We start from the raw sequence: 69,320 nt of genomic DNA, 5'->3' as shown, positions 1-69,320 counted from the left end.
AAACTTTGTTTTATCATTGCAAGGACAGTCTTTATTTATTGAACATATATAATTCATGTGATTATTAGTTCAACTTAAAGGATTTTGGTGTCTGCAAAAGTAAGTGACAGCACTTCCACCATTTTTGTAGAATCACCCAAGATCGTTTTCTCAGCTACAGTGGTAAGCAAAACATTATGATGTCACAGTGAAGTTGACCTTTGAACTTTTGGATATAAAATGTCATCACTTCATCATTTTATCCTATTAGACATTTGTCATAATTAGCATATGAATTCTTGAGTTATGGCCAAAAACGTCTTTTGTGAGGTCAGAGTGAACTTGACCTTTGACCTTTGACCACCAAATTCTAATCAGTTCATCCTTGAGTCCAAGTGGACGTTTGTGCCAAATTTGAAGAAATTCCCTCAAAGCGTTCCTGAGATATCGCGTTCATGAGAACGGGACGGACGGACGGACGGACAACCCGAAAACATAATGCCTCCGGCCACGGCTGTCGCCGGCGCGGAGGCATAAAAAGTAATTTATACCATCATCCAAAGTAATAATGCCATAGATTTCAAGTGATATAAATTATAATTTGCTTTTTCATCATTCTTTGAGATGATTGCACAATGGACCCAAAGACAAAGTCAAAGAACTACTTTTCTAAATGAGGCCCAGCATCATTGAGAAAGGTGCTAATAAACCTCCACAGTTAAATTTGTGTGAGAGAGTGTATATTTGTGCTAAATATTTGTGAACATAAGAGAGGACACTCAGACCAGGCCTTAGGCTGCAACCAGACCTTCTGTAAGCAATCTCGCAACATGAAATATATGACAAGGCTCTCCTCTGCCTCTCCTCCTCTCCTCAGAAGTTGAATTTGCTTCATGAATGTGACCTTCTCATCATGTGCCAAACACAAATATATTCACATCCTCTGCCAAGTATTACAGAGGCCGCTCCCCAGTGAGGCAGAGCTCAGGTCGACCAGTAAGTGTGTGCTACCAACGGCTGTGCTGTGGGCATTTTACGACTTGGAGTCAGAGGTGTCTAGGTTTACAGAAGCTGCACTAGCCCCTATATGAAAAGGAGACGAGAGAGAAAATCTGATTGTAGAAGCTAGGGCCAAAATCAGTGGCTTCCTATCCCCAGACAGCTGAGGAGTTTGATGTAGACATGACAGATCCAATCTGGTCTGAGTTGGTGCGGTTACCAAAGCCTCATACCTGTCAGTCAGATTATCACTGGATAGGACTCCCCTGCTGACAGATGACTAACACAAGAATTCACAGGGAAACGCTGCGCTCTGACACACTTCTGTGGACGCCCACTCACTCAGAGAAAACAGCAAAAAGTCTGTTATTATAACCCTGCCAACTTGATTATGACATTTTCTGTTGATGCTTTTGCTTATTTGCAAATAGATTTGATCATTAATTGTTGCCTTGTTTCAGTTATGTAAGGGAAATGCTGCTTGAACTTGTACTGTAAAGATTGTTGAGTCATATTCACTGGGGGGGGGGGGGAGAGATAATATTTATTACTTTCTCTCAAAAATGTTCTTTTGCTGACAAGAACATTGTGACTAATGGGGAAAAGAGACTGGCAGCTGCAGATAGCCACATAACCTGAGTATGTTTTAGATTACAAGAGGTTATACTAAACTTAACCACGATAACTATCATGAATTTTTTATGTCTGAATAGCACACCATTCCTTTTCTGTAAAAGTGAATCACATTGTGTTCCCAGACAATACACACCTGTTGCGTGGGTGTTTCAACAAAACAGGTGTTTGGGGGAAGGACTCTGTAAAAAAACAAAAAACAAATATATTTCTTGCTGACGTGCCAACAGATAGAATCAAATGGGGACATATCAAAACATGCTTGGCATTTCAGGTCATGGTGACATCTAGACTTACAACCTGCAGCACCTGCTTTTAGTGAGTCACGAGAATTAAGAGTATCACAGTCCCCTTACAAGACAAACTTGAGGAATGACCTCATGCAGGACCACTGCAGTCTGGCTTGACATGAACAATAGCTGGTCTGTGTCGGTCCATCCTACGGTGCCCGCGAGAATGTGTGCGACCGTTGACCACAGTTTGAGTCACATCCTTCCCAGCTCTGCTGCATGTTTACGGAGCGCTGGCGCTCAACAGCCTATGATATCACAGGCCCTGGATATTAAGAGTCGCACTGTTGAAAAGACCTCCAGGATCGGGTGGAAAGAACCATCCAGGGATAGCTAGAACCACAGGCCTGATACAGGAAACCCCCTCCGCTCTCTCTCTCCAAAGAGCTTTTCCCCCCATTCAGCACTCCTCGCCGGCCTGTGGGACAGGTGCCTGCAGATGACGCCATGACAGCTTCGTGTGATTACTCTACGTGACTGACACACTCACATGACATCAGATATGAAATGACGCAAGGAGTCGATGGAACAATTTTCTCTAAATAGATATTTAATGATTTAAAACAGTGTGGTTACAGACGGGGAAAGGGAAACAGGTGCCGGGGTGGAAAGAGGGATTTTCAACTGGCATTCTGTTTACCGCACAAGTTCAACTGAGCGTGCTAAACACTTTTGGCGAGCTGAATGTCAGGCAGTCAAAACGACTGAAATAAAAATCAGAACGGCCAAGCAGGAAGGCATTGCCCTGGCATTCATTAAGGGCTATACATTATGCATGGGCTGATATCAAAGAGGTGATAATACAAAAGACAAAACATTGGTTTAATTTACAGTGATCTAATTAACACTGAATTTAAATTCATTAACATATATACCAAATATATACAGATAATCAACAAATAAGAAATACGACAAAACAAAACACTGTTTCATATAAAAAATAAATCCTACTTAAAGATTGACCACTGAATGTGTTACTGACCTGTGTGGACGTGATTTGAGTAACTTGTGAAATGACCATTGTAACATCTACTTTCGAACAATGTGACCCATTGCGACAGTCGTACAGACAGCACATTCTGTACAACTCTGAACTGTATAGTTTGGATGTAAACATTACTACACTATTCTTACTTCCATTGGTCTCTCTCATATCAGGAGCTACACAGTAGTACATCGTCATAATCGCTTCAAAACCTTGCTTGCATTGATTAGAAATGAACATTACTTCAACAAATACAAAAAAAAACAAAACCCAAAGAAAGATACTGACGGTCCTCTGGTCACGTGACTGACACCTGCCATCGACAGCACATTAGTGAGTCGACTCCGCCCCCTCCGGTTTCCACCTGCCTCCTGCCGGCTGAGGCCCCGCCTACTGGGTCCGGAGCTGGTAATCTGAGGAGGAAATGGACAAGACTTAATCAAATGGACAAAGAAAAGAGGGAATCAGAGAGAAATCAACTGGAAGCAGCTGATGCTTTCCACCCAGAATGAATGGAATACAAAGGAAATGAGATGAGGATGTTTAGCAATTAGTGGCAACATTAGCAAAAGACCAACATGTGCAACCTTGGTAATCTCAGTATGAAGATCAGGGAAGCTTGAAAAAAAGTTTACTTTCTCACATTTCACAGGACATTGCCACATTGCCTCTTCTTCTACAGTGTATCCCCTTTTCATAGAACTGCATCAGTTCTAGTTTTGTTCCCACCACATTGCACAGCATTGCCCAACTGTTGCCCAATACCTGCACATATGGGCACAAGTATCAGTGAACTCTTAACCTACCGCCATTCTGGGTGATGTAGCGCACCCATGGCAAGGCCTGGTATCCACTCTTCTCAATGATCTTCAGGTAGCGCACCTGTCAAGGGAAAGCAAAGCCAAATGATTGGTATGAAAACGCCAAAGAAAGACAAAAAGAAACTTTACTTTTTCATAAATACCATCTTGAAGTCATTTGTGAATAACTGGTAACCAATAATTTCTAACTTTACTACTGAATTCTTTGCTATGAGGAAGTTATTTTCAAATTTACACCAATGCAGAGAATGAGGGAAGCGAATATCAACTTTCGAGGTTCTACCAACACAGTCATCATTTATCAACATTTAGTGAACCATTTTGCACATCTATATTACAGAAGTAATACAGAATATATACAACTTAAGAAGCACAGTTGGGCTCAATTTGTTTGGCACATCAAGAACTCCTACTATGTGAATGCATAAACCCGACCAGCTATCCTATACAGGTGAACACAGTAGTAAGTGTGTAAGTTGTAGTGAGAGTAGTGGTGTTGATGAGGAAGTAGTATGAGTCACATCGAGAAGAGGGAAGCAACTCCCAGAGAACACCAAGTCGCTGCCTTCAAGGGACACACAGTGTTAATTTAAATAACTGTACTCTTTTAGGGCAAGAGAGAAAAAAAAAATTGTACATGTCAGCATAATCGAGATACAACTTTCACAAGCCATTAACTGCTATTTCACCAGACTAGTGTTGCCACACAGCAGAAATTCAAGAAAACACTCCAAAAATACACTGCCATCCTGACACTTCTGGGCAGGATTACACATCCAGTTTCTCATTTAAGTGTGAGAGTTTAGTAGCTTAGATTTAATGCGCTGTTAGAAACTTTTTGGTATTGTAACAGTCTGTTCAAGAGAGTGTCAGATTCACAATCATTTGTTTATAAATAGCCTACTAATTACCGTTTTGTGAATAATCATTTCTATCACAGCATCATTCAGCCAGACTGAAATCAAGAATTTACGTCTGTGTGGTGTATGTCGTTTCATCTGGTGGTAGCAATAAGTATCTGGAATCAGTCATTGTGCTACTGTGCACTTCAGAAATAACAGACATATCTTTCATGCGTCTGTGCGCTCCAACAGTAATAACAGACAGTTCTTTCATGCGAACAAAGTTGAAAGAGCTTGAGAGAAACGGCGAGGCAACTCAAAGCACATTTAAAACCAAAGTAGTAGTAATGCAAACACGTATCCACGCAATCCTTTTCATTTCATAAAAAAAAAGCAGAACCGTGTTCACAGTGAGCGGGGACGGGAGCGCGGCCATTTTAAGGTCGACACTGACCATCTCCTCTCCGGGAGATGACGGCCCGCTATGTCTCCATAATTCCTGTTCCCAGCCGGAGCGGGACAGACAGGGAAGGAATTTGTGGGTCGAGTGGCGGCGGGCTTCTGGTGAGGCCTCGCTACCGGCCGCCTTGTTATTACCTTCCACTACACAGTGAGGTCACAGCGAGAGAGCGCCGTGGCCACCAGACACATGACGACAAACACATAGACGCGGGATCACCGACTCTGCCGGCACAGCACTTCTCCTTGAACCCCGCGGCCAAACATGCAGTCGGCCTGACCGTGGGTCCATAGTCAGCAAAACGGCATCAAAAGCCATCCTCCGCAAAATATCATTATGGCTTGTAAGTTGAGAAGGGAAAATGAGGATGATAGTTGTATCTAGCCTACTAAGTACAGACTACATGTGTGGTCTGGGTTTATCAGGCTTCTGGTAGCAGCTAAGGTCGAAAACACATTTGCAGACTTGTTTGGATTCCCCCTACATCACCTAAGGAACAAGAATTGAACATTAAACTTATGAACTAAAAGCTCTCTTCTTATCGCCACACGGGCAAAGGTTCTAGTTTACTGGCTAACATCCACTTCTAGTTAACTTTCTAAGGGGTAGTTACTTGCATCACGCATGCTTCATATGTGTGCACCCCTACACTTAGTGGTGGAGTTAAGAGGAACTTTCTCATGCTTTGATATTTGCATGTGTCTAATTAAACTACACAGCCTCTTCTCACACGTAGAGAGTGGTGTTGCTGGCTGCATTAGCGGCTGAGACCCTGTCTGCTGTCGCCCTGTAATAAGGGAAAGGCCACTGGCGCTCCAACAGGAGTTCGATGGGAATATGCCTCTCTGCGGGTCGCCTATGAGACCGCAAGTGCATTCAAGGGCTATTGCGAACATCTAGAGAAGTGTTTTGGAGCTTTTGGGCGCCAAATAGTTGACACTTACTTAAAGGAGGACACTTTTTTTTTTTTTAAATTGACAGACATTTGGGCTGCAAATGTGCACAAACAGCATGGATCATCTAACATTATTTTGGGTAAATAGTTATAGATTCTTAAATGTACTGCAAGTGGAAAACAACACTTCCATTATCTTTCTTACATCCCATCTCAAAATAACCTCTACAGTAACCTTTACAATGAAAAAGGTAAACCTCTAAAATCCAGTTCAGAGCTTCAAAACACATTTGACATTCAATTTTGCTATAAGATAATGTCAAGCCCATTTGGATAAAGGATTGTAGCCTTTAGGACATTTGTTGGCAGGCTGTATCTCATGGATATGCAACGCAAGTCCACACCTGCCTGTGTCAATGGACTATGATGTATTGCACTTGCTCTTATATGAGCATCTGTTCATTTAAGGATTGGCAAACATTTGAAGGAAGGAAGGAAAAGCAGATCATTTCTTTCAGCTGGCCAATTACCTTGGAAAATGACAAGCATTCTTATACGGCCAAAACCACCCCAATTAGAAGTATCATATATTTCAATTTGTGCTTCTTGTTTCCGAGTGGGCTGCATAATGTCCATACAACTTAATAATGTTTTATTGACTATTATAGCAAATGTAGAGTTGCTGGAAAAAATTTCCTCCTAGATCTTCTAATGGAAGTCAAACAGAAACCGGTATTAAAAGTTATGAAGTTAATGGCGGTGTGTTAGCAGCAGGCACTTCCCAGCTGTGAGAAATGAGTCAACTATAAAGTTGATCAAAGAGCTTAGAAATTGCTGGATGTCTTTAAAGTGATGATTCAGTTTGCAGAATTATTTATAATTTTAGTACTTTTACCTTTATATGAATTTGTGAATGGTCAAACACTGAATTTGGCTGTTCTAGGGACCCATAGTCAGCACCACTCTCTTACTCTCATCTAGCTAAAAATCACTTGTCTAACTCATTTACAAACAAGGAAAACTGGACGTGGGTAATATTTAATTCTGCATCCATTTTCAGATAGTAATTTTGCCTGCTTGCAATTATTGATAGTGAAAGTTGAAGGGAAAAAACCCTGAATGTTGGTGGTGAGAGTGAATCCCCAGGGAGGTCGATTGCTTCTATGGAGGTGAGCATGCTGCGATGTGAAAATGTTCTACCAAAGTGAAATATTGCTTTAGGGTTAGGGTTAAACACATGGTCTCTAGTGAGGCTGCGTTTAGGGTAAATGACCTGTGTTGAGTTTTTTCCCTATTGTTATTATACTGCTCCGCTGAGTTCATAAAGTCAGGAAAGTCCTTTTCATTTAAAGAAACAACATCCTTGTTCTTTTCAGGCAAAACTGTGATAACTGTGATAACTGGAGAAGTAGCATTTCCCAGACAAGTCGCATTTAGTAGCATGGTGCCATCGGTGGGACTATCATTACAAATAGTGCAGCCAAGCTTTCTTCAAACCCACAGAACTTTACTTTAAACTCTTGTCAAAATCCCAAGGTTTCCAAAGACGGCAAATATGTCACGCTAAATAAACAGGGAAATGTGTATAAAATGATGCATGAGACATCTAGATTCTTTTCCGTTGATGTAATGGTGCAGCCATAAAAACATGGCATCTTGGGTTTGAATATTTCACTCAATATAAGCAGCTATAGCTTCAATGAAGCGCTGGAACGATCAGATACAGAATATGTATGTGACACTGTATGGTTAAAAACAATTTTTCTAACTTTTAAGCTACTGAAGGGGAAATGTATGGGGAAATCAGGGTGCAAGGGACTAAATCAATGCGCTCAGCAGGAACACTGTGTTGGAATTGATCATCTTTAATCTCACCTATGTTGTGTATCAACCTACTACCAGTCAGTTAACCAGTACTTCCTGCAACTTTACAACTTCTAGCATAAGCATCACCTTACCTAACCTATGTGAATGTAAAAGACTTGCTTTAGATCATAATAACATGTCATGGAATGACAAATGGGCTATGGATAGTGTAAAACAGATGTGTAATTATGGAAATGTACCTGTGGAAAACACCAGTATTTTCCTTTAGGGTAATAATTTGATTTTTTTAAACACGTTTTTTTGTTTCCTTACATCAAAAAAGACATGGGAAAACTTCATTTCTGTGTTACTGTGGCACTCATGGTGCTGCACATATAATCACAGGACAAGTGTGAGGGAATACAACTTATGCCATCTGTGTAAATGTGTGGTCAGCAACCATTTTCATTCAAACATGAAGAAAAACATTAGGAGTCTACATTTTCTCTTTCAGTTTCCTGGGAATCAGAATCAAAACCCAAGGAATCTGCCAACAGCGTAGGATACTAATGTGTAATTTAGATGACATTTTCTATTACTGTGATAAAAGTGGGGACAGGGAGCAAAGTCCAAGATGTTGACCAGTTTCTTCAACAGTAGGAATTCTCTCTACTCTAAAATGAGTCTCAAAAGTCCTGTTTTCTTTTTGTTTTTTTTTTTTTTGCAAAGAAGGGTCTCCAAACTTGCACTGTTAACACTGCTGCCCTACTGCCCCCTGTGGCCAACAGCAGGACAAATTTGAAGCATTGAAATTCCAGTTTCTGCTGTGCTTAAGTGGAGACAGGTGATCAACAGATGATCAACATTGCTACCATGAGTTCTAAATCCAGGATGACAGGCAAACAACTGGGAACCACACATTATTTGGACTATATAATTTTGCAAACATCTTTGAAGATTTGCATGCATGTGCGTCCGACTTAAGTCAAATAGTATGCGCAAATAAATTGCAGCATTTGTTTGAACCTGCTCAGACTGCTACCAGATGGGGAAGGGTTTGCTATATAGGACAGACAATTTTGACTACTGAAAGTCAGTGTGGTAAACTTTTCAACTGATCAACAACTTATTATTATCAGAACTTAACTCTGTAAGATTTATCCTGACAGTATATCTAATTTCCCCATGGGGAACATTAAAGTTTCATCTTATTTTATCCCCAGCCATGTGGTGCTGCAAGTAGGTTAGAGCAACTTATTTGCAAATACTGTTTGACACAGGCCTGTTGTGTGTGTGTGTGTGTGTGTGACAGACCTGGATGCCTGAGGTGGTAAAGTACGGGATCTCAAACTTGACACTGATTGGCGGCTTCCCCTCCTTGTCCTCAGCCTCTACACTGGGCAGGCCGAAGTGGGCTCGCATCAAATACTCCTTTCCACCCTGTTAAGAGTTGCAGCACAAATACATATTATACAAAGCAAAAAATCTACAAAAACTTGTGTGTTACGCCCTTAAAGGGACACCCTGACATTCTGAGTTTTAGGTGCCCCTAGATAGTGTTTAGTAGTACGTTTAAGAAAGAGAGAGAAAGACAAAGACTAATGACGCTAAAAAGTAATTTTAGGGAAACTGAAGGACAAATGCAGAAACAGTTTTTACCCCACAACGTGACAGTGGCTGGTGAAGAAAATTAACCAACTACATCTCAAACTCTTAAGGTATTCCTTTCAAAGGCAAACTTATTGTTTGTAACCATCTGTATGATAACCATGAATCATCACTTCTGCTCACAGGGAAGGACTTGATTGACCAGACGATCTCGCTGTTCTCCGGCACCCACTTCACACTGCCCACTGTGGTCTTGAATTTGGGTGAGTCAGCGTCCGTTGGCACAGGAATGTGGATCTCTACATTGTTGGCTGTGGAACGCCTTTTGAACTGACTCTTCGCCTGAGACGAGAAAACAAGCAGGCCAAGTTTAACATGAGCTCCCGCCGAAACAGTAAACTGTACCAGACCGGTGTCAAAATACGATTTCCAAGTAATTCTTAGCGTTGGTTTCAATCTCTGTGGAGTATCAGATTGTCTGGGTTTGCCAGATTGGACAATACGATTCACACCATAAAGTTTACACAATCAAAGGAAAGTCTTTGAAAATCTATTCAGTATACTTGACCAACCTTGATCATGTACTCGATTCGACTGTGGGAGTGCTTCTCAATAACAGACTCAATCCAGATCAAGGGCTTCACCTGAGACATAAGAAACAGACAGATTTTACCCACAAGCAAATCAGTGTTCTCCCAGCATTTATTACATTTAACAGACGTCAATTTACAGTAACATGACACAGTCACCCCCTAGTGGATAACAGATATTATTACAATTAACAAAAGACTAGAGAGATTCATTTGTGTAGGCAGCTGTGTTTCTGCTACAGTTGAACAGGAGGGTTGAGACAGTGGAGACCGCTACAGGTGCCGCCGCCCTGCCCGAAACAGTTTTTATTTACATTGCGGTTAATAGACAGTTTCAGTGTCGAGAGGCCAAAAAGTTTCAGAAGACATCTAGGAGAAACTTTTGCATAAAGGATTGCTCAAACTGTTTCGAGTCACTTTACATACTGTAATTAGGGGTTTGTTTCGTTAAATATCCACCTGAGACAAACATATATGTATTTTACCAGAGGGGCAAGAGGTCAGGGATAGCAAGGAGCAACATCTCTCAGAGCAGGTAAGAGGTTTAACAAAACTGAACAGTGGATATCAAGAACACTGGATATCAGGGAGACATATTGGCTGTTACAGAGATCAACCCTGTGACCTTCTGGCACTGTCCCAAATTAACTTTCTGACTCATCTGCCAAGGGCTGGTACAGTAAAAAAAAAAAAATACCTACCAAGAATAATTTTTTACCAGCCAAAATAATTAATTAATTTTTCATAGAAATATACCACTCTACCTGTTTTCAATTCCATTTCATGTATAGAATAAGGTACTATGTGTTCATTTAAAACACACTCACTCACTTATACAATGGATCCAGCATTTTGAAGCAGACCTCCAACACACACTCTGTTTAAGTTAGAATGTTTCACATATTGATATTAATCTTCAACTAACATTAGGCTAGTTATCCATCCAGGCAGAGGAGACACTTTGAGTCAATTGGCTCACGGTTAGAGAAAGTGTACAGTGGCCAGAAGGGACAAAGTTTGAGAACAGGAAAAGAGCAAAGACTGTATATAACCAAAACATTCAACTGTTATCATCTCAGAAAGCTACCAGCCAGCGACCCTTATGGATTTATCCACCAAAGACAAATTTTACCAGCATTTGGCAGGTGTTAATTTCAGGTCTCTCTAACCACCAGGCCATTCTGCTGCAACCCACAGAGGCAGCCTTTGCGGATTGCTGATCCACAGTACTCACGTGAGTGTTGAGGCGGTAAGACATGAGCTCAAACTCTCCATCAGGAGGGATGAAGGAGATGGTGCGGTCGTTCTCAAAGCGAGACAGACGGACGCACTGGTGGAACTTGACATCCTCCAGCTCTACTGATTTGCTCTTCCCTCCTGCAGAAAGCAACAGAACAGACAATTCAGAATGACAGAAAACCAAGAGGAGTGTGGCTGCATTGTGTTGGCTGGTGCAGATCAATCCTAGGTCACATAGTACTTGCAAATAATTCTTAGGATTTTTTCAGTCTGTATGAGGCACCAGATGGATGCAATTTGTGACACAAGAAGATACAATGAGTGAAAGGAAAGATTATTTGAGAGTCACTTTTGTAAACTTTTTTGTGAATGGCAACTTATTACTATCTCACTATTGTCAAGTATTGATTCTTGCTGTACACCTAAGTTCCTTTATTTTACATGAAAATCTTGAATCATATTTATTTACTCATCTTATAGCCTATCACTGGTGACCAACATTATATGTACCTTGTTTAGGTATCCAATGCACATTATTATCGGTCACGTGATTATGTTAAGCTTATTTATAGCACCTGTGAGATGTTCCCTGTTTGAAGAGCGAACCTGAAGAAGCAGGACATGAAATGCATCATTTGGTCCTTAAGTTTCATGTAAAATAAAGGAACATTTTCTAGAGATTTGGTGTGTGGCAAGAATCAATACTCTGCAACAGTGGTTCTTCCTGCACTTGCCAGCACCCTAAAAAACATTTTTCAGTAGAGCAGGGGTTTATCAATTTATTACTCTCAATTGTCCTAATGTTATTTATGTTACATAAACACTGAGAAATCATTTGAAAAACACAACTTGACCCAGGTCTGTTATTAATGAAAGAGAACTCACGTCCAGTGTTTTCAAACAGAACCTTGTCATTTAGACCGAGTCGCAACTCAGGCATTCCAGACAGGAAGACACGCATCTTAATGGAGCCTACGATCTCACTGCGTAGAACATTACCATTGGCACTAACCTGAAACAGAGACAGAGAGTAAAAAGTGTCAGTGATTCAGATACAGAGAGACAGGAACAGACACATGAACAGAATGTGAAAGTAAGTGTCAGCTAGCTACTCAATGAAAGCATTTGCCCATACAGCACACACAGCAAGACCACTGAGCTTGTGGTGTGACGCACACAGGGAGGAAGTTTACAAAAACACAGTCTGGCATCCCTCGAGCAACAGAGGGCTTCTAAAAGGAGCAGTTCCTACCAGGAGATTGACTGACTCGATGACGTCCAGGAAAACCTCGTTCTTCCTGTACTTGATGCCCTCCGACCTCCAGGAGACGGCGTTGGTGACTGTGGCAGGGGGACGTGGGGCTCCAGTGTCCAGCTTGTGTCCCTCCTGGGTGATGTATCTGGAAGACCAAACGTAAACAAACATGAGGGGCAGAAGCAGGCAAAAAGGGAAAGGAACTGTCTGGGTCGGCGGGTTTCCAAGAAGCATCAAAGAAGGGACAGAGACTCTCACGATTACTACTGTCTGACTTATAGCTATACTTAGAGAATACATGTCTGCTTTGAACTACAGTCCTTTTAGATCCAAAAGGTTATTTATATTAGATGATGAGGAAAGTGAGCTCCCTTTGACTTTCTGATATACAGGAATGATAGGACAAAATAATACCACAACAATGAAAGATTGTAGAATCTGGTTTAGCTGCTACAAAACCATCTTGGCAGGCAAACAGTGTTGGTCAGATAACACATATTAAAAGTTTGAGGTCAGCCAAAGAGCTACTTTAATGCAGTGTGCTATACTGGTAGGTAGAAACTAGATGAAATGTTGTCATGATTATAGATCAGTCTAATCCAAGACCGTGGTTAAGAGGATACCCACTCCTGCAGAATCTTGCTGTCGGTGGTTTGAGGGTAGCCAAAGTCCATCAGCTCATCCATCAGCTCGTATATGATGACAAAGTTATCTCTAATGCTCTCTTCCTCCAATTCTTTGAAATACTCTGAAAAAACCTGAGGAGAGCAAAAATAGTTTTAGAAACCTGTACGTCCATCTTTTGTCTAAATATATAGCATATAGTATTTATAGTAGTAGTAGTATTTATAGCTATGGACAAAAGCTGGAAAAGCATGTAGTCATACCTGGACAATTTTGTACAAGAAGGAGAAAACCAGGGAGACGCTAGCATTTTTCTTGGATGTTGCAACCACTGAGGTGATGTGTGTTAAGAAGCTTAGTCGAGGGCCTAAGTAGCACAGAAGAAAATCATAACAGCAAGTTATCACGGCATTTGCAGAGATCATTAAGGATACAGTAGAGGTTATTGTGTTTGATCCACATGAAGCGGACTCCTCCGTGGGCCAGGATTGGAGACAGCGTCCCCTCCTCCTCTTTGTCCATCAGAAGGGTCATGAAGTGCTCGATCTCTGACATGTCCACATCTCCTCGGTAGTTGCGGCACACCAGGACCTGAGAGGACCATCAGGCATTGGCAAATAATTAACAATACCTATGCTACTGGATGTTAGCAACAGCTGTTGTGTTGGAAATTAAGCATTATATATATATAACCAAAAGTCAAACATATTTTTTCATTCATTTATGTTTTTTTTCACCTTTAAAAGTCCCAACTTCATATAACTTCCATCAGTTTGATCCTGTTTACTTAGTCCCAATATGTTTCGTGCACGAGAATGGAATTCCATTGAAAAAATCTAGCATTTAAATGCTGCTTTGCTTATCACAAACTTGACACACCTTGCAGCACATGACTTAATACGTTTTCTGAGTTATATTAATCCACTCTTCAATTCGGCATACAGCCAATACACCAAGAAGAATCTGTTTCAATGAAATGTCACTTTTTTATAACCGATTCACCCATTACTTCTACAATCTTCGTCCACCAAAATAAACGGTAGTGGGCGGTAGCGAGCAGTGTGAACCAATACTAAAAGTTTAAAATGTCTTGAAACATCTGGAGCTTGATGGATCCTTCTTATGCCGAATATATCACAGGACCCCAATGATTATGAAACAGTTGCAGTTTATGTTTTACAAGGTATGTAATGTTTGCTGATAAGCAAGGCAACATTAAACTGCAGGATTTTTGAGTGGAGTTCAAGTCACTTTCTCTCCATATACATCTGGGCTACTACTAAGATGCACACTATAAATTTACGTCAGTAAGATTTAATCCATCCTAAACAAGGTGTGTAAACTCTATTCTGGAAATAAAAATGTGCGTTTACAGAGTGCAGGTGGGTTTACCCTGTAACGTTACATCCTTGGGGCTATGAGAGAAAGCGGTTGGCCACCTGTTAGTGAACGTGTCTCTCGTAGAATTTGTTTCCTTACGTGGGCTAGTTTACCCAGTTTACATGACATGCCATGAAACTGACTACCTTGTTTACTTGTAGTGGCTGAAATTATAGGCCAAAAACCCAATATTACAGACCAATCCATTAGCCAGCCTGCTGCAGGCCGAGCCACATCATAAGCTGTCAAAGAATGTGATAGCCAGACTGCTAGCTAACGTTAGCTTAGCAACCTAGCGCTAGTCCCGTTATCTTACCTTTCCTTTTAAATCCAAGACATACACTGCACTCGCAGACATCTTGACCTATCTATGCGAGCTTAGTTAAAGCTCGTTTTTCAGACTTAATTGATGGTGTTGGACTACAGTTCTTGGCTAAAATCAAGCAACACACTTTCAATCATAATACCGAAATGAGAAGAGACCCTTCCCTTTTTTTGTCACACTACGTAACCATCTAACTAGCGCCCCCTAGTGTATGGGAGGAACTACAAATCCAGAGAGAGAAGTACAGTCAGGTGATTATCCCTGGCTTGTGTGTGTGTGTGTGTGTGTGTGTGTGTGTGTGTGAGTGTGTGTGTGTGTGTGTGTGTATGTGTGTGTGCGTGCGTGCGTGTGTGTGTGCGCGGGAACTGTCCTCTGAAATATGTCGGTCTTGCACTGACACTAGAGGGAGTAAGTGAATAGGGGAAGAGCTTGGGAGTTGATTTCTACTATATTTAAGACTTCTCGGCCATATTATTGCTGGTCCTCTGCATCCAGCCACACAAGAGCTTATGTGGGAAACAAAATCAAAATAAATCACCCTTGAACTTAACTGGAATATCAGTAAAATGTCTTTTGAATTAGTGTACATATTATCAGACAAAAGAAAGAAAGACGCTCATTATCTCCAACAATAAGGTGGTTTGTTTGACATGTATAGACAAAGCATCAGACACAAAGATAATTGTTTTTTGTCTGAACCTGGAGTATCACCTTTAATTGAGAGGTTCATATCAGGTTCATATCAGTGTTGAAAAGATAAACACCTGTTCTGTATTGTAAGCCAAATCTTCTTCTCGTACAGCCAACATGTGCTCAGAAGCGTCATACACACTTCTTTAGGAGTTCCGGATGCCATTCTTGATCTGAAATAACAAATGGCATTGACGTCAATTGTTTATTTGTGGATGGTCAAAGCATCATTCCAACTATTGGCTCACACTTCCTCACTCTCATACCTCCTCCAAAAGGGAGGGAGCTGTAGATAAAACTAGACCTGGGTCACCTGGTATATACTCTACTGCACAAATAAAATACATGTGTATATTAATTATGGAATACATATTTTGCCTTTATGTGCAGATGTGCAACTAAACACTGAATCTTACACAGACCTGGTTCAAAGAGCAGTTGGAAATAATTCTTAGTGTTTGTTTGACAAAGCAGGCTAAAATAAACTGTAAAAAGTATTTGCAAATACTAGAAAGTCTTGATAAAACACAGGGAGGAGATAGTGAGTGAAATGTGGGTCACTCTGGCCACAGTATGTAGCAGAGTATGTATACTGTATGCATGACACAGATGACACAACCCCAAAGGAATGAGGCAGAGGATTCACAAGAGAGGAATCAGTGTGAGAGTGTGTGACTACTTTTCAGAAGAGATTGTACATTAATGTACCGGCTTAGCAATGAGCAAGTGCTGACAGTTGCTGGGTAAAATATTAAAAAGTGATGAAGTAATGTCAATACTGTATGGTGCAGAACTGAGAAGACTTGAATGCGTGTGTTAGTTGTGGTCATGTTTGTGTGTGTCTGTGCATGTGTACAACATATGTGTCTGCGTATCAGCGTGTGTGTGTCTGCGTGCGCGTGAGTTTGTGTGTGTATGTATCTGTGTTTGTGTGTCTGTGTCTGTGTGTGTGTGTGTGTGTGTGTGTGTGTGTGTGTGTGTGTGTGTGTAAAACAGACAGTATTTGCTAACTGGACATCCAGTTTCAAGGGTTGGTTCTCACCACACAGGTTCACACAGCTGTGGACTTTGGACTGAATCCAGCAGAAAACTGTCTCACACTGATTTTACACTTCGAGAACTCCTGCTGCTGTCATTAAGAGATAAATTAATATATATTAAATTGCTGTTTTGCACATCTTTTGCTCTGTAGCTGACCCTGACCTCTGACCTCTGACCTCCAAGTCGAGGAGGGGCAAGAGACTTTCTCTAGAATAAAGTATTAGTAGTAGTAGTGGTAGTAGTAGTAGTAGTAGTAGTAGTAGTAGTAGTAGTAGTAGTAGTAGTGGTGGTGGTGGTTGTAGCAGTAATAGTGGTAGAAATGGTAGTAGTACTAGTGGTGATGGTAGTAGTAGTAGTATCATTATTGTTATTGTTTACCATTATTATTATTAGTAGTAGTAGTAGTAATAGTATTATAAAATGGCACAATAGATTGCACCGTAACTAGATGATGGTCAGTTTATTATCATTATATGACAAATGTACCACAAAGACAGAAAAAAATAGATATTAGTATGCACTGAGAAGTAAAATACATTGTTGCGAATAACTCCAATGAAGTAGAATCTAATCAGCGATGACCAGTAAGGTTTTGAAGTCCATCCACACACCTAATTTAACCTTATAACACCTGTTACAGAGCTGAAGGGGCTTCACTGCACTATTTCTGTTGCCTCATAAACTGACAATGGATATGTTGACACACTTTCATTAACAGCATTCCTCTCCCACCGAAGCTCTGAATATGCCGACTCAGTATTGATGTGTTGCCAACCTTCCTATTTAGCTGAAAAGAGCCTCTCAAATTTCATGGTAAGGTTATAGTGAGATAAGAGGTGGGTGGGTTGTTTGCAACGATTAACCTACCTAGATAAGAAATACTGCTAAACATCAACATATCAAAAAAATATCTGTCTTTGAATACAGCTTGTTCTTATCTATGCAAATCTATTGAAACTGATTTCAAAACAGTGGTCACCCCATCGGTTTGTCAATATTTTTTTGGGCAATTTGCCCAAACAGTAGTACACAGTAGAGAGAGACAGGGGGAGAGAGGGGGATGACATGCGTGAAAGCTCCTGGATCAGATTCAAACCCTGGACATCACAGTTACATGGTATACAGCTTAGAACACTGAGCCACCAGGACGTCCCGTTTGTCAATATATTTATGGTGGTGGTGAAGATGATGATGACGATTCCACAGTCTAAGTCCCTGTCTGCTCATCTGGTTGCTGGATGAATCTGTTTCATACAAAGAGTGCAATCGCACCACTGTGGCAACACGTGAACATTTCTCCACAATCTGTACAAGACACACCAGAGAATATCTCTTGTCCCACTCTGCTTAGCCAGTGATGGCGTGACTGGCGACAGACTTTCGTTTCCCAATGTGACGATCTGCCGTCAACTCGGGTCACTCCTAGCCAACACTGTTTCTTAGTTCAGTGATTCTCAACCCTTTTCATATCAAGCAGCCTTAATTTATCACACACAGATCCCAATTTGATGCGATTTTGTCTCTCTGACTCAAATCTGGGAATATTTTTATTGTTAGATATGATTTTGTCCAGAATTCCATGACTATCTGTATTGTAGGTAGAGAGATAACAGTGAAACTAGGATCAAAACAGTCATTCTTCTACATTGTATAATAGTGTTAACTTCTTGTAAATAAAATAATACTGAAGTTTAACAATTCATCAGTTTGCTGGGGACCCCCTGGAACCCCCTCGAGGACCCCTGGTGGTCCCCGGACCCCACGTTGAGAACCACTGTCTTAGTTGATAGCCAAGTCTATCATTGGGTTAACCATGTGATAATGTTCTGTGCTGTATCAAAGGGGAATATTAGCCAAGTGTGTCCAACTGGTGAGATCCAAGTGCCAAAATGTAACTTGGGCAGGCCAGTGAACAAAATACAGCTGCCTAGGTTATATATATGTTGTAATGGCCTATTCTTATCAAAATAACTCATTTTTGGACTTATTACATGTAAATAAAGTGGATCAAAATAGATCAAATACTATATATTTTACACTTTGCTTTCAAGCCTCATGTCACATTCTGAGAAAAAAGAAGGACAACATTTTATCTTTCACCGTGTTACTGAGGGTGCCCACTGCACAGTGTGGCACCTTTAGTTGTGAGGGTGCAGTTATCGTCCTGGGACAAAGTGATTGGCCGATTAGAGGGGAGTAGGTCATGTTCTCATTTTAGATGCCTGCTCATTCTTTGGCCATGTGCACCCACTGATCCCACCTCTGTGACTATTTCAGATAAGGACAACAGAGTTGCACAATCACTATTTGTGTTGTGCATGGTAGAGCTTCCAAACCATCTGATTTGGAGGCTCTCACTCACTCTCAAGAGTAAAATTATCTACTGTAAAATATACTAATTCCTTATTCTGAACATGCTTGACTTTATTTAATGTCGCCAGACAAAATGGAATAAACCTAACCAGGATAATTTGCCGCTACCACAGCCTAGTGTTGATTTGACCCTCTGCTGCCATTGTTTGCAAGTGAGATTTGACATGTCTTTGAGGTCAGGCTTCAAGTGGACAGTACGGCCGCCACTTTAACAGCAGCTGAATCACAAAGTGTCACACTCCCAGCTGGTGACAGCCTGTGACTGAAGTGAAACTGAACCTGATCCCCAATAAAGCCAGACACTCAAAACAAACATTCATCTTAGCAAAGTCATTACAAATTGTTAGTTTTCAGTCTTGAACTTTTCTTTTCTCAACTGACAATTGAACAAAGTCTGTCAAAGTAATGAGATAATTAGATTTTTCTCTGATACAGTTGAAGTTTCTTGAAACAAGTGACAATAATTTGAAAAATGAAATGGCAACCACCTCCATTAGTCGATTATTTTTCAGTTGATATAAGAAAAATAAGGTTTTAAGAAACAATTCAAGATCAAATTATGCCTAGTTATTGAGGTTTTTTTTTTTGCATTGAGGGTCTCACTGTTTCACAGAGCAGCAACAACTGGCCTTGACATTCAAGGCTTTCACACTTGTGAATGGCTCACGTTTTGGCAGCTTGATACTAGTTTCATTTTGAGCAAGACCTGGAGTGGAGGGAGGGGGGCAATACTTTTGAATTTAACTGAATTTAACTAAGCATCACTCAGACTTGACGGGATATGAAATGGTTTCTGCCAAGTTTCCACCCAAAAAATCCCGGCATTAACTTACATGCCATGTCATGTGATGGATTCCTTTATCCAAAGTACTGTAAATACACATATGGCTCCAGCAGGAATTGAACTCCCAACCCCTGTCATTTTCAGTGCCATGCTCTTGCCATTGAGCTGCTCTGGCCTTGGTGTGTATTCAGTGTATTATGCAAGTACACACACACATCTCTCCTCAGTTAACATGCATAACTAATAGTTCCAGGGTGTCTCATGAACTTTCACCCACTGCCCCAACAGACTACCCCTAACCACTGTCTTTGTGGGAGAATTCACATACAGAAATAGAAATTAGCTTTGATCTCAATACCCAATAAATTGTTTATTGGTTGAATAACGTTATTTGTAGTCTTACAACCCACAGAACTTTATGTTCAGTTCTAGTCAAGGTCCCAAGGTTTACAGAAATACCAAATATGTCATGCTGAATTACATGGAAAGTGTACAAAATGATGCACAAGACATCTAGATTCTTTCCATTTGATGTAATGTGCAGCCATAAATCAATGACATCTTGGGTTTGAATATTTCACTCAAAATAAGCATGCTATGGCTTCAATGAAGTGTTGGAAAGAGCAGATACAGAATATGTATGTGACATTGTTGTACAGTATGGAAAAAAGAAGCTACTTAAGAGGAAATTTAAGGGGAAAATCAGAGTTCAAGGGGTTAAGCCCTTAGATGGTATTAAGGACAACAGCAGTGCTCCTAAACAGGCAGGTAGGCAACATTGTATGTATAAATATTATGGGTGCCATTGGTAGACATATGGGACCCTTATGTGAGTGTGATACTTGTATGATACGCAGACTAATCTAATTCACATTTAATAGAAAATTCAGCTGTAGGTGTGGCCTTTACATGAATGTTTTCTATATTCTGTATGTTCTGATTCAAAATAAATAACCGTGACAGTTAAGAAACTTACTGTCTAATTTGTTTGTGCGTCACAAAAATAGATTTAATTCTAAAATGAGTAAATAGAAAACACCTATGCTTATACAGTGACTGCTGGCATGAAAGTAAAACAGTATGGAATGTGATTTAAATTAGCTACCTGCAATATAGTAAAGCAGCTTTTGGCAAATAGTAGCAAACATCTATTCCTGTAAAACATTTTTTCCAGGCAGATTACTGACACGAAAAGAAAACCTAGTTGACTCAAATTAAAAATATAAGGTATTTATTTGTAGCAAACCCTGACAAAAAGAAAAGAAATACGTAATATAAAAGTTAAACACCACAGGAAACCAAAACATTACAGTACATAGTTATAATTACAGGTGTAACATTTTTGTTGCATCCTGAATTGCATAATGGGAACAAATCAAGTGTAAAAGCAGTTACAATGAATAAATATAATGCAAAGTACATCATTTTCTTAAGCTGCCCGTGCATGTGAAGCCGATTAGTTCAAGCAACATTATAATTATACTTTACAATGAAGTGAATAACTTTTTTTTTTTTTAAATGATGCCATGTAATAAATAATAAAATAATAAAAGGCTATCAATATATACATAACCTACTCTAGTGAGATGAAAACCACTATTCCAAAATGACAAAAAACAATATATTGTACCATAAAAATTATATTTTGTTACTGAAACATGCTTTAGGCTCGCTACTTGAAATACTGCGCTGGTTGATATGTTTTCTTTATTAACATATATATGGTAAAGCATTAGCACTATTGAAAGAGCACTGTAAATACAGTTAATTTTTCTACAATCAAAGAAGAAGAATCATGAAACAAAATCAAGAAATGTAATCTGAAAATATTCATCACAGCCTGAGATAGGGACAAAAATATGCACTAATGAAATTGGTTCCTTGATGGGAATGTTGAATTATATACTGCACTAATGACAACAAAGGAGAACATAGTCCTTGCTCTTTGGCTGAACACCTGACCTGAGATTTACAAACACAGCTCAAACTTTCAAGCAGGTCATGCACAGATATGAAAAAAGTTACACAGTCAGTGTCTGAACTCAGTAACAAGAGACAAGTCACAGGCCATGATGATATTTAAAGACAAATCCACCCTTAGATACTCGTACACTGTTATATAGCATCAATCTGTGATGTTCAGTGCATTCCAGATCTGCCTCCTCTACCTCTACTTCAGTTATTCGTTATTAGTTAGTGATTTCCCAGAATGCCTTTCAACAACCCCTAGAGAAGGGAGTATGAAGTTGTTGCTGTTGGCTATGGGGCTATGGGTTAAATTAATAGCAAAGTGAATAGCAAAGTGGATTTTTCCAGTTGATAAAAAGTGAGAGTCTTGTGGCTGCATTGCATTCTGGTCTGTTGAGGCTACTGTGGGTGGAGAAATTGGTCTCTCTGCCTCTTCTATGATGGATTTCTCCCTGTATGATTGTTGAATGTTGTGCAAAATTGTGAGTCTAGAAAGACGCTCTTGCTCTTTGACCGTGAGGGACTGACACCAAAACCTGATGTTACCTGCTGATGTTTTAGATCGCTGAACATTTTTCTGCTATTAAACTCCATTGTAGCTGTGCTGGAAATATCTCAATGTGATGTCACATCGTCTAACATTTGGCCAGTTATCCACAGGAATAAGAAAAATACATCACCGAACAACAAAATGGATGCAGAAATGCAAGGAACATCGCTAATAGCTGTTTTTTTAACAGTGTTAAAGTTTTTTAAAGTGGATTTTTCTTTAAGTGCTTTTAGAGGAAAAAACAGTCGTGCAAGTGATGCCGTATTACACACATTTTTCAAGAGGAGAGTTACAGGCTCTCAGTGTTTCTCAGCTGATGATGGTGAAGGTAGTGGTGATGATGAAGACTCAGCAATAGCAGCCTCATTCACGCCTTGTTTGAAGAAGCTTCCATGAACCTTGAGCCTGTGCAACCTGTAGAGGAAACAACAAATGATTAGTAGAGGCAGAATGCTGACTGGTCTAAATCCTACACTCATTCAGTTCCACTTGATTCGCTGTAAAAGGCCCAAACCCTTTCTCACCTCCCAAGCCGCCGACTGTTTTGATCCTCTTTGGACTTCACAAACGTCACAGCATCACCTCCCTGAACCAGGTGGGCAAATTCTGAGCCTTTAGCTGTGAAAATGACCCTACAGAAAAAAAAAGATCACTTATTGACTTGCACACAGATTAATTCAGTTTTCAAACCCTGTATTGGATCCTCCAAAGTGAAACTCACTTGGTTTGTGTCTCCCCGGCTTTGATACGCAACCTGCGGATCGTGAAATCGTTCTCATTGAAAAAAGAGAAGAAGGAGTCGCTTTCCCACAGCATTTTCACCATCAGCAGCTCCCCAATGTCTACATCAGTGGTGAGCAGGAAGGACACTGTGGTGTTGGTGTTTAGGTCGGACCTGAGGGTGCAGACGCAATGGGACACAAGAACATGTCAATTGTCATGGAGATTAGTAGATAAACTATTCCAACAGTATAAGTATATTCAATAAATCCATATCCTATCCATCTTATTCCACTTTTCTATAATTATAAGTAAAATAAAGTGTAAACAGAATATACAGTGACACAGATTGATAAATACATAGTATGTTTTCATGAAGAGTTTGTGGAGCTTCTTACAGAGTTAGAGGGATTTCTTCTTTCTCCCCATGAGTTCCATAGAGGGACACGAGGATAGGCTGGTGAGTGAGGATGAGGGTCTTCTGGCTGAAGAAATGGGCCTTAATCTGGTAGTGAAAAACTGAAGAAACACAGTGATCTCTTAATAAGACACATCTCTCAAATCATGGTCCAATGTGCTGCTGGACACTCGCTTTACCTCCTCAAATACTAACAAATAGTCTAACTGTCTATTGTCCAAATGCCCTGTATGTTCTCTTGTCACTGTCTCTCTTCTCTCTTTATTGTACTTAGTGGATAAAATTATCTTTGTTATAAAATGAACAAAGTCAAAAACACACCTTTGAAAGGCATCTTCTCTCCAGTCTTGAGATACATCTTGGCATTTCTTGCGGTGCGGACCTTGTTAACGCCGTAGCCCATGTTGTTGCAGCGGTTCTTGCGGCAGTTCAGACACTGGCCTCTGTTGAAGGCGTCTTTAGAGCTGCAGCGGTACGCCATGCTTTGCTGCTGACGGTTCACCAGCGAATCGATGAACAGATGCACAGAGCGCTCGTGGGCGCACTTCACAATCTGATCCACATCTGTAAAGGAGGACACACACAGTCAACTGGGGGCTGAACAGTGGTTGGTCAGTCCTAGATGTTTAGTTTGTAAAAGTTTAAATAAGGCAAACGGGCAGAGAAACATAATCAATGTTTGATGATTGGAAGCAATGATTGTATGACAAAGAGGTTGAAACAACCGTAGAAAGAGATACTGCTTTGTTACAGGCACTTATTTTGTTGTACTGGGAACTGAGAGCCAATATGTTTCATTTGTCACTATGCACATTTTGGTCATGATGTCTTATTCCAGAGTCTCCGAAGTAAAATATGAAATGGTTGTACACTGTTACACTGTGTAAGATTTTGCTGCCAACTATTAGAGCTTGTATTAAAATGAATCCTCATTTTAAAAGGTGCTACATGTACTATCAACAAATCAGCCAAAGAGAAAACCTGTGGCAAAAGACTTTGTGACAGAAAGCAACAGGGTTTTGGGGAATGTGATCTTAATTTTGAGGAACACTAGCACTAACAATACCACTGGTGTGAGATAGAGGCTACCAATCATCTCCACCATAGTCTCATTTGTTTACAGTATTTATACCAATGGATCACAATTAATTTGACAATGAAATATTGATGTTTAAAAAGGCAACATGTAGCACCTTTAAGTGATGTATTTATGTGATTGATAATTTGTTACAATTATCAAAAAGGCAAACACTTATGAGCGTGTATCCTTTTGGAACACAATAAATCATTAGTAGACTTTATCTCTGCATTGTTTGTAGTTACTTATGTTAAGCGAACACAAATGACATACTGTTGATGCCGAACGCAGCAATCATCTTCATGGCATACTGAAAAGTACAGCCGGGCTGTTCATTGCCTCCGTTGGGGTAGATATCCACATGGCCCACAGGTCTTTGAATGCCGATGCTGAAGTCTGGGCTTCCTTTGGTGTTAGTGTGAAGAACATCCACAAAGTTTGCATCATCAGGCGACAGGCGGCGAAGCTCGTTGGCGTACTCAAAGTGAGGTCCAGCTGGATCCAAGCCTGGAGACGTAAGAGAGGGATAAGAACCTCAGGGCTTAAAGAGATTTTACGACTACGATTAAGACTAGTGCTGTGAAAAATGCAATAACAACCCGTGGTGCTGCTAATCTCTTTGTCATGCTACGTTCCCATGTTTCCTTATGTAATAGAGAGAGGTCACACCTGTTATCCTGTTGACTTTGTTGTTGGTGAGTTTGCCTGCAACCCCTGCCACATGGGCGCCCAGACTGTACCCCAGCAGGTGAAGCTTGGACAGATCATATTTCAGTTCGACCTACAGGCAATAATCACAGTCAGAATCACTTTCAGTAAAACACATGTACTGATTTTGTCTTGGCAACCCTTGGGAAAACACATTTTGTACATTGACACACAGTATAGGACAAGAGGATCTCACATACAATGCAACAGGACAGTACAAGACTTAGATAGACACTTAACTTTGTAAATTACTCAACATATATACGTTCAATATCTTTCACATTCCATATCACTGCATGCTGTATGGTTGCTGCAGTCGAGGGAAGTGTAAAGCATGTCCAGGTATGTATTGGTCCATGCATTGTGTATGCATATCCAATCTGTAGCATTGTCTTTATGTCATTACATCTTCATTCACAGACTCTCACCTCCAACCAGTTTATGAGCTTTGCCACATCTTGGCCGGCCAGTTTGGTGTTCTCAGCTGAGTTGGGATAGTGATGTTGGGCCCGGTCCAGCCAGTCCACCACTATAACGTTGGCGTTAGGCTCCCTCTCAAACAGAGCGGCAACAAGCTTATGAACCCAGCTCTCAAAAAACCCTGCCACCTGGAACCAGACAGGATCACATGATGGGGTGTGATAGGAACTATAGTGACTGTAACTATGGAAAGGACTCCACCTTGGTAATAATAATAATAATTATTATTATTATCATTATTATTATCATTCTTATCATTATTTTCAAAATTCAATTACAAAACACTTTAAAAAGGATACAAAAACATAGAATCAACAGCAAAAAACAGATTAAAACTAAAAATAATATTACATAAAACATAAACATAACATAAAAGCAAGTACATAAAGTTAGTTTTAAGAAATGATTTAAAAGATGATATAGTCTTTCCAAAGTCTAAGAGTCCTGATAGCAACCATCCAACTGGTACACATGTATTTAATCTATCAAATATAATCATCAGCATCATTATCATCATCATCATCATTATAATAACTGCTCACTGAAAGTTTTTCTATTCATTTTTTCAACGAAGATAAAATGTAGATATATTTTCAAAGTGTAATTCCTGAGACTGAATGGAAGCAGCTTGCAGGCTTACCGCCCAGCCATGGATGAGAGCAAAAGTCTTCTGTGTGGTGTTGAATCCGCACTGCGAGACCGTCTCGTGCCTCCCAGGCACCAGGAGACACAGATCCTCCTCCGGCTCCTCCGCACTGCGCACCGAGAACTTTGTTTCAATGTCACTGTAGTCCGCAATCCAGTCTGTAGTGTTGCCTATAGGTGAGGAGAAACCAGTGAGGTAGTGACTGCTCTATATAGCCCTAAAAGATATGATATGGAAAAAAAATGTCTTGTATCTGAATTGGCAAAAACAACACAGGATTTGAATGGAAAATTGCCTGTATCAAACTTTGCAATTTTACACAGGAGGCTTATTGCCGATTTGAAAGCATATTAACATAGTCCAGTGCAATTTATGCAAAGTGAGTTAACTTTATTTCTGAAACTAGCTGAAACCGGCACGGTGCAATTTCCCCGCCATCAGTTACAACGTTACAATCAATAGGCGACAAAATGATAATAATATAGATAAAGATACATTTTGAATAGGATGCTGTGCAATTTATTTTAATGAATCAATATGTGACCGACACATGAAACTTACTGGGAGAAGAGGCTTCGGTGGTGTTAGAGAGCGGCTCACATGATTTTATAATTGCAATCCCAATTAATAAGCAGGTAATCGCCTTTCCCGGCATAGCCTAGCACAATAGCTTGAAGTGATTTAGAGAATTTCCAGGTGAGGAAGAAAACTGTTGATCGCACCAATCCAACGGAAATAAATTACCACAAGAATGAGATACCGTATATTTTTGGTAATACTATCCAGACGCTGATGATGAATGAATGACTTGAATGTCTCTAATCTGTCAATTCTTAACTTTATAGTAATCGTGACACCGCGTGCGACTGTAAACCCTTTGCGATTGGTCTAAAATTTTGAACGGGGCGTGGCCAACCTTCCCTCGCTGGGACAATGTCAAAATATCACATGTTGTTAAACTGTAGTCTACTCCAGTCCTGCACCTGTTGACCTGAGCTGTGTTATTGAAAATGTAAAATGTGTATTGTTTGATGTTAAACAATATCACCAATACAAGTAGCCTAACTAACAAGTAACTTTTTATGTTTGCAGATGCAGATAATTTGATGTCCTGCCAATGCGTGTTCCTGACATAGAATTTGATGTGTACATAATTGGCAACCAACTTCAGTTTGTTCCAAGTGAGGTTTGCTGTCATGAGGCTCCAGACTGCTCAATCAATCTTGCAGCTTTCCTTTTTGGAAAGGACATTTTGAATGCAAGACAGCTTGTTGCACAATCTCAGCACGTTTCCTCACACTTATTGCACTCTGTCTAGGAATGCCAGTCAGAAGTTGAGCATACAGTGGTTGTGTTGATGCAATGGGGAAGGTCCCCAGAATGGTTAGGCATATTGAGTTTATGCCAAGTTTCTTGGAACTTACATCATCACCAAATTTCCATTTAAGGGTTGACCTTGATGCCATTTTCTATGCTTTAAATGAACCAATGAAGCAATAGATCCTGCAGCCTCCCACAGTACATCAGTGACGCAAGGCCCATAAATCAGAAGTGGCCTCCATGCCGTCATGTTTCTGATCTTTGATGTAGCACACTGCTAACAGTGCGATGCATAAACAGGCAGGTGCAGAGGAGCGGGTACGAAAACATAAGTCATGTCTCTTCAAGGGGTTAAACCCTTAGCAACAGGTTTATCTTGTTTTCACTACATTAGGACAGAATACCTTTACGAAGGACACTGCCTCCATTGAGTCACATAAATTACAAAGGAAAGGATGTGTTGTTTTGCATTGAGGGTCTAATGGCTGGTGGTGCTGGGTAGGTTAGGCTACGGAGAATAGGCTGATATGTCTTGCTATAATCTGTTTTTGTGTGTCTTGCTCTTCCTGAAGTTTGTCCCATATCATTCTGTTCTATGGTTGATTGTTGATCAGTTAGATTTAGCTAGGCTCATTCTCTGTACAGTCCTTTGAGACATGCTTGTGATAAAGGCCTATATAAATAAACAAACCTGAACTTGAACTTTTGAACATGAATAACAACACATGTTGACATAACATAATGTTGTAATTAGCATATCTTGTGTTGAAAAGTAACACAAACGTGCGATACATCAAAACAATTCTTTTTTCACAGTGACAAAAACATGGAGGCAAAACACGAGTCTGATGCTGAGGAGAGTCCTGGCATTCTACAGCTGACTGACACAAGGTGACCATCATTCAGGTTATTAGCAGAAGACACTGCAACATGTCTCTTTACTCTCTGTACCAGGATTTCTTAAGAAACAGTGTGCGTGTGCGTGTGAGTGTGTGGTAAATTGGTGGTTCCTTGTTCCATCCTCAAATAATGTGAAGCAGCCAGTGTAGGTCCCTCCATAGCTAATGGATTTCAATGCTGGCTTTGCATTTCATGGTCATGCACACTCATGCACTTCCAAAATACAAACAGAACCGCAAATGCCTCCAAGGTTTCTAAATCCTGTTAACTGGCTTCCTTCTGTTCCCTCTTTGGCGTGACAGCAGACATCAGCACTGTCTTTTATCCTGCAGCTCCCCCTGCTGCTTTGAGGAGGGATGGTTGATCTGTAATACAAGTTTTACACCAATATCTCATTTTATGTCATAGTATTTTTCCTTTTAGGGATCTGAATAAGAAATGTATCATCACTTCAGTAAAACATCCTACAAGTAACCATGCTTTTCCATTAAGGTCCTCCTGTAGAGTTAATATTGGTCGTCAAATGTGCTATGCATTTTGCTTTATTGGTAAGAGAGACATATGATTGAATTACAATAATATTATAGTTATCATATAGTCTATACTAGATATTTTATTTGCATGAAAGAAAAAAGCTGCTGTGCCACTAAGATTTTTACCACAAGAGAGCAGCATTTCCCTCTATTTAGACGTGAGATAGATCATCCAAAGAGTGAAGCAGTCTCCTGACTCTAATCTTTAACTCGACCAACCCACTGACTGTAACTGCTGAGATGTGTCAAACAGGTTCGTATGTAAACTAGGAACACTGACAGAGGAGGACATTATGATTTCATCAGAGGTGGACGGAGTACTGAAATGTTAGTAGAAGAACTGCTGCTTCTTATATCTAAAAATATACCACTTATGACAAAGTTGGAGTATTATAGCCTACATACAGAATTACTGGTGGAGTTACTGAAGTAGCACAGACTTTAAAAATAGCATTAGCCTAAAAGTCTGCTCAAGTACAGTAACAAAAGTACTTGTTACTTTTCTCTGGTTTCACTACAGTGTATTCCTCCTCCCAGAGTGTGGCAAACAGAATCTCTAAATAGGGCTGGTTACAGTGATGACAGACAACTTGATAACGGATATATGGCTCAGCTGAATGGAAGACAACATGTCACATGTGAATGAACAGGAGGGTAGGTTTGTGAAAATGCCAACATGAAAAATCAGCTTAGGGTATTGACATTTGGCAAATTATGGATGTAACTGAGAGTGGGTTTTGAGAGTGAACACTGAGTAGTACCATCACACTGCAGGACCCTACTCCTGCAGTGTGAAGAAGCCTTTCAACACCAGGCTTGTGGGGGACAACTGTGTTTCATCAAAGTGACAGCGCTCTGATCCCTTGGCTGATAAGATGAAGTGTAGACATTGCCACAAGACATGGTAGATCCAACTGGACTGAGTTGCAAAGCCAAATATAACACATGGACATCGCCCTCAAATGCTTCCGAACTATACACCGTGTCAGTCTCCACCTGAGAATCAGCGGATGGTGTTGTGTAACGAACTGACATGTTCGCACAGAAGCCTCCAAGCTGAAATGGGCTGACTTGTTTACTTTGGTTGAGTCAGAGTGCGCTTATGATGGATTAGTGTCGGTGAATACGCTATGAATCAGTCTTCAGTCATACAGGTGTTCCAACATCAGGTACTGCCAGAGCAAAGTTAGGCAACATTAGGTGATGTCTGTCGTCACTCGTTACGTCACCGAGTAATATAATAAAAACAACTTCTTCTGTGGGTGTGCAGCGGTATAAAATCTTCGCTCTTGCTCTATCGTACAATGTGGATTGGAAAAATTCAACACATTATTATCATGCACCTGACCAATGCCCATATTTCATGTGTGCATGATATCAAATACTTCACACTAGAAATGGGAAATGTACTAGTTTGTATTCTTCCTGGTAGCGCTCATACACACACAGTCTAATCCGCTGCACCATTCCCATAGCTTTGTGATTTATACTTAGCAGTACTTTGACTCTACTCCCAAGGCGACCCTGTGGCTTTTGGGGGAGTTTTTACCATACAAGGAGAAGAGGAGTTTAGCTTGGTTTCCTGTGGGAGGGTTCTGATTTCTCTCACTCCACGTCTGATTCACTCCGTCTCTATTTCTCTCCCTTACCACCTCTCTCTCTTTCTGTCTGTCTGTGTGTCTCTCTCTATCTCCCTCTCACTCCCTCTCTTCTCCTCCTCTCCTGGTACTGGTCCAAGCCTCTTTCTGCTCAATAAACAACCTGAAGAGGGCAATTTTCTTCTGATTTTTGAAAGAAATGATCTTTAAAAAAGAATATCTGCTTCCAAAATCAATATTCGCTACATTAAAGTGTCAGAATTGTATCTGAGCAATGCGTTGTAACAACAATGTGTCAACCCAGCATGCCGACACACCAAATAAGGCACAGTGTCGACACAGTCACCACTCATATCATTGCAGGTCATGTTGTAAGTTTGAGCTAACTCCAGGATTGTAAAGCTAACAAATTACTGCCACCACTTTCATAAACTTGCGCCAAAAAAGGCTGCATTTCCTCTCCTTGTTAAAGAGAATGGTTATAGAGCTGCTTACCTTTGACCTCTTACTCTTTAAAAGACGAGTAAAGATTTATGGTTCTATGTATCTATTGACAAAGATTTGGCATATTTCCTCAGAGTGATATGACTTCTGAAAAGGCGAGATGCCTAAAGACAATATTTACATTCCACACTGTGTGCAGAACATAGTTTTGATCCACCTACGAATGTGATATGAGGCGGATCTGGTTCTGACCTCTCACCTAACATGTGTATGAGCATAGATACTTTGACATACACTCCTCCAACTTAAAATACTTGTGGGAAACCACAGATTGTGAGGTTTGGTTTCATTTCAGTGTTCCTGGGCAGTGAACTCTGCGTTGCTAAACAAGTCCCGTTAAGTCCTGTTCAAACTGACCAAGGGAGCACCTACAGGAGCAGTGACCGATTCAGTTGGATACTTGCTGGCATATTTACTCATCTAAAGGCAACATTAACAATAAGAGGCACATTCTTTGAGGTTTATCCTTGGGCTTTACTTAAATGACCACTGTACGCCTCACTGTTCTTTGAATTTCCTTGTAGTCTTTATTTTTAGCCGGGGCAGCTGGCACAGCGAGCACAGCAAGCTGGAGAGCTGCAAACAAGCAAACAGGCCCATTGGTGGTGATGTCACCCTCATACACACACACACACACACACACACACACACACACATACTTCGTCCCACTCACTACCACAATTTCACTTTTATCACTGATTGCACCAGGACTACTCATAAATAAATGTAATAAAACAAAATTATAAATGCAATCAAATTCTTTCATTTCCCTTCTATCTTCTTTACACATTTTGTTGTTTTTCTGCAATTATCCTCCTTGTTGAGCTTTTGTTGTCATTTGGTTTCTGATTTTATCTTTTGCATGGATGTGCAAATAAACTAAACCTAAGCCTAAACCTCAGTATCAAGAGCCTGGTCTCAGTGTCATGGCATGTCCCTGTCTTCCTAACATCTCACAAACTCTATTATAAAAATCTATTTCCTGTAAACCATCTCAACAGTGCAAGTATTGTACCCCTCAATCAACAATGATTATTATATTGCACGCCTTAGAAATTACAGAAAACACATCTAAATAAAGGTTTGTCAAACCAATAGTAATTAAGAGGATCTTAATTGCTGAGGAGCTGTAGTTTGTGTCTTTGTAGCTCAACTGTAAAAAGCTGCTTCCTAGCCTAGAGAATATGCAGTCGGTTCTTTCCCCTAATTTTCTTTGGCTGGATCATTTTCCATACAGCCCTTTTTCATTCGGTGGTAGAATGAGAACTATGTCCTTCCTAACCAACTCTGGTATTAACATCAATTTGAACATTCCTCAGCCCGAACACAGGCGTATAGATATGCAGCCCAAAGGGGAAAAAAAATTTAACATTCAGGAACTCATATTACTACCCCGTTAATATGAACAATGTCCTTTTGATGTCTGAGCTTTGGGCCTTTCTCCTTCTGCCTATCTGTTATTCCTCTCCTGTAAAAAAAAAAAAAGAGCAAAAGAAACCACAATCCAAATAAGGAGACGGGCTGAATATTGCCAAAACGTCGACACCAGGCCATTCCTCCAAGAGCCTTAGAGAGCTGAAGTTTAGATTAGGGAGGGGGGCACAGCGCGATCTAGGGGTAGCCAAGGCGGGGAGTGGCGGAAGGGGTAAACGGTGGGAAAGGGCTGTCACTAGGGACTGGGGCCGTCCAAACCTCCAGTCAAGTTTAAATCACATAGAGCTCCACCGAGTCTCAGTTTGCATCCTCCTCTCCCTCGCTCACTCGCTCTTAGCTCTCCCTCTCTCCTCCTCTCTACATCTGCTGCCTGCTCTCTCTGTCAACCTTGGGACCTCGTGAGGGAAGCTGAGGGTCTTCCACTGAACATCTGAAATAGCTTTTCTCCTTTCTGAAGCCTTTGAGTCGCTGAAACCCAACCGCCACCATGGAAGCCATCAAGAAGAAGATGCAGATGCTGAAGTTGGACAAGGAGAATGCCATCGACAGGGCAGAACAGGCTGAATCTGACAAGAAGGCAGCGGAGGATAAATGCAAGCAGGTGAGACGTGGCTGGTGGGTTTTAACGGGACAGTAGGATGTAGGATGGATGCAATGGATCTAATGGTAAAACTTCCAGAAAGAGAATAAAGTGCTCATGTATAACGCTGAAATTACTGAATCTGGAATGGCAAAAGACATCAAAAGTATTGTTATGTCTAGTTGCTTCTTTTTGCACAAACTTGAAAATAGTTTTCTGTCATTTGTTTATTTTATCTGTTATCTTCTAGCCTTATTTGTCCAATCACCAGATAAACCATACAGGATGAAATTCAATTTAGGGTGATTTTTTTGTGAAAAAGAAATGTAATTAATTTGCTATTTACATAGCACATTAATATGTTAATGTTGGAGTTTCTCCATTTGAATAATAATTAGTTATTGTGCGGTATCTAAAAAAAACCTCTTGTACAATCTGTTGGGACCCAACCCAAAATGTCAAGTATTTCCCAAAGCACCAAATGCTGCAACCAGAAATACAAACAGACAGCAGCTGGTACTGGACCCCAGGGCCCTGTCTTCTGCTGGGCAGGAGAAGGTGGAGGATGCCCACAGGGACGAGCACACAGACTGGCAGGCTGGCGACTGGTAGACATATTACACACGGTGAGCCAGAGGGATTACTTAAACCGACCAGGAGCAGTGCTGCCGGAATAAAAATCCAACTATAGCAGCTGTTGCTCTGATCCTCACTTTGGTGGGACTTACAGGACTCTGGGGTGCTGCATTACCCAGCATCCTTATCTGAGTTAGAGTCTGCAACATACCAAAAGAGAACCTCGCCCCGCTTGGCATCAAACGTCCACATGCCCATATTTAGTGCTGCAGGGCTTTAAACCTGCTGAACTTCACACAACTTGATATTTCAAGGACTTGACTTAATGATAGTGAATTTTTACCACTTGATACAAGCAGAGCAGAATCCGGAGATGTAATAGGATATATGAGGCGTCTAAATAAAGGTAATTATTGCGCAGAAGGAGGCGGTGTCATCATGGTGGTACGACTGGAATGCCAGAGAGCAGGGAGTTGGTGAGGCGCGGACAAAGCCAGGATCTACATTGAAGCAAGTGGAAGGAATCCTCTCTCGTGGCGGCCGATGCCCCGATCGCACTCTGGGAGAACGCAGGGACTGACAGTTGTCACTTACACTGCACATATGCAGCCGGCAGCGAATCTTAGACATCAAGAGACAGTCAGCATGAAATCCTAGAAGATTACGCAGAGCTCTTTAGTTTGTTTGGGTGGCAGGGATTCAAGCAGTGCTAAGTGATGCTTTCTTTGCTATTCCTGGCTCTGATGGGATGGACATCAGAGCACGGTGAGGCTGACAGAAGGCACTGAAAATACACTGCACTAACTACATTAGGCTCAATATCAATATACATTACACAGAAAAGCAGGTACAGAATCCAACCACAACAAGGAGAAATCTGGGTTGGTATTTATTAAGCACCTACGTCTGAGTGCTTATGAGTATTGACCAAGTCTTCTTAAGTGGCTATCATTTAAAAGGTTTAACTAATGAGCATTCCCACTCTCCTACACTTGATTATACCCAGACTGATCATCTCCTGCCTGGAAAATAACAACAGTATTCACAAAAACTGTGAAACTGTAGATATTGCAGTTTTCCACTTTCCTAAAAAACAAAGCTGAATGATGTCTTACAGTATTTAATTGATGCGTACTTAGCGTGTACCTAACATCAGGCAGCTTTTACTGGATCCTTCCTGACTTTCTATTGTATCTGCCTTCTTTTTAGCTGGAGGATGAGCTGCTGGCTCTGCAGAAGAAGCTGAAGGGAACCGAGGATGAGCTGGACAAGTACTCTGAGGCCCTGAAGGATGCTCAGGAGAAACTGGAACTGTCGGAGAAAAAGGCCACAGATGTGAGTTCCCCACAAGGCTCCCGAGGAGCCATCTGAAACACATTACCCACATTACAGTGGAACACCACAAGTTCTGGGGTTCGGTCTTATAAAGTATCAATATCCACTCTCTCAGATGGACTGAGTTACACATCGCTCCATAGGTGGACAGATTTAGCTATGAAGACACAATCAAGATGTGCAAACAGGAGGTCTATTCCATCAAAATGGTTTAAAGAAAAAAAAAATTGAATTCAATAATTAATGGTTCTCACTTTGTTTTTACTGTATACACTCCCACAAAGGGCCATGCCTGGACTCACCTAGTTTAGTTCAGTTTAGTTGCACAGTGATGGAACATAGAAGAAGAGTGATAAAAACAGTGATGTTCAGACCACATAATGATTTAAAAACACAGAAAGAAGATGCAGCAGATTTATAAAATCAACTGACCTCAAAACAAACAAAAAACAACAACAATTAACATGACAAAACAATCAAGATTACCCTTCTGTCTGGGGTTGCTGGTAGATTGGATTAGAAAGGCAAACCCCCTGAGCTCTATTTACATTAAACACAGACACATACTGTGAGAACTATTTACATCAAAGTCCATGTTACAGCCACTTTCAAGCTGCTGCTCAACACCTACTGATCAACCACAACGCAGCATTACCTAATGAATAGGCCGCTGTTAAAGACATCGCAAACAAATCCTTCAGACATGACTAACTGGTGTCTTCATATCCACTCAGTGTTGGGTATGGCTGAGTTGTTGGTGGCTCACAGAGTCTGTAACAGAACTATTTCTCAAGCACAGACAAAACTTGGCCAGCCTGTAGCCGACCAGGAATCCCAGGAATGCAGCTTAAGCAAACAGAGAACCCCATACTGCAGTGTCTAATGAAATCAATGCTCTGGCCTTTTCCGGTGGGGATATTACAATCTCCTCTGTTTGGCCTTACAGTACATACCTTGTCGGTGTACAGTGGTGAGTGATAGTGCACCTTAATACAGTATGTATTGGGTTTATGTGAGAGGCAGTCGCATTCAGATCTAAGTGGCTCAAACGTTGCTTTTCTATTAAGACCTCAGTCTGCAAATAGGGGAAGAGATTTGAGTAAATGTTCTTTTATTAAATAGGAAAGATTCAGTGAGATAAATCTTTGTAAAAGCCCTGGAGACAGACAGAAGCAGACTGGGTTTAGTTTACATTGTTGGAGAGTTTTGAGAAAACACAGTAATAGCTTTCAAAATCTCAAAATTATTGAGAATGACACCAAAAGTCATCTTACTTCCATAGTGGTTTACACAGGGTTATCGCTGAAACGAGTCCCAGTGAAAGCGGGTGAGATAAGGTCTCTAAGGTCAAAGGTCAGATTACAAATGATTTCCGTCTCAGATGACCTATCAGATCCCCTGCAGATCCCTACGCTTTTTAGCAGTCGTGTCTGGTACTCCCTCTACTTTTTTTTGACTACTTTTGTGCGAACAGTCAAGTTGGATAAAATCTGATCGCAACCTTAGCTTAAAAAAAGACCAAAAGTGTTTTGATAGATAAACATAGATGGAAAGAGACTACAAATCGAACCCTACTCAGGAAAGTGAGGAAGAGGAGGAGGAGGAGGAGGAAGAGGAGGAGGAGGGGGAAAGGGAGCCTGAAGGAATGTGTCGCCACCCAATGGCTGCAGGTCATGTATGCAACAAGCAAATCAATTTACATTCCAACCGGCTGCAGGTCAACAACCCTTGTTAAAGACACACACACACACACACACACACACACACACACTCTTCTGAAAGTAAATCTTTGAACCTTTGATTTGTAAAAGTCCGTGTACAAGTCTCTCTCACACTTTCTCTCTGACACAATCTTATATTTTATGATTCAGATTAGATAGGCTATATGATTCAGATGTGACGCACACACACACACACACACACACACACACACACACACACACTCTCTCTCTCTCCCTCTCTCTCCCACTGTCTCTCTCTCTCCAATTAGAGCAGAAAAATGCAGCCTAAGCAACACCTTAAACTTGCCATATAAGTCCACAATGGTAGAGTCAAATCCAACCCACACATACACGCACGCACACACACACACACACACACACACACACATACAGACACACCTCTTTTGTGGGGAAAAAAAAACGCTAGGAGCCTTCCCTTCCTCCCCTCCTAAATCCTGTGATGTCATCTGAGTCAAGCTTCTTCCCAGGATTGGAGGATCTGGCCATAAATTTCCTGAAAACTCCCAACCCTTTTTTCCCATCCCACCGCTGCTTGCTCCCTGATTTCCTGCCTAACAAAGTTTTCCTCTAAGTAGGCTGCAACTTTTGCGCTAATCAGCTATAAAGTTTGGACATAGCAAGACAAAATCTACACTAGCAGTTGGCTCCTTTTGTTTTTAACCTCTAATAAAACAAAGATTGGAGATTATGGATGCGGTGAAGAAGAAAATCCAGGCCCTTCAGCAACAAGCGGATGAAGCAGAGGATCGCACACTGGAAATACAAAGGGAGTTGGACAGTGAACGGGAACTGCGCGAAAAAGTGAGATTATTCATCATTAATCCGACCTGAGTTGCATTTAAAGCTCTGGTGTTGACGCTCACATACCTGTGGTGCGTTTTTTCGGGGGAATATAAACAATAACGCCTATATATTTATGCAAATTCCGGGTGTAAGGCTGGACAGGTAGACGATCTCTCTCGGAAAATCACTATAATCTTCCTATAATATTCCTATAATATTCCTATAGGCACTTGAAGTGTGTCTGTGGTGCTCAATAGTGACCATATGGTATCCCTATAATATTCCTATACAGACTTCCTACTTTGGCTGTGATACTTGTATAGTATCCTTCTAAAATGTATTATAGGATTACTATAGGCTCTTTTTCGTATCTGGCGCCCTCAAGAGTATCCCAATTAAATGTTTGACTTTGTGCTGAATACACTGGGATGGTCAGGCCTAGTTAATGTGTGTTCGTTATATGGGAATACATTAATCGGACTTTTAAATTCGGATTTTTTTTTCCCATTTGCACAGCTGTTTTCGACATCTGGCTTATCATATTCGAAGTGGGTTTATTTCTCTTTGGTCAGTCATTAAATAGGCTTTGTTTTTTTTTTCCTCAAAGAGCCTTTTGAATAAACAACATTTGACACATTTTTGAAAAAGTCAGCTCTCATCCTCGCTGCTCTTCAGCCTACACAGGAAGAGGGAGCAGACATGGTTATCTGTGCTATCAGCCCCACAGGAAACAGACTGAGAAGTAGCAATCTGTCATCCCCCAAACACACAGTGTGTTTACTTTACATACATGGAACAGCTGTAGCACTTAAAGTATATCAGGGCTGAAACTTTGTCAGTCATTTCGTTACTCTGCATCAGCACATTTTACACGACCGTTTGTTCAAAGTCAAAAGTTCTTTGTTGTCAGCCAGAGTGAAATATGGAGGAAATGTTGCTCAAATACAAGCTGATGGTGCTCTTTTTGTGGGTAGTGTCGGAACTCATCATGATTTTCACCAATAAAATTGATTACACTTAAATTGATCACATATATACCAAACCCTAACCTTACTGAGGACCTATCCTTAAATAGAGCCAAAAAACAACATATTTGAGATCAACGATCTGTTAAAACATAGCCAATTTTGAATTTTTGGCTTTGCCCCACATAAGTAGTGGTCCTTCCTCTTTTTGTGGCAACAGCACATTTCCTGGCTGACCTGTGACCTCTGACCTCTCCCTGTGCTCCTATAGGCCGAGGGCGATGTGGCATCTTTGAACCGCAGGATCCAGCTGGTGGAGGAGGAGCTGGACCGTGCCCAGGAGCGACTGGCCACAGCCCTGCAGAAACTGGAGGAGGCTGAGAAGGCTGCAGATGAGAGTGAAAGGTGAGACTCAGTGCTGGCCTCAGTGCACAGCAAAATCCTCAGTGGTATTTTAACTCAGAGGGTGTTAAAAATCAACACTTTCCCACTGTTTATCTAAGTCCACACCCATGAGAGTTAATTCAACACTTTTAAATTGTTTTGAACAGCTACCTAGAGCCACATCAGCTGGACAAACAATTCTCCAATCAACATTTGTCAAGTTCAAATAATTGTCACTGAAAAATTAACACTTATTAACACTAGAAAATATGCTCTGTGTTATATTTAGCAATAGCAACACAGTTGAGTTAAATTCAAGTCAGTCAATTCAGGAAGTTGATTTTCTTCCAAATTGAAAAAAAAACATTGGTCATAAATAGATTATAGCCTAATGTCCAGCCTATGAATGACTTAGAGTGAAGGGTGTATTGTATCATTAGTAAGTGAATTGTAGTTTCAATTTGTGATTTCAAGTGATTGAATTGAAAGTGAATTGAACCCAAACATGATAAGCAATGTAAGTATTTGAGATGCCGTATCACTTTTATATAATAAATGTTGAGAAATTTGATCTCATCGCCTCTTTTCTTGTCATCTTCTGTATTCGGTCCATCGATGCAGCATCTTCTGCAGGTGGTATGGTTGAGCTAAAGGCTAACACTGTGTATCTTCCTCACCATCAGAGGCATGAAGGTGATCGAGAACAGAGCGATGAAAGACGAGGAGAAGATGGAGATTCAGGAGATGCAACTCAAAGAGGCCAAACACATTGCTGAGGAGGCTGACCGCAAATATGAAGAGGTACCAGCAGAACGTTCCTCGATTTAGTTGGCTGACAGTTTTCAGATGAATGAAAACGCCGATGTGTTTTTGTGTGTTACTTTCCCCTCAGCTGTGATATTATGTGTCTCCTGTGTCAGGTTGCCCGTAAACTGGTGATCCTGGAGGGTGAGCTGGAGAGAGCAGAGGAGAGGGCGGAAATTTCAGAACTGTAAGCACAAATACATTGAACAGCCTGTCTGTGTGTGTCCCGTCTGTTTGTGGGTGTTAGTAAGTTGTTACTACAATGACAAACCAACTTATGGATTTTTTTGTATCTTTCATATTCCTCAATCTTTCATCTTTCATCTGTCTCATTAGTATCATTTGTTATAGAATTTTAAACCTAAACAACCTCAGGTAATACTCACAAATAATCAATAATCAATTAAAAAGACGTATTTCTCCTTTCATACAGTAAGTGTGGTGACCTGGAGGAGGAGCTGAAGAATGTCACCAACAACCTGAAGTCTCTAGAGGCTCAGTCTGATAAGGCAAGTGTTTTTTTTGTTGGTCTTTTTTTACCTTTATTTATCCAGGGAAAGTTGACTGAACACACATTTTCTCTTCTGGCAACACCCTGCTTCACATTCAAGCAATTGGACACATTCACACTTATGGGAGTTTCCCAGTACAACCAGTTTTCTCCTGTTGGGCCACTGGAGCAGTAGGGGCCTAAGTGCCTTGCTCAATGGTGCCTTGAAGGTATACTAAAGGAGGGGAAAGTGTTACTCATTCAGTTTCCCCACCCACGTTTCCCCAGTCGGCCCTGAGGTTTGAAACCGCGACCTTCAAAACCTTTCTTTCTAACTGCTAGGCTGCCACCATCCTTACTCATTTGCTCTTTATCAACGGTTAAACGTTAAACAACAAGGTGGTTAAACACTGAATTCCAGGCAAGCAACCAAAAACACTGCTAAATTTTCATAATAGTATTAATTTACATCAAATTAGCTTGAAAAGAAACAAATTTCATCAACTAACATCAGTCTAATATATTCTATTCATTTATATCATAAAGATTGAGCTTGAAAAGGTGGATAAACATTTTTTTTTCACAAATAACAAGGTGTGTAAACTCAGTGTATGTGGGTTTTATTGCATCCCTGTGCTTTATTTTCTGTGGCGCTCTATCACACATGTTGATATTTAATGTTTTGATGATGGAACAATTTCTGTTTCTGCCTCTCTGCAGTACTCTGAAAAAGAAGACAAATACGAGGAGGAGATCAAAGTGCTGAATGACAAGCTTAAAGAGGTGGGTCCATGTCTGCTCAAGCTCCATTTTCAAAGGAAGGTAAGCTGTGTCTAAATGATTGTTCACTTAATACATGGCTATTGTCTTTTCAAAGGCGGAGACCCGCGCTGAATTCGCAGAAAGGACAGTGGCCAAGCTGGAAAAGACCATAGATGACTTAGAAGGTACGGTCCAGTCGTTTTCAACATTTCATCTCTCTTTTCTGTTTTTTTACTCAACTTTTTTCTTATTTTTCAAACTTTTACTGTTCTTAACTTTCTTCCTCTCTCTCCCTGGTTTCCCTCTGTTGCCTCTGTACCACTCTGCGTTTTCCTCTGAACCTGCTCCACCTGCTTCCCCTCTGCCCTGCCTGACCTTTGACCTGCAGATGAACTGTACACTCAGAAGCTGAAATACAAGGCTATCAGCGAGGAGCTGGATCATGCCCTCAATGATATGAACACCTTGTAAACCTTGTGTTTAGCCTACTATGCTTTGACTTTTTTTCTTCTGTCTCCATTGTTTGGAAACACTTTGCCTCTTCTTTTCCCCCTGTGCTCTTGCTCCTCCCCGCTCCTTTAAACTCTTTAAACTAAAGCTCAATAAAGATATTTCTATTTTACCCTGTCTTCTGTCATTTTAATTTACCGTTTGCATATCTGCTATCATTCTAAATGCCTCAGTAATACGAACAGGATTGGTATTGCTATGCTTAAAACAAAGTGCCGGCAATAACAAGGCCAATATTCTACATTGAAGTTCACTGACCTTATGTGAATCGACTGATCTCTCCTCTGTATTTTATATCTGCTACTTTTTTATTACAGAAAACCTATCAACTGCAAAAGAGGAAAACCTGGGAATGCACCAAGTCCTGGACCAAACACTGCAAGAGCTGAATAGCTTGTAAAATGCCAAGAAGAATGAGAAACAGAAAAAAAAACAAAAAAAAAAACCTTGTCGTGAAAATATATTTTCTACATTCCATCCATTCTCTGTAACTGGGTTTTCACTCTTATTTCTGGTTGTGAAAACGTATGCACCCCCCTTTTTTATATTTATGTTTTGTGACGGTTTTGGGTCCATATGAGCAATAGCCTGTTCAGTTTTGGTGCTGGAAATTGTGTTGTAGATGAAACTCTGAGCACAAATAAAACTGATGTTGATGGTGATGATGGTGATGATGATGATGATGAAATGTGTTCTGTGAGTGTGTGCCTATGCATGTGTTTGTGCATGTTTTGTGTGACATCAGCCTACTCTAGCATAAGCCATAAATGAAAGGATAATTTGGGAGGGATCTTGCCCTTAAAAGGGAATGCCACCCATTTTCAAATCAGAGAGAAACCACACCTTGAATTTGTGATGTCACTGAGTTGAGTTGTAATCAAGCTCATACTCTAGCATTGCTGACAGATATGAACCAAAACTTCAACCGCATTGGGTGCAAGAAGTCACACAAAAATATTACGGGTCAACAAAGTCACTGCCCCATTCATTGTCTTAGTTAGTTCACTAGTTTCTAGCTTTAGGAAAGAAAGGTGCATGTTCACAAGTTTTGACTGAACTGTCCTGGGGCAAAGGAATAACATAGCTTAGGTGTTTGTTTGTTTTTATGAGTGGCATTCATCTTTAACTTTACATGCTCCATATTGCATAGCTTTGTCAGTGGGCTATACTAAGAAAGTGAACTATCCAGACACAAAAATTGAGATATAGTGCCCTGCTGGCCCCATATGGAAGGTCCCATGGATCCCAGACAGTAATGGGTGTTACTGAGTATAAGTAGGCTACTTTTATGACTTTCTCCAGTAGTGATTTCTATTTCAGTTTCAGTAATAAAGTTACAGTTAGCCTACAAATAAAAAAAATCCCTTAGTTTGTTGAACAAGTGACTCTAAATATCAGATGTAAGTCAACTTATCCAAAAACTAGCCTGTACCCCACCCACCTCCGGTTCGTTTTCTAATAGACCGATTTAACTAGCTTAACTAAATGCGAAATGACAGAAAATAGTGCTTTCTGTACTCTCATTACTTTAATTACGATCGATTGAAAGTTGGACAAGAAATTTGGACATCAACGTTATTTGGTTTCCTGGCCATTTTTACACAGAAGTAACGTTACACAGGAAACTGAAGGTAAGGAGGAAACTGTGAGGAAACCGGAAGTGTACCAGAAGAATAGCGGTAACGAATTACTGTAGTACATTACAATTTACTACATTACTGTAGTAATGTAATACAAGTACTTTCGAAATGAGTAACTAGTAGTGAATAACCGATTACCTTTGGAGTAACGAGTCCAACACGGTTAGGAAATTCCTAGTCAACAGGGGGCGTAATTTCTGTACATTCAGTTCACCGCTTCGCCGGGCGGGATTTCCGCAATAATATCAAGTATGGCGAAGACATACGACTATTTGTTTAAATTACTGTTAATCGGGGACTCCGGTGTCGGGAAGACCTGTGTTCTGTTCAGGTTTTCAGAAGATGCCTTTAACTCGACGTTCATTTCAACCATAGGTATGGCTTTCTTGATGTAAACTGTGCCTTTGTGTCTGTGTTTACAAAACGTCGATGGTCTGTCTGTGCGGGCCGGTCTAATTGCTGGGAGCGAGTTACGCTATCGTAAAGCTGGTAGTATTTGCTTGGTGTCAGTAATGTAGCGTTTGTTATTCATTGGGATAGTTGTCATATAATGCACTGAAAGTGGAGCATACGATTAAACACTGTCCCTCACGTGTATTGCATGGAGCTAATGGTGAAGTAACGTTAGTTAGCTACCGCATTTATTGCGGGAGCAGCAATGCCGGTTCTCTTGGCAGCTAGCGGTTAGCCAGATAGCATTAGCCCCTTAGGCCCAGGCTACATTCTGGTATGGAACCGCAAAGTCATGATATCCGTAGCTTGTAAATGACAGCCATTACAGTGAGCTGTGGTGTCTATCCATATACTTTCATAATCTGTACCTCTATAAGTAGCTGGATAACTGTTTATTGCTCCTACCGTATTGTGTGACAGCAGTGTCAGCTAGTGGGTGTCAGCTATCCTAAGTTAGCTAGCTAACGTTATGATGACATGCATGATGATCCTCCTTTATCCCCTGCAGGCATTGATTTCAAGATTAGGACAATAGAGCTAGATGGCAAGAAAATAAAGTTGCAAATATGGTAAGTTAATCTTTATTTCCCTGGTGTCGTTAACATGATAGCAGTGCTATGTCACTTGCCTAGTTTAGTGTGGATAACATACATTTGTGGTTAAGGTTGCTTTCAGATATCAAATTTCTGATGATCCTTTTTAGGGATACAGCTGGCCAGGAGCGCTTCCGAACAATCACAACAGCCTACTACAGAGGAGCAATGGTGGGTATCCATATCTGCAGGGGTTACAACACAACAACCTAACATAAATGCACTTTTCAGGATAGCCACCACTCTTTAACAACCATATAAATGGAAAATATCTTAAAGGTTTTTGATTTCCTCTTCTTTACAGGGCATCATGCTTGTCTACGACATCACCAACGAGAAGTCTTTCGAGAATATCAAGAACTGGATAAGGAATATAGAGGAGGTATATGCTACCCAAAGCTTGAAATATCTGTGACAGTGCCCCCAATGTAGCCTGTTTATATTAAAATGTATTTTCCCTGTCGATCCAGCATGCATCAGCTGATGTGGAGAAGATGGTCCTCGGCAACAAGTGCGACATCAACGACAAGCGGCAGGTGTCCAAAGACAGGGGAGAGAAGGTGAGGAGATTGCTGGAAGTTGAATTTGATGTGTAGCTTTGAAAATCATAGTCCACTTCATAGGGCCTGACTCGTAGGGCATGTTTGGGTCTGAGCTCAAGAATTCGGGGGGGACAGAGTATTTTTCTTTGTGGCATCTTTATTGATCAACAGAATTATTGTAACATCTCTAGTCTGTAGATCACATTCTCCACCACAATTTCAAAACACGCACATTCTAGGATTCTAACAACTGTTTTGTTTTTTCATCTCTGAGGTCTAGTGTACAGTAAATTATAAAAATAACCATAAGTCATTGGGCCAAAATATTTTTTATTCATATTTTTTGTGGTGATCTTAATGGTGGAACAAATACTGATACCAAAATATGAATTGAAAGGCCTGTATTGGCGGATATTAGTGCACCAGTGTATTGGTTAAACAGTTGCACAAAAAACATGATGTCGCCAGACAAAAATTTTACGTTTTCTTTCACTTTTACTTTCAGCTTGCATTAGAGTATGGAATCAAGTTCATGGAGACCAGTGCAAAGGCCAACATCAATGTGGAAAATGTAAGTAGCCATTCTTCTATGTGTGATATAAAATGCTTAAATAATGCAATGTAAATGTAACGTGTGTGCTATATTTGTTTTTGTTTATAGGCGTTTTTGACACTTGCTAGAGACATCAAATCAAAAATGGACACAAAATTGGTGAGTAACTTTATTTCCTTGTTAATACAGCTCAAGTATTTCACCTCACGTGAATTGTTTAAATACGTTTTATCAGATCTTACATGTTTACATGTCTTAACATAGTAGATAGAATAGAGTCCACACACTGTATAGCTCCCAAATAAGTATTTTATTAACAGCACCAAGTGACGTTTCAAGCTGATGGTGAACATAACAGCTTGTAACGTCACCTAGTGGTGTTAATAAAATACAGTGTGTGGACTCTCCTCTGTCTACTATGTCCTGTTCTCTCTCTGGCACCTGTTGACCTACAGGATGTGTGTATTTTTCACTCTTATGTATCTTAACATGAAATGCTTTTTCAACTGTTAAGTTCTGAACTTCTGAGAATGAATGGCCAGTGGCTTCCAGTTGTGGACAAGAAAATTAAGATTTACATAAAGAAACTAGCTAAACCAGGTGAAAGCAGCAGTTGAGTAAACAGTTACCTGTTTTGTTTGTGTGTCTTTGCTCCAGGAGGGCAACACGCCACAGGGGAGCAGTCATGGGGTCAAGATCTCTGAGCCTCAGAAAAAGAGCAGCTTCTTCCGCTGCAGCCTACTCTGAGGACCAAGGCCTTAGATACTGGCCGCCAGCAGGCAGGACATAACTGGACTGTGCTCGCTCCTAGCACTTCCTCCCCCTTCCCTCTCTCTCCCTGTCCTCCCAGTCCACACAAACCATTAAACTCCCAGCAAGCGGAGGGCTGTCCCTCCTCCCTTCTTCTTCTGAAGGCTTCCAGTGGCGCATCTCTTCCAGCTTAAGGAGATCTAGCGGCTCTGTGGGTCAGACCGCTTGACTGGTGGAGGACTCGACCAGGAGTATCGTCCAGATATTACATATCACACAAAAACAGCCTCTTCCTTCCGATTTTAGTCTCTTCGTACTACACGTCCATTCTTCACTCACCCGGTAGCACAACTGTTAAAAGTGGAGCCCCATTTAGATGGAGAAATCGTTTAATTAATCTCAAAGGTTTGGGATTGGAATACAAATGTGATATTTAGATCTATTTTTATTAGTCCTCTTGCCCGTTTATGTGGTAAACGTCAACCAGAGATTGATTGGCTTGGTTTCCAGTGAAACAGAGTTGCTGCATGTGTAAAGTATGTGCAAACTTGTTTTTCATTCCAGTAAAGGGCACTTCAGAATCATATCAAGTATAATGCAGTCAAGGATCAAAGAGTTGGGTTGAGAAATTTTCCATTTGAGTTCTGCTCTTTGGTTTGCATGTAGTCCTTGACAATCATTTAATGTAACTGAAAATACATGTTTCTTCTTGCCCTGATCATTACTTGTACTTTTTATGTAAGATGTTTATGAACAGACTATTTGCCTCCAATGCATAAGCCTCTTTGCAATAGCTTGAAGGCAGGTTGGCAACCCAAAACATGTGTTGGACATTCCAGCTGTTTGTCTTTTTAGATTAATGTCGGCTGTCAAAAGACACTCATTCTGCAGAACGGTGTCACCATGGGTAACACTTTTCCACGTTTACCTTTCTGCAGTGTAGTAACACCTGTGTTGTCACCTATGGGAAAGTATTGTACGCAATAATGTTCATTTATTAATTATTGCAGACATTTTTTGTGCTTACACTGTTTTGTCCCCCCTTTGTAAGTACATTATTTAGGGAAATTTCAGTCCTGACAATGCTAATTAAAATAATTTCCCATTGGTTAATACACCGCAATAAGGCCGTTTTAAAGTAAAGTGTTGCCTTGCCTTTAATTTGACCTGAGTGGAGGTTTAGTATTACTTGCATCCATGTAGCAGCTCTGATTCATGTTCAAGCTATATGACGTTTCTGGTTACGTTACCGGCAATTAAAACTATGTGGTTCACTCTGAGGTTTCTCACTGACGTGTTGCAGTGTGAAGCCTCCCCCTCCTATCCATGCAATTCTCCTTGCACTTTACCAATAACTTGTGTTTTGTGTGTAGTCTGTGCCAAGTGATAGTTTCGCAATACAACAATACAAACATTACTTTTTGGGAAAAAAATATATAATGTTTTAGATCTACTGGTTCATGGTAATGGTAGATATAATGGGCATACCTAGATAATCCTTAAATTTTACTACACCTCTTTATAAACGACTTGCTCTCTTTTGCTATTTCACTGCTGGTGTTCTGCTGTCCTGGTGTTAGTTCACCCAAAACATGCCCCTAATTTATTTTAGTAGCCATTAAAACAAGAATTTGCAAGCTTTTGTTTCTATGCTACTGCCCTGCCAAATTGTAATTTACCTAAAATGTGATATTTCCATGGCTTTCTGAAGTCAAGACTGACTCAATCAAAGCTTCAGAAAGGTCATTGTATGTTCTGTTGTGTTAATGTAGGTTTCATTGTGGTCAGTCTCTTGTTTGACAGCTAGGTGGCACCTGTGGCACAGTATACACTGTATTGTATGTCGCCACCCAAACTCAAATTTTAAACAGTATTTTTAAAACACAAGATACTTAGATTAGACCTGCGTGATGTAGACATTTACCCTCTGCTGATATTTAACATTGATGTTGAGTCTTAATCTGTTTGCATTCTCCCCCATTTTTTTCCTCCTTACATTTGTTGCTAGTCTAAAAGACAAGCTCCTACATGCACAATATCGAGAGGGGATCCTGTTTTTGCTTGCCTGCACCTTTATAATATCTATTGGGACCTCATGACTACCACAACCATTTGTCTTAACGGCTAATACTCAATTCTCTCTCATGATTGAGCTATGCATTGTGAAACCTGGACCTCTGCGTTTTTTTGTGTAATGTCATTTCCAGACATCCATATAGAACCCATACAGTTGAATGTGTGGGGTTTTTGTTATTTGTTTTGTTTCGTTCACTGAGCCAAAAACAAGACGTGCTCCATTTGTCGGAAACTGTGCATTGGTTCGTCGATGCAAGATCTTGTATGATGGAAGACTGTCGAGCGGGAGGAGTCGAGACATTCAAATGTGGAGATACTGCTGTTTTCTCAATCGAGTGATAGCTTTAAGTCATACAGAAATCTAGGGAGCAGACTTTGGTGGGAATGCTTTACTTGTAGCATTTTCAGTCAAAACAATTCCCCTTTTTCTTTCTTTTTTTTAAAAAAAAAATCCGAAATCCTTTTTTAAAACACATCACATGTCATTTACATCCCTTTTTTACAACCACATTTTCATTCCATTGATTGTGAAGTACACCGGGAGAAGAATACAATACGTTTTGGAAAAACAACAAAAAAGCAGTTGTAAATATCACATGGAAAAAAAAAAGAGATCTACTTTAATTGTACTGTACTTTCTAAACCCATATGAAAATGGATCTACAGTTTGTAGATATGTGTACTTTTGATTTAATAAAATAAGATTCTTTAAAAAAAAAAAAAAAAGATGTCAGGTGCCTTATTTTAATACGCTCTCTTTAATGACTGACTGTCAATATGGCCAGAATGATAGAGGAGACTTTTCACTGTCGGTTGACCCCATGGTGCCACAATGGAGCGTGACTGCTTTCATGACACAAATGCCTCTCCCTCCATTGGCCCGCCATGACCCACTGGAATATTCTGGCAGATGTTTCTTTTATAGCCTGGTGTAACTGAGCCCCTCAGATACAAACACAAATCTACTGTTGATGGTCATAGCTAATGAGCCTTGTCCTGATGGATTGGTTGATGCTTCCATCTGATTATAGATTAGCAGCCGCACCAGGATTAGTGTTATTTCAAACTGCTGCAATATAAAACGAAAAGAGAGAAAAAATTCTAAGTGGACTTAAGTGGAGCTTGCAGCTTATCTTAATGTTTGGTCTAATACCCCTAACATTTCATTGCATTTTCAGTCTAAGTTAAACAAACCCGAACTGTTAGTCTCCTGCAATGCTTAAATTAGAAACATGTTTATTCTACTGTTGCACTCATATTAAGTTACTCTGGATCCAAAATGTAAAAATGAAGATGAAACAACGGTTTTTACAGAATACAGCAAAGTCAAAATACACAAAATGTTGGACGTTTCCATGAGAAGAGGCATGCAGAAGATGCCATAGTTGGGCTTCAGTGATGCCTTCAGTTTTCCTCCACTCTCCACACACTCCTCAGTATTATCAGTCCATCCTAAAGTACTGTTCATATTAAGAAATGCACTGTATTGCTTCGTATCCTCATATCCTGATGTGGAAGGTGCTGTGGACAGAAATCAGAATAGTTCTGGTTGATCTCATTTGCAGTCAGCAGTAGAGTCAACATAGGGATAAGTAATAAAGTAGGTAAATGATCTTTAGGTAGCAACCACTGATATATTAATACAAATAAATTATATGTATGTTATCTCTAAATGTATAGGTGGGTTTACCCTCCATATCCCATGGTAGGTGCTGCACCATGCCATGTGAGACCCACCTGAGGAAGTCTGGAGCTCGGACGATCATGTGCTGGAAGTCCTCCAGTGACAGGCGGCCGTCGTTGTCCAGGTCGGCCTCGTCTATCACCTTCTCACACACCATCCTCACCTCGTCCTCCGTCAGCTCGTTACGGGTCAGCTTGTTCAGCGTCTTCTCCAGGTCCGACTTGCAGATGAAGTCGTCATTGTTGAAATCTTGCAGCAAGTGGAAAGAAAGTAGGTGAGTTGTTGGACCAGCAGTTTCCCAGTGTGTGTGTGTGTGTCTGTGTCTGTGTCTGTGTGTGTGTGTCTGTGTGTAGGAATGTCTAGTAATTGAGGCTCTGTGATTGCCATCATATTGGGATATGTTAATGTAATTATCCATTAGGGTTCAACTGATACAGGTTTCTGAATGCTGATACCCATACCTAGATTTTTGTATTGAAGCTGACAACCAATATTTTGTGCTAATATTCAGTATATTCAAATTTGACCATTTAGAAGATAAAGGATTCTTTTATTTCCTCTACAATGTTATTCCTGTCAGGGTGGAAAAGCCTCAGAAACAGCATTTAGACCACCATGGGACACCAAAACTCTCCACTGAAACACAATGAGGAATGAATTTACAAAAAACATTACTGAAAAATTAAATGAATAAATAAAACAGCCAAAGAAAATAACACGCTGTACAGACTGTTCTTATGTTGCTGTGGTCAGGGAGGGACCTCCATCATGTCAGAGGTGTTCGACATGACAATTTCCGATATTTAATAAAATGCCAATATCAGCACATCAGTAATTAAACACATTTGTAAAGCCCTACACATTCACCCAACACACCTAATCCTTCATAAGACAAGTATCCCAGGGATCTTCGTCTTCCTCAGCACAGTGTAACTAAGCTTTTTTTGAATGACGCCTTCCTTGCTTATGCCTTTTCTATATGTCTGAATAATGGATGAAAACTTTCATTGACCCATGACCATGGTTGTGTGTGTGCAACATCTTCATTTGTCAGCATTGCTTAATTAGGGGGACACATGGCGCTGAGCACAAACCAGTCTTTGACAAGCCGTTCGCCTCTATAATGGGCTTGTTAATCATTTATACCATTCCATGCACCTCCCATCATGCTTAAAGCTCTATAACCCCTCGCCATGCTCTCCCGTCCTATGGTTACATGGACTGACCTCCTGTGCACAGAGGATTGATGGATGTAATGTAGCTTGTCCTGGCAGAAGGACTGCTGAGGATGCAATGAAGCTTGATCGAAATCTGCTGCAAATCATGAACGACCTGTAAAGCTGTGCAGTATATTTGGTAGGGAGGGGAATAATTAAACGACTAGTCAGTTTATCACTGGTCGATGCACTAGTTGATAATAACAATACTAGTCAGTTTGTACCCTAAATTTAACCTATATACTGTGTTGTCATTGTAAAATACAAGATTTCCGTGGTTCATCAGTATAAATGAAAATGTGCAACTCATATTGTATATTTATTAAACTTACTGGGGAAAATATGAGGTCATCATTGGTCAACTGGTTTGTACAAGGGGTTATGTGGGGGGTTGTTTTGCACACAATTAGTGCCTTCAATCAGGTCTGAATTTTGCATCATTATATTATTTACACTATTAAGTGAGTTGCTTAAGTTCAGGTTAAAAACAGTGACAGTAGTGGAGGTTCCCATCCCTAATATGTTTTTTTTTAAAGCACTGCTTCAGGTACTCATGGATGTGAAGATGTGTTACCGTAGATTTTAAAGGCGTAGTAGGCCTTCAGGTCACGCGGGGCCATCTCACTCAGGACTGAAAACATGTCCAGGAAGTCGTCCAGTGTCATGTTTCCCTCTCCATCCTCAGAGAAAACCTCAGCAATCCTCTGACGGAACGGGTTGTCCTGGACAGCAGGGAAACCACCACATCTGTGACAGCCTGACAAGTCTGAGCAGTTCATCATAAGCAGCCATGAATTGGTAGTTGTATAGTTAGGGATTGAGTGTGTGGCTCTTAGGTTGCATTCTGGCTTATGATATTATGTGTTTTCATTTCATTTATGCATCACGTTGTTGTCTAATTTGTGTTTTTCTGTGTGGGGAAAGCAGAGTGTAGCAGCTGCTTCATGTAGTGGCTAACAGGAATCCAAATAAAGTATAAAAGTGTCCCAATTTGGACGATTATACAGCATAATATTGACAGTCACTCTCCCTTTCCCAGCAGACGTCAGTGTTAACACACGTGTTTACCTTGCTGTCACTGTGTAAAGAGGCACATAATTGACCCAATCCCACCAAGTGTGCCCTATGCGACCCACCAGCTTTCTTCCAAGTTTAAAGGAGTCAGGTAACATATAACCTTTCAAAGACTTCTGTCGATTAGTTGGCCATTAATTATGGATCGGCAACACAGGGAGAGCGGGTCTGCAGGGTGTGTGTGGGCCAGCGGGTCTACCTTCAGCTCTGGCATGCTGCCAATCAGCTCATATGGTAACTTCACATCTGGCTGGCTGGTGTAGTCAAGAGGAACGAGCTGCGGTGCCAAATCCCGATAGCGGTAGAACAGTCTAGGTTAGGAAAGGTTTAAAAAATTTACTTTCAGTATTGAATTACTAGATATCTTCTATATTATTATATATTTGTTTATTTAAGAGGGGCAGCTGGCAGTCAACTAACCCCCTAAGTTAGAAAACTGCCACCATTCAACTGCAGTCCCTATTAATCTCTATCCTATTTAGATTAAACAGGGAAAAATTAGATAAATCGCCACAGGTGAAGTTCTCAAATGCAAGCCATTGATCTCATTATCATTTAATCTCAATAGTAGCCTAACCCACAGTCAGTTTGGTCTCCCAGTACTCATAATTTACAATTACATACAGTATGGCATGGTGCAGAACAGAACAAATTTCAGGCAGGTGTGTTAGAGTAACAACGATTGAGAAATAATAAGAATTAGTCCCATTTTATTATCAATTTAAACAAAATAATGAGCTCACCTGAGAATTTCTTTTCTTGTAAAATATGTACAATCCTGCAAATACAATCAGATCATGGTAACAATGTGCAATATACAATATGTCATAAAATATAATCGGATACAATTGTTATGAAATTATCTGTTTTATGTCTGCATTGTTTATGTATGTATTTATGTAAACAAATAGTCCTATCCAGGCATTTACAGATTAAAAAAAATAAATGTGCATTCCTTCATGCCTCTGAGCCTCTGAGGTGTTAATTGTCAAACCTTTAAAGACAGGCCAATTCAGAACCGGCTCAGATCTTCAAAAGAAACTGTGGCAAATAAAGCTACAGAAGCTATATCAACAAAACCACCAGGCTTTGACTCGTTTGATCTGAATCTGTTATCTCAGACATCACAAGCATCTGGATCTACTCTATTTTCTTAGCAAACAGATGAGCCATTAAGAGAAGTTTAACAAGTGTGTCGGTGCCTCTATTGTGTATTTAACCAAAAATTTAGGTCGTTTTGTGAAAGATAAGCACCATAGTAAACAAGTGAAGCAGTTTCAGCAAACCGGTTTCTCTTTTGAGAACAATAGGCGAACAAAGTGAAAGTTCAAAGGGAGTGATACTGACCTGGTAGGCATCTAGCTGCTGTGCTGTGAAGATTGTCTGTTTATTCCCCATGTCTGAGCATGCAGACAACAAGCCTCAGGTCCATCGCTGCTCCAGCATCGAATGCTTTTGAGGGCTGGTGGATATGTCAGATATGAAATACTGGGACAAAAGGAGGCCAGAGCCAAAGAGGAGATCAGGTGTCGGGCTGCCACGGGGCCCTTTGGTTCCCCATTATAATGGCAGCATTTCATCGTTTTCTCCAATGTGAATAGCAGCCCCTTTGACAATGAACAAGGGCTGCCGTCCAGCATCATGCCAAGTGGTATCAACCCCCTTAGTGCCACTCTATGGCCAACGCCTCGCTCGCTACTCAGGTTACACTCTTTAGAGCCAGGGTTTTGTAGTGGGCAAATAGACTTTTTGATGGGAGACAGGCATTGTATTAGCTGAGAACTTGATTGTTGAATATTTACCTGGTTATAGGTCAGATAGATAATACCGTTATTTGCAAATGGCTTCACTAGCAGCACATGCAGAACAACCAGTACTGACAACCATGTTTTGAAGCAACCAACATAAAACCATGCCATTTTTTTTATTTTTTTTATTTTTTTATTTAGCACAAAAGAGTAGTTCAAACTAAATATCCATAATGTATACCAACATCATTAAGAGCATGTGCAAGGAAGACCAAAGAAACCCCTAGGGGCTTGTGGAGTGTCTCCCTTAATGCCAATCATAAATAATTACAATATAGTGTGATAAAATCCAAAAAAAAGTTTAGAAAGAACAAAACAATATAAACCATACAATAGATAAATTAATACTATTAAATAAATCGGGGGGAAAAGTGGAAAATAAGTAAAGGAATATTGAAAGAGAACGAAAAGAAAAGAAGAAAAAACAGAGTAAAGGGATAAAGAAACAAAACAAAACAAAACAAAAAGGAAAGGAGTAGTTAACATGAAGTGATTATACCAAAAAAAGTGACAGCAGTATGATCACCTCAATAAACATGATGATTGTGAAATAAATACTGTTTGACAGCTTTTTTGAACAGATTGGGTGTGAGATCAAAGAAATGCGGGGGGAGTTGATTGAAAACTTTGGCTCCTCTAAAATGAAGACTAAACTGAGACATGTATGTTCGAGTAAGAGGCAACAAAAGTTATCTCTTACATCTTGTATTGTATTGTAGAGGGAAGCTCATGATGAATTGCTTTGAAGACAAACTGTGCTGTGAGGAGGAAGTTTACTTGAAAGATGCTGAGTATAGATAATTTCTTAAAGAGAGGTTGGGAATGAGCTAAGTAAGGTGCATGTGAAATGATTCGAACACAACATTTTTGAAGAAGATAGATACGATTCAACTTGGTAGGATGGGTGCTAGCCCAAATGACGTTGCAATAATTAATGTAAGGATAAATCATAGAGTAGTACAACATCTGAGTGTTTTTTTTGTCCAAACAATAACGAACTTTACTTAAGATACCAGTATTTTTGGCAATTTTGGATGAAATATCTTTAATATGGGGTTTCCAGCACAGTTGGTCATCAATTAATATGCCTAAGAATCTAGAGGATGAGGTTAAAGAAATGATGTTATTGTCAATCATCACTTCTACGTCTTTAACACTCATTTTATTTTTTCTATTATTAAATATTAAAAAGTAGTTTTTTTTTAAATTCAAGGACAATTTATTCGTTTTGAACCATACTAAATTAACGCAGCCACATGAATTAATCAACAATCATTGTACTGACATTCCAAGTTGACATTCTTTTTCACCATGTTATTATACCTGGCATGAGCAACCAAGATGGCTCAGGATCAAATGATACAGACAGAATAGAACAAACCGGTTTTATCCCGGAAATAGCAACAGCTTTTTTTTTTTACCTCTAAATGGACAGTATGGAAACAGATTTATCATTTAACAGCTTAACAGCTAACAGCATATCCTGTCCAGGAAGCAAGAGGGACAACTGCAACATTCCTACTCTTTCAAAGGTTTGCATCCATTCTTTCTTTACCGTAGTCAATGTTCTTCATGCGTGAGGACTGTTGGTAGAATAGTACTATAAAGGTGATTGCACTTTTTCCATCAGGACCCCTTACATAGTGGAACGCCTGAAGAACGCATGCTTGTAATGTAGGCTGTAATTCTGTATCTTTTCAGTCACTTCTTAAAATGCACTTGCTTCCTGTAATGTTATTGAGTTTACCCATTTTTAAATCTTTTTATTTTAACTAATTTGTCTTTTGAATGTATTTTCCAGTTTTTAGCTCAGTATATTTTATTCTTTTTAAGCCCTTTTGGCCCATAACTGCTACATCATTATCATTGTCATTATTATTATTACTATTAAATGCAGAATATTCACTAATGTATTGACATGACTAAATTGCCATTTTTTCCTCTGCAAATGAACTTTGAATCTCCTAAGTTTTATGGATACTTTCAGTGTCTTTGGTATATTTTCTTAATGCCTATATGAGACCAAAACACTTTCTTCCTTTCTGTAGTTCTGCAGCCTGTACCGGTCATATAGGGACTTATTATGAAAGAAATGCCAGCCAGCTCTGAGGAGTTGTCTGAGATGGTGGACTTGGAGAATAAGGATGAACAGGAAACCCTGACGGACAGCGAAACACCACAGAACTCAGGTTGCAAACCGTCGTCCCAGAATCCATCTAAAATCAAAGCTTTTCTCAGGAGAAATGCTTTTATTGTTTTCACTCTGGCTTCTGTTGTACTAGGTAAGTGATATTTATGAAATGCTGTGAGTTTACTTACTTTACTTACTACGAATTTCTATGTCTATGCACATTTCTATGTCTAAGTCTAAGTTTAATGATGCATCATTGGAGAGGAACAACATGAACATGAACGTGACCCTGAGAAGGCCCTGAGAACTACCCTGAGACGGTACATCTGGTTATATGTCCCTAAGGCTTGGCCTTGGTCAACAGATGTAGCCTACAATACAACATTCCTCCCTAATTAACATTTTCAACACAAAATCAATCGGAGCCATACAGAAGTAGCCAATGTGATAAATAGTATGCACATATATAACATAATCAAAAACAAATGCAAGATCAGCAACATACCCATAACAAACAACAGGAGGGAATATCATTTGACTGACCTACCCAGTATATCCTATGGCATTAATGGAGTCAGAACAGTGACTGTAGTATTTGGCATTGAAAGTTGGAATAAAATTTGGCATTGTATTTGGAATTGGGGAAAAAATGGCATTGAAAAACAGGACATTGGCATTGAAAACAAAAAATTAACAAAAACAAAAACATTGCCGTTGAAAAACTGTAAGTATGAATGAAACGAAGTATGAATGCTGACTACCAGAAGCTGACCGTAAAAAGGAGAATGCAGGCTTGTTTCTCAGTCAATCTCCGCAAACAAGAATGCCAGAATTCTTCTTCTTGTGCAAGCCTAAAATCTAATCTAAAATCTAATCATCTAATCTGCATATTTTGAAGTATTAATGCTGACTACCAGAAGCTGACCGTAAAAAGGAGAATGCAGGCTTGTTTCTCAGTCAATCTCCGCAAACAAGAATGCCAGCATTCTTCTTCTTGTGCAAGCCTAAAATCTAATCTAAAATCTAATCATCTAATCTGCATATTTTGAAGTATGAATGCAGAATAGCAGAAGCTGACCGTAAAAAGAAGAATGCAGGTTTGTTTCTGTGCCAAAGTCAAAGTGTTTTTATTTATCAAATGTACAGTATAACACAAGGTCATTCTGAACAATGAAATTCTTAGGACAGTGGCAAGCAACAACTACGTAGTAGGCATAAAAAAGAAATATATCAAATATTAAATTGTTAAAAACAGTCAGAAATAAAGACAAGAATAACAAAAATATACAAAGTAGAAGAACATTAACAGCAGTTCTAGAGCTAGTAAAGATGGCAATATGGACAGTAAGAATAGGAGTAATAAATATTATAAATATACAGTGTAGGAGTGCCAATGGATATGTACAACAATTTTTGGTGTTGTACATTTAATGAACATAGGAAGTGTCTAGCATACATTGGTGATCATGTGATCAAAGTGATCACTGAGATTAGTGTGGCTGGTTGAGAAGCCTGATGGCCTGGGGGAAAAAACAGTTTGTGAGTCTGGTAGTCCGTGCCTGGATGCTCCGGTAACGTCTACCAGACAGCAGCAGCAAGAACAGTCCATAGCCTGGATGGCCGTAGTCTTTTATGATTATCCGTGCTTTCCTGAGGCATCGTATATTGTATATGCTTTGCACGGAGGGGAGGTGGCAGCCAATGATGCACTCCGCTGTCTTCACCACCCTCTGGAGGGCCTTACGATCAGCAGCCGAGCAGCTGCCGTACCAGGTAGTAATGCAACCAGTGAGAATGCTCTCAATAGTGCACCTGTAGAAATTAGTGAGAGTTTTGACAGACATTCCAAACGTCTTGAGTCTCCTCAGGAAGTATAGGCGCTTATGGGCAGTTTTTACTGCCGTGTCCGATTGCCTGGACCAGGAGAGGTCATCACTGATGAACACACCGAGGAACTTGAAGCAGGAGACTCTCTCCACTTCAGCTCCATCGATGTGAATGGGGTCGTGACCTCCCCCCTGTCGCTTCCTGAAGTCCACGATCATTTCCTTAGTCTTGCAGATGTTGAGAGAGAGGTTGTTGTCCTGGCACCATGTTGTCAAGGCGCTGACCTCCTCTCTGTAGGTGGTCTCATCGTTGTTGGAGATGAGACCCAGGATGGTGGTGTCATCTGCAAACTTAAGGATGGCGTTGGAGCTGCGCGTGGCCACACAGTCATGCATGAACAGGGCGTACAGTAGGGGACTGAGTATGCAGCCTCCGGTGCTCAGGGTCAGTACAGAGGAGGAGAGGTTACCCATTCTCACCACCTGGGGTCTGCCCGTCAGGAAGTCCAGGATCCAGTTGCAAAGGGAGGTGTTAAGACCCAGGATCCTGAGCTTGGGAGTGAGCTTAGCGGGCACAATTGTGTTGAATGACATCAACACAATGTCAGTCAACCTCCGCAAACAAGAATACCAGCATTCTTCTTCTTGTGTCAGCCTAAAATCTAATCTAAAATCTAATCATCTAATCTGCATATTTTGAAGTATTAATGCTGACTACCAGAAGATGATCGTAAAAAGTAGAATGCAGGCTTATTTCTCAGTCAACCTCCGCAAACAAGAATGCCAGCATTCTTCTTCTTGTGCCAGCCTCCACCTGTCAGTGGCAGCAGGTGAGGCTGGGGAAAATCACATCCAGCACCCGGACAATCAGCACTGGCGCCCCCCAGGGATGTGTGCTCTCCCCTCTGCTCTTCTCCCTCTACACAAACGACTGCACCTCAGGAGACCCATCTGTCAAACTCCTGAAGTTTGCAGACGACACAACGGTCATCAGCCTCATCCGAGACGGTGACGAGTCTGCATACAGACGGGAGGTTGATCAGCTGGCCCTCTGGTGTGGTCATAACAACCTGGAGCTGAACAAGCTCAAAACTGTGGAGATGACAGTGGACTTCAGGAGGAGCCCCCCAACACTGCCCCCCCTCACGATACTCAACAGCACCATGTCTGCTGTGGAAACCTTCAGGTTTCTGGGATCCACAATCACCCAGGACCTAAAGTGGGCGTCCAACATAGACACACTCATCAAAACGGCCCAGCAGAGGATGTACTTCCTACGCCAGCTCAGGAAGTTCAACCTTCCTCAGGAGCTGCTGATCCAGTTCTACTGTGCAATAATCCAGTCTGTTCTCTGCACATCCATCACTGTCTGGTTTGGATCGGCCACCAAACAGGACAGGAACAGACTACAAAGGACAGTCAGGACTGCAGAAAAAATCATTGGTGCCAACCTGCCCTCCATTCAGGACTTATACATCTCCAGAGTCAGGAAGTGGGCAGGAAAGATCACTGCAGACCCATCACACCCTGGACACAACCTGTTCCAACTCCTCCCCTCTGGTAGGCGCTACAGAACACTGTACGCCAAAACAACCAGACACAAGAACAATTTCTTCCCACAGGCCATCACTCTAATGAACACTTAAATCAGGCATACAGTGACAGAAACTATCCCTGTGCAATAAACCTGTAACACCTACCTCATGTATATAATTAATTATATAATTATATAATTATAATCAGCATTCTTCCCAAACCCAACCCCTCACCTCACCAGAAGAAGGAAACTGTAATTGAAAAAAAAAACTTTGAACGAAAAAAAAAAAAGATGTGAGTGCATGGTCAAAAAATGAGAAAGTGTGTTACATTCAGTTTTTATTTGTTGATGCCAATGTTTTATTTTTAAATAAAAAAAAATTCAATGCCAAGAGTGTTTTTTTTCTGTTTCAATAAATACTATTTTCAATGATGTTTTTTTTCAGTTCAATTTTTGTTTTCAATATGGTGCTTGATTTTATATACCTGTCGCCAGTGGGTGTGGCTGAAATAGCAGAATCTATTTGTAGTTGTACATGTAGGCCATGTAGTGTATGTGTATTTCTATTTCCATGTCTATGTCTATGTATATTTCTATGTCTATGTATTGTATATTGCATTGCAGATACAACCACAAAGACATACTGTTTTGTATTTGCAGCAGTATTTAACTAATGTCACTTATATGTCCCTCTGTCTTTCTGTTTTTCTCCAAGGGGTTGGCCTGGGCTTTGCTCTGCGCTCCAGTAACATGACGGCCAGGGACATTGAATATTTCTCCTTTCCTGGAGAGCTGCTCATCAGAATGCTGCAGATGTTGGTGCTGCCTCTCATTGTCTCCAGTTTGGTTTCAGGTTAGACCCAAATGGAAATATACTCATATACTTATTGGGAAAAAATTACCACACATTTGTCATTTGGTGGACTAAATCTACAGTAAAGCACCTTACAGCTAGCCTGCTGTCCAGCCCCCTATGAATCGCAGTCAATTCGAAGAGTGCTGAAGACTGCGATTCACAGGGGCTGGACACCAGGCTACCTTACAGCACCATGAGTGCACACACTTTTTGGCCCAGGTGGCCCAAGTGGGAATCACAGCCGTAAACCTGACTCTACCCATTGTGCTATACTGTATAGGACCAGGGGTTATTATAGTTTGGGATTTTTCATTAATTTTCATTTTTATATAGTTTTCAGTTTTAGTTTTCAGTTCTAGGTTTTGTAGTTTTAGGGGGTTTAAAAGTATGATGATTGAAATTCAGAACAGGTATTTTGTATATGTTTGCAACCGGTATTAAATAATAACTTAATTATTATATTATTAATGATAATAGTAATAATAATTTTATTTACATTATTTTTTTCAATTAGTGTTCAGTAAAAATTGCCAAAAACTTCACAGCGATGTTTTTTACACCTTTTGTCTTAGCTAAAGTTTTAGTGTAATAACCTTAGGATTCAATCCACATACCGCACTCAAATCAACTCAATCACAAACACTGTCAGTTTTACATGCTGTACAAATTGTACATTCATCCGTTACAACCTCACTTTACTTCCAGGTATGTCATCTCTGGACAGTAGAACTTCAGGGAAAATCGGGCTCCGGGCCATTAGTTATTACATTGGGACCACCGTCATCGCTGTCTTCACCGGCATCGTCCTGGTGGTTCTTATCCAGCCGGGGAAAAGCAGCAGAGACGCCTCGGTGTCCTCTGCTGGTAATGTGGAGGCTCCACCAACTCTGGATTCCTTTCTGGATCTGATCAGGTACGCATCAAATGCTTTCAAGGACCTTGTAGAGTCTTCCTGAGGCAGTTTTCCTCTATAAAATTTAGAGGCGTCGTATAATGGCATATTAAGGCAATTAATCATCAACATCCAATCTGAGGTAAACATCTGTCTTTTTGCTTTGTAGAAACATGTTCCCTTCAAATTTGGTGAGAGCTTGTTTCCAACAGGTAAGATCCGCCTTTGCTGTGTTTTCTTTTTGTATTTACACTGTGTTATGCTCAGATGTGTGAACTGTCTATCTTTTGTCCAGTATAAAACAGTTTATTCCAAGAACGATTCAGTGGCAAAGCGTCTTGGTGTGGGCACTAAAACCAGTGAGGTCACTGCATCACCCAACTCCACCAATGGGACCCTCAAAGATGACATGGTGCCGGTGCCAGGCTCTTCAGAAGGGGCCAATATCTTGGGTCTGATGGTGTTCTTCTGCAGCTTTGGCCTCACTCTGGGCCGCATGGAGACTCGGGGAAAACCACTGAGGGATTTCTTTGACTGCCTGAATGAAGTCATGATGCGTATGGTCAGAATTATCCTCTGGTAAGAATGGGAAGCTAAAATCAAATTATGAAGAAAATGAATTGATTATTGCTGTCATCTTTTTGTTCATCATATGTCCAGGGACTACAGATGAGTGGTAGCCAACTCTGGTGCTTTCACAGCCGTGTAAACTAAACTAAACTAAACTAAACTAAACTAAACTAAACTAAACTAAACTAAACTAAACTAAACTAAACTAGTGAACACATACAATTCACGCAACCAGTTCCATTTAAATTAGACTAGTGGAGTAGCACTCATGGGCTTTCAAAGTTTGAAATTCTGACCCTTAATTATAGCACCCCCATCAGGCCAATCAGTGTATTTTTTTTTATGTCATTACACAGTGCCAAAACACGTTGTCCCTCCAAGTTTCATCAACATCAGACCAGTAGTGTATGAGATATCACATTTTGAGTTTAAAATTTTTAATTATTTAATTATAGCACCCCCATTCGACCAATCAGTGTAATCTTTTAGTCAGTGGAACACAGTGCAAAGATGCATAATTCCTCTAAGTTTCGTCAAAATCAGACCAGTGGTGTGTGAGATATCACCAGAAATATAATATTTGACACATGGACACTTTATGAATTATGCAAAAAAGTTTTGCTAGCTGTGAATTCTCATGAGAAAACATTGAAACATAAACTTCACAGTCAGGAACATACGATATACAGGCCCTTCATAGCTAATACTCCTTGTCTCCCCCTACAGTTTGTCTCTCTCAACAGCTCTTCTGCTGTATCTCATCTGTATCCCACAGGTATTCCCCGGTGGCAATCATCTTCCTGATCGCAGGGCAGATTGTGGTGATGAAAGCGATCAGGGAGGTTGGTCGCCAGCTGGCCATGTACATGCTCTGTGTGTTCGCCGGCCTGACAATCCACAGCCTCTTCACCCTTCCTCTCTTCTACGTCATTGTCACGCATAAGAATCCCTACAGGTTTATGGCTGGTCTGACCCAGGCTCTCGTCACTGCCTTCGGGACCGCATCCAGGTGAGCTGGAGTGTTTATGTCAAACATTACACACTGCAGAAGCTTGAATAAAGATGATGTGACAGGTTATTCATTCTCTTTTCATTCCCCCCCCCCCGAACAGGCAGGTCAGAGGTCAGGGTCAGCCACACGACATGTGTTGAAAGACACATTAGCCGCGTAAATGCTTGGTGTCATGGAGGCTTTGAACCCAGGTTCTCCGGTTCAAGGACAGTCTCCGTCCTCGCTAGATCACTTTGCTGCTCCCAAAGTCAGTGTGGCAGCTTGACTCGCTGCGGATGACCTACTGTTGTCTGAAATATTTCACTAGATCTTTTATTTTGAAGGGACAGATCAGATTTTTGAGAAGTCTGTCTGATTTATCACAAACGACATGCTGTTTCAGTTTATCCAAAAAAGCACTTGCACCAGTAGTTTTTTTTTAGATGCTAGGTGCAGAAACTTGTCATGTAGCACCTTCTAAACAGCTTCCCACTTGTTTCACAATAGAGTTAACCATAGAGGAGTATAAAAATGATTGAAATTACTTAAATATATTGTTTCATAGATTTGGTTTTAGCCCAAGTGGCATGCTGTAGTGTTGCTAACAAGCGGTCTTAAGGTCATGATCAGATAGACTTTTTTCTCCTGCTAACACACAGTGCAGCTAACAGAGATAACAACAGCTCAAAGGAGCGTTACATCCAGGTTACATCATGCTTGTTGCTATGCAACACAAAGTTTCATCCAAAACCTGAGGTGGTGCATAGTTTGGGGGAGATGCGTAACTGAACCATTGAAATCAAAACATTTAAAATAACTGGAAAAAAGAAGCGCAGGCCTGTTCAAAAAAGCATCCTATGTGATCACAGCCTATAACTCGCTCCCTAACACCAAAATATGAGTTGAAGTGCATATACGTACTTTAATATTTACTTTGAACTTACTTAACTTTATATTATTGTTTTCTTTTTCAGCTCTGCGACCCTACCTGTGAGTTTCCGCTGCCTGGAGGAGAATCACAACATGGACAAACGGGTGACGCGCTTCATGCTGCCTATAGGAGCCACCATCAGCATGGATGGCACTGCTCTCTATGAGGCAGTGGCTGCTATATTTATCGCCCAGTTTAATGATATGGACCTTACCCTGGGTCAAATCATCATCATCAGGTATTATCAAATGGAGACTTACACAGTTCTATAAGCTTTGGAAATCCATGTTTGATGAGCTTAGGCTGGCAAAATCACTCCTTCGCTAATTCAAAAAACATTTTACAGACAGAATGTTCTTGTTGTATTTGCGTGTTTGACTCTGTTTTTGATTCATGTCCACTGGATTTTTATTTTGTCTTACTGACTTTTCTTTACATTATCTTATCGTTTGTCAAGCACTTTGAATAATTCTTTGTACCTCTTAACTACAACACAATTCAACATTATTTCATCCACTTTTGACTTTTGTCATGTTGTTCCTCTGCAGTATTACTGCCACAGCTACAAGTATCGGTGCTGCGAGTATCCCACAGTCTGGCCTGGTAACCGTGGTGATTGTGTTGACATCAGTTGGACTGCCAACTGAAGACATGGCGTTGATCATAGCTGTGGATTGGATGCTGTAAGTGTGTGTGTGTATGTTTGTGTGTTGTCAGGGTTGGGAGTAACCAATTATATGTAATGTGATTACGGTAAAATGATTACGAAAAATGGTCATTCTAATTACAGCCTGAAAAAAGTACAACAATGTAGATTACTGATACTTTTACAAAATGCATGATTACTTGTTGGATTACTTGAATCCGTGCTTAAAAGCAAAGACAGTGCTGATTGAAATAATCAACACTACAACTTACTGGTTGTAGTTGAAACTTAATTAGTCTATAAATTGCAAGTGTTATCCTTTCAATTTTGGAGGCAAAGTAATCTAAAACTAACTGAAAGTAATCAAATTACATTACTGAGTTCCATAATCCACTGAATTGTGTTACTATTTCCAATTTTAACATGGTCAACCCTCACCCTAACCTGCTCTGTCACATATTGCATTTTGAAATCATCCCAAACTTGTGTGTGGTTATGATCAAGTCATGCTGATATCAAGTTCCTAACCGCAGGACGTCCTGCATGTTTGTCGATAGGGATCGTTTCAGGACCGCCATCAACGTGTTAGGTGACTGCATCGGTGTGGCCGTCGTGCAGCATCTCTCCAGACACGAGCTGCAGCGCTCTCGCCCTAAAGAAGAATCATTGGACAAAGAAAATGAAGTAAAACCTTAAGGTTGAGAGACTTCTAGACATTCTGTACCAAGTTGCATCCTTGATGGATGTTCTATCAGAATCCAAATCATAGTCAGAATCAGTTCATTTGCCAAATACAGTAAATGTTCAGGAATTTGTCTTGGTGGTGTTGATGCAGATGTAGAGAGTCTACATAACAACACATCATGTATTGACACGCATGATACAAGGACATGTAACTTTTTGAAACTGCTATCAGAAATTCACATATTGGAATGAAGAGTAGAGTCTTATGTGCAAAACTAAAAAGGTTGTCTTGGTTACATTACATGATTCAGCAAAGCTGCCTTCATCAGTGGTGTGTCAGTAAAAGTTAGAAAGCATTTGACACCCATTAGATCCAATCAACTTCAGGTACGGCTCAAAAAGGCAAGAGGTATATTTTCTTAGGGTTAGGGTTAGAAATAATCAGACTTATTCAGGAAAATTCAACAACATATGGGTTATTGTTGAAAACATCTAATGTAAATGTTGTGATTTTTTTTTACTATACTCTTACTTATATACTTACTATACTTGTTGACTTTATATTTTTTTGCTTATTGTACAATTTTGATGATTTAATATTCAAATATGTTGTCATAGTCAATGATAATTCAGATTACACATCAAAAATGATAATAAAGTGATACCTTTTGTATCAAAAAAGGTTTTGGAATAAATTCACTGTATTTCTTTCCAGCATTTATTCTGATTTTATAATAGTTTACAACAGAAAACATAAAATATACACATTTACATCTTTCACAGGATATCACTTCCTTCACTGCCATATATTATAATTTATGATTATTTACATATATTACAATGCCACGTGTTTGACTCAGCACATTACTCATTTGTTGCAATTGAGTGTAAAAGGGCAGCTGGCTGTCTATGTGCCAAAACCAGACTGATGACTTGTTTACGTTGTAGTTTTCAACACACATCTGTGCAGCCGGACACCAGTGGCTAGTGGGGAGCTGTCCTCAGTGGCAGCCACAGCTTCCTGCCACCATGTCGTCATACTGCTTCAGCACCACGTTCTCATCGTCATCGAAGTAGAGCAGGTTGATGGAGAAGAGCTTGTCGGGCACGCAGCACGGCGTCTCGATGCCTTTGGTCAGCTTCAGGGCGTTGATGATGGACTGGACGGTGGCGTGGTTGGTCGGCCTCATGTTCTGGCCCAGGGGGAAGGGGCAGGAGCCCTTGCAGTGGTAGGCGTTGTAACCGCGCGGAGACACGATCCAGCCCGACCAGCCGATCTCCTCAAAGTCCACGTAGAGCGGCAGGCGCTGGCAGGGCAGCGACACGCCGTCCTCCTCGCTGTAGTCCAGGGAGCGGGCGCTGCGGGAGGCAGCACCTGCCATGGGGAGCTGGGGCAGGCTGGGAGAGGCTGGGGTGTCATTTAGGTCTGGTGGAGGAGAGGAGAGGTTTTGGTTAGGACACATAATATATAGTATATTTGAATAGAGCTTGGGGCCCAGACACAACTATATCAGGGCCCATAGTGCTGGAGGGCCCCTCTAAGAGTAATCTCCCCTAATGTACAGTTTATACAGTTATTAACATTACTCTATACAGTCAGTTATTGTATATTTATAAATATTTCATATTTTTTCTTCAAACAGCTCTGGTTTTGAAAAAGGGTTTGGTTGAAATGTACATAACTGAAACCAAATAAATTCCTCAAAAATATGATACAGCAACTTTTGTGTCACCTGAGACAAAATGGAGCAAAAATTGGACTTGATCAGTAAATGAGTATGTGGAGGTGTGTTTGAGTTGTGGATGAGTAGACACAGATGTTTGCCAGAGATGGAATAACGGTGCTGTGGGGACAAGAGGAAAGTGGAGGGGGGTCCAGAGTCACCTCTTGTGCACAGGACCCATAATTCCTAGCTATGGCCCTGCTTATAGGCAGAAGGACCCTAAACATCCCTGCACTTGGGCCCCTCATGACTTTGCTCTACCAGTGAACAGATCCTATGGTTACAGTGGCAAGACAATAACAGTTCATGTCTTACCTTTGCTTTCAAGAGTAGCAGAGCGGCGGCCATCGTCAGTGAAGAGGACCAACATGGGCTGCTTGCTCTGGTGGTGGTTGCGGCCTGAAGCAAAGCGGACCACTTTCATGTCCATCTGGCTTCCTCCCAGGGTCCGAACCACCACCTGGAGCCCCACGTTACTGCCTTCATCTGCCATCCAGGAGCGAACCTTTGTGGAAAAAAAGTTCACGTTGGTCAGTTAAGACACAGAATTCATTCAGTAAACCTTCAGTATTTACTTGCAGCAGTTAATGCAGACCTTAAAGAGCAGCGGATACTTACTGCTTGTGTAATGGTGAACACCTCCCACCCAGTAGAGTGGATAGGGATCAGTCGAGAAGACAGCAACTTCTTCTCCTGTGTACTGTTGGTTTTGCTGGTATCAAGCAACTGATAAACACTGACCTGGATGAAAGAGAATTGATGTGTTCAACATTAGTAACATGCCAACACTTGAAGTGAAAGTTGTACTAGAGTAGAATCATTGTCTTTCATTTGATCCTTCAAATACCTGACATAAATTATGATCTTTGAGATTAGAGCATATTAATTTTATTCTACAGTTCACATACCTGGCAGAAATGATGTCTGTTGAATGTCACTGATGCCTGAGGTCGCAACTTGAAGAGATGCAGCTCTGCAGTGAGGATCTTCTCAGTTCTGGCTACCGTGGACAAATTGAACCTGAACTCAACCTGTTCACTGCGCACTGAAAAGGAAGTTACATCATTAGAAACCAGAACAAACCTCTGTCTAATTTACCGCGCAGAGCAGCCAACTGCAAGCGGATTTATGCACGAGCGGATCTTACGTTTGTCAAAGAAGCTGCGGACGGTGTTCCCCTCCAGAAGATAGGGGTCCTTGGTCACGCCGTCCACATCAGCAACCGTGTTGTACAGATCAAGCATGTACTGAGGCGGCTGCTTGTGGCCTCGGGTGAGAGGGGGGTCCTCCATCCCAAAAACCTCCAGAAGTCTCTTGATGGCCGCTGACCGGACTTCTTCTGACTCGTTCTCTGCGGTGAAGTGGTTCTCCAAATAGTTGAGAGAAGGCCGTGCAGCGGCGGTGCACACTAAAGTGGCAAAGGTAATCACAAACAGTAACATCTCGGAAATAGTGCGCGCAATAGTAGTTTCCTGGTGCATCGATGTCCCCGAACCTCACAGCCGGCAACTTGGAGTTGGAGTGACTGCAGGCTCCTGGAAGCTCCACTTTTTATATCAAATGCTGCCGTTCAGTTTACAGTGTCCCCAAAGCCTTGGTAAACAGCAATAAAGATGCTATTTGGTCGCAAATGTAAATCACCAATCAGCGAATGTAAAGGGAGGCTAATGGCGTTGTTAACAAGGTGTGAACCCGATTGTAGATTTAATTCAAGCCCATTTTCCCCACGTCTGGCAATAAAGGCTCAAATAAACTATATTCACCTTCTGAAACAGCTCTCTATTTATCGACGAATGGCATATCATTATGGAATATGATTTTTGTCTTATCTGTAATGTATGTCTAAAGTAAATGTGAAGACAGTGGGCAGAATAAACTGTGAGCTGATCTTTTGAGGAAGTGCACTCGCCGTGGGAGGTTAACTGCATCTCAGTGAATCCATTAATTTAGAATAATGGGGACAGTGTCTTACGGGAAAACCATTTGCTTCAATAAATAGAGGGGTGCCGCTGGCTACACGTCTGACGATTTACATAACTGCTTATCCAGTTACAGCTGGATAATCATTGACTCGATAGTTTTATTTCTGAGAAAGGAGGAAAACCTCCACACTGAACTGGACTGACCTCCTATTCTAGTGCAAAATAAAGTTGGGGAAAGTTGCACTTCCACCAATACAAACTAAAATAATTTATGTATTCAGAAAAGCAATAATTTATATTTTCCCCTAAAAGATCTGTCCTCATATAGCTTACAGCCGTTTGATACTATTTACTATGAGTAAACTGTGAATTTCCTATCATAAAGATTTATATCAGGCCGAGAAAGAGGGCTAAACTCTATTCAACATAAAAGTTTTGGTGGGTTTACTCTCACTAGATCCATGCATACTAAGTGATCTGTCGAATACAGTTTTCTCTTTTTACGCAGACCTTTTCAACATCAAATCTGACTTCAAAACATGGAAATCCTCGTTTTAAGCAAGTAATGCTTTGAAAATCTCTTTGCATTCATTTATCAAAGCCAAACCAGTTCTTTGCTGGGAAATGGTGAACCGGCGTACTGTGCCATTTGGTGCCTTTGATCTTTACGCACAATTACGCACGGCCAAATGACAGACTTTGAGAGAGATAAAAGTTGAAGAACTGAATTTCCCTCAGTATGGTCAACATCTGAGAGATCAAACGTTTTTTCCCAACCTGACACCTTGTACGCAAGTCATAAATTCTCTTCTC

General features: G+C 40.6%; 7 protein-coding genes across 14 annotated transcripts; 3 read left to right on the top strand and 4 right to left on the bottom strand.

Annotated features, from left to right (window-relative positions):
* Window positions 1-2,443: 2,443 nt before the first annotated feature.
* On the bottom strand, window positions 2,444-14,897 carry ap1m1 (adaptor related protein complex 1 subunit mu 1). Of its 3 annotated transcripts, none has more exons than XM_071520575.1 (12): window positions 14,723-14,897; window positions 13,461-13,617; window positions 13,290-13,357; window positions 13,030-13,160; window positions 12,349-12,547; window positions 12,033-12,159; window positions 11,143-11,285; window positions 9,891-9,962; window positions 9,502-9,660; window positions 9,025-9,150; window positions 3,693-3,768; window positions 2,444-3,299 (listed from the first exon to the last, which is right to left on the bottom strand). In XM_071520575.1, exons 1-12 carry the CDS (start codon window positions 14,762-14,764, stop codon window positions 3,277-3,279), a joined length of 1,323 nt encoding a protein of 440 aa, XP_071376676.1. In that variant the 5' UTR covers window positions 14,765-14,897; the 3' UTR covers window positions 2,444-3,276. The 3 variants fall into 3 exon arrangements, with proteins under 3 accessions (XP_071376676.1, XP_071376677.1, XP_071376679.1); XM_071520576.1 differs by having other exon boundaries at window positions 12,400-12,547; XM_071520578.1 differs by lacking the exon at window positions 14,723-14,897 and having other exon boundaries at window positions 12,400-12,547; window positions 13,030-13,159; window positions 13,288-13,357; window positions 13,461-13,498.
* Window positions 14,898-20,858: 5,961 nt separating this feature from the next.
* On the bottom strand, window positions 20,859-26,975 carry LOC139645009 (lipoprotein lipase). The gene is made up of 10 exons (XM_071520573.1): window positions 26,749-26,975; window positions 26,182-26,357; window positions 25,490-25,669; window positions 25,023-25,134; window positions 24,627-24,860; window positions 23,597-23,839; window positions 23,256-23,376; window positions 22,859-23,032; window positions 22,662-22,769; window positions 20,859-22,551 (listed from the first exon to the last, which is right to left on the bottom strand). The coding sequence occupies exons 1-10, from the start codon at window positions 26,840-26,842 to the stop codon at window positions 22,437-22,439; spliced, it is 1,557 nt and encodes a 518-aa protein (XP_071376674.1). The 5' UTR covers window positions 26,843-26,975; the 3' UTR covers window positions 20,859-22,436.
* Window positions 26,976-32,768: 5,793 nt separating this feature from the next.
* On the top strand, window positions 32,769-42,069 carry LOC139645016 (tropomyosin alpha-1 chain-like). Of its 5 annotated transcripts, none has more exons than XM_071520585.1 (9): window positions 32,769-33,077; window positions 34,842-34,967; window positions 38,729-38,862; window positions 39,525-39,642; window positions 39,762-39,832; window positions 40,079-40,154; window positions 40,856-40,918; window positions 41,013-41,082; window positions 41,286-41,753. In XM_071520585.1, the coding sequence occupies exons 1-9, from the start codon at window positions 32,964-32,966 to the stop codon at window positions 41,366-41,368; spliced, it is 855 nt and encodes a 284-aa protein (XP_071376686.1). In that variant the 5' UTR covers window positions 32,769-32,963; the 3' UTR covers window positions 41,369-41,753. The 5 variants fall into 5 exon arrangements, with proteins under 5 accessions (XP_071376686.1, XP_071376685.1, XP_071376689.1 ...); XM_071520584.1 differs by having other exon boundaries at window positions 32,779-33,077; window positions 41,725-42,069; XM_071520587.1 differs by lacking the exons at window positions 32,769-33,077; window positions 34,842-34,967 and adding an exon at window positions 37,201-37,510.
* Window positions 42,070-43,110: 1,041 nt separating this feature from the next.
* Window positions 43,111-48,091, top strand: rab8a (RAB8A, member RAS oncogene family). The gene is made up of 8 exons (XM_071520581.1): window positions 43,111-43,422; window positions 44,009-44,069; window positions 44,204-44,264; window positions 44,398-44,475; window positions 44,564-44,653; window positions 45,141-45,206; window positions 45,297-45,347; window positions 45,846-48,091. The coding sequence occupies exons 1-8, from the start codon at window positions 43,299-43,301 to the stop codon at window positions 45,933-45,935; spliced, it is 621 nt and encodes a 206-aa protein (XP_071376682.1). The 5' UTR covers window positions 43,111-43,298; the 3' UTR covers window positions 45,936-48,091.
* Window positions 48,092-49,513: 1,422 nt separating this feature from the next.
* Window positions 49,514-53,387, bottom strand: cib3 (calcium and integrin binding family member 3). 2 transcript variants are annotated; one of them, XM_071520582.1, is made up of 6 exons: window positions 53,337-53,387; window positions 52,733-52,767; window positions 52,189-52,300; window positions 51,490-51,637; window positions 49,752-49,947; window positions 49,514-49,535 (listed from the first exon to the last, which is right to left on the bottom strand). In XM_071520582.1, the coding sequence occupies exons 1-6, from the start codon at window positions 53,385-53,387 to the stop codon at window positions 49,514-49,516; spliced, it is 564 nt and encodes a 187-aa protein (XP_071376683.1). The 2 variants fall into 2 exon arrangements, with proteins under 2 accessions (XP_071376683.1, XP_071376684.1); XM_071520583.1 differs by lacking the exons at window positions 52,189-52,300; window positions 52,733-52,767.
* Window positions 53,388-55,272: 1,885 nt separating this feature from the next.
* On the top strand, window positions 55,273-64,218 carry LOC139645012 (excitatory amino acid transporter 1-like). The gene is made up of 9 exons (XM_071520579.1): window positions 55,273-55,329; window positions 55,846-56,079; window positions 60,007-60,144; window positions 60,853-61,060; window positions 61,209-61,251; window positions 61,335-61,618; window positions 62,385-62,618; window positions 63,575-63,769; window positions 64,080-64,218. Exons 2-9 carry the CDS (start codon window positions 55,881-55,883, stop codon window positions 64,216-64,218), a joined length of 1,440 nt encoding a protein of 479 aa, XP_071376680.1. The 5' UTR covers window positions 55,273-55,329; window positions 55,846-55,880.
* A 1,644-nt stretch (window positions 64,219-65,862) lies between these two features.
* On the bottom strand, window positions 65,863-68,027 carry admp (anti-dorsalizing morphogenic protein). Its single transcript, XM_071520580.1, has 5 exons — window positions 67,733-68,027; window positions 67,494-67,630; window positions 67,204-67,326; window positions 66,901-67,090; window positions 65,863-66,287 (listed from the first exon to the last, which is right to left on the bottom strand). The coding sequence occupies exons 1-5, from the start codon at window positions 68,025-68,027 to the stop codon at window positions 65,863-65,865; spliced, it is 1,170 nt and encodes a 389-aa protein (XP_071376681.1).
* Window positions 68,028-69,320: the final 1,293 nt, after the last annotated feature.

Source organism: Centroberyx affinis, unplaced genomic scaffold, assembly GCF_046629955.1.
Source record: "Centroberyx affinis isolate AG114_WGS23_722 - 3 ecotype Tasmania unplaced genomic scaffold, CSIRO-AGI_Caff_v1 ptg000810l_1, whole genome shotgun sequence".
NCBI classification, from domain to species: domain Eukaryota; kingdom Metazoa; phylum Chordata; class Actinopteri; order Beryciformes; family Berycidae; genus Centroberyx; species Centroberyx affinis.
This window is presented reverse-complemented; position numbering and strand designations above follow the sequence as displayed.

Bases quoted from the DNA above. Each gene is read 5' to 3' on its own strand.
- LOC139645009 (XM_071520573.1), bottom strand. From the start codon at position 26,842: ATGCCGGGAAAGGCGATTACCTGCTTATTAATTGGGATTGCAATTATA. The intron at 25,670-26,181 runs GTAAGCCTGCAA...GTCTGGTTCCAG, and splicing joins CTCTCATCCATGGCTGGGCG to GTGGCAGGGTTTTTTGAGAG. The intron at 24,861-25,022 runs GTGTGACCTCTC...TTACGTCTCCAG, and splicing joins CAAAGTCAACAGGATAACAG to GCTTGGATCCAGCTGGACCT.
- LOC139645012 (XM_071520579.1), top strand. From the start codon at position 55,881: ATGAAAGAAATGCCAGCCAGCTCTGAGGAGTTGTCTGAGATGGTGGAC. The intron at 60,145-60,852 runs GTTAGACCCAAA...CTTTACTTCCAG, and splicing joins TGTCTCCAGTTTGGTTTCAG to GTATGTCATCTCTGGACAGT. The intron at 63,770-64,079 runs GTATTATCAAAT...GTTCCTCTGCAG, and splicing joins GGTCAAATCATCATCATCAG to TATTACTGCCACAGCTACAA.
- admp (XM_071520580.1), bottom strand. From the start codon at position 68,027: ATGTTACTGTTTGTGATTACCTTTGCCACTTTAGTGTGCACCGCCGCT. The intron at 67,327-67,493 runs GTATGTGAACTG...TCTTTCATCCAG, and splicing joins ACAGACATCATTTCTGCCAG to GTCAGTGTTTATCAGTTGCT. The intron at 67,091-67,203 runs GTAAGTATCCGC...TTTTCCACAAAG, and splicing joins TGTTCACCATTACACAAGCA to GTTCGCTCCTGGATGGCAGA.
- cib3 (XM_071520582.1), bottom strand. From the start codon at position 53,387: ATGGGGAATAAACAGACAATCTTCACAGCACAGCAGCTAGATGCCTAC. The intron at 52,301-52,732 runs GTGAGCTCATTA...TTCCTAACCTAG, and splicing joins ACAAGAAAAGAAATTCTCAG to ACTGTTCTACCGCTATCGGG. The intron at 49,536-49,751 runs GTGGGTCTCACA...TTCTGTCCACAG, and splicing joins CGAGCTCCAGACTTCCTCAG to CACCTTCCACATCAGGATAT.
- ap1m1 (XM_071520575.1), bottom strand. From the start codon at position 14,764: ATGTCTGCGAGTGCAGTGTATGTCTTGGATTTAAAAGGAAAG. The intron at 13,358-13,460 runs GTATCCTTAATG...ACATCACCTCAG, and splicing joins CAAACACAATAACCTCTACT to TGGTTGCAACATCCAAGAAA. The intron at 11,286-12,032 runs GTGAGTTCTCTT...TGCTTTCTGCAG, and splicing joins TCTGTTTGAAAACACTGGAC to GAGGGAAGAGCAAATCAGTA.
- rab8a (XM_071520581.1), top strand. From the start codon at position 43,299: ATGGCGAAGACATACGACTATTTGTTTAAATTACTGTTAATCGGGGAC. The intron at 43,423-44,008 runs GTATGGCTTTCT...TATCCCCTGCAG, and splicing joins GACGTTCATTTCAACCATAG to GCATTGATTTCAAGATTAGG. The intron at 45,207-45,296 runs GTAAGTAGCCAT...TTTTGTTTATAG, and splicing joins CCAACATCAATGTGGAAAAT to GCGTTTTTGACACTTGCTAG.
- LOC139645016 (XM_071520584.1), top strand. From the start codon at position 32,964: ATGGAAGCCATCAAGAAGAAGATGCAGATGCTGAAGTTGGACAAGGAG. The intron at 34,968-38,728 runs GTGAGTTCCCCA...GTGCTCCTATAG, and splicing joins CGGAGAAAAAGGCCACAGAT to GCCGAGGGCGATGTGGCATC. The intron at 40,919-41,012 runs GTGGGTCCATGT...GTCTTTTCAAAG, and splicing joins TGAATGACAAGCTTAAAGAG to GCGGAGACCCGCGCTGAATT.